Below are 72,089 nucleotides of genomic sequence, written 5' to 3'. Positions count from 1 at the left end.
TGCGGTGAATCGACGCGCCGTTGGATGAGGAGATTGCGGGACAGATGGTGTACACGTAGACAAGGGGTAAAAAGTAATTTCATCCAGACGAGAAAGAACAAGAGCTACAGTACGTGCACCAGAAAAAGCGGAGGACGTGTGTCCCCCACTTGCACGACGTGTCAACATGAAGGGTAACTTGGGCCCGCAATACAGAGAGAGAGCAGTTCTCGTGTTTTCCTGGTACAACGGTCGTGGCTATCGTCAGCAACGATGTCACCTTCGTAAGAGAAAAATTCGATTAAGCAGTTTCATAAAAACGGCGACAGCAGAAGATTGTGGATTATTTTGAGAGTCTTTGATCAAATACAAGTTTATGATCAAATGCTCGGGGGCTACTTTGGAGAAATAAAAAACTCAAGAAAGACAAAATAGAAATGGCGTGGAGCCTACACCCAAGCACAAGTCCTTGGCTGTAGCCTCGGGGGCTACTCCCATCGGGAACGCTGTTCGCGTGCCCGATGAAATTATAAAAAAAAGAGAGAGAAAGAAAGAAAAAAGAAGAAAAAGTGAGCATATTTTGAGTTATATAAATAACTCTACATATACTCCCATCGGGGGAGCAATATAAGTCATCAATGGCTCGATAAAAAGTGCTATTCCAACAGCCGAATAAGCACTCAACAATATATTCTCAGAACGCCAAAGTTGCGAACAATTTCTGAATGCCGCAAAACTTTGCGAAGGTAAGACCCCAGATCCGTTCTGTGTGGTGTGGCGCCGTCTCTGACGTCGGTTTGCTACTTTTTCCGTATCAATAGATACGAAGAAAAATCCTAACGGACGCGTTAGGTACCCGATAAATATAACTGGGACTCGACAGAATGGTAAGACCTTAAGCGGCACCTGTCGAAGTTTACACCAGTATCCCGAGATCATGTCCAGGGACGTGATCTTGAAGTAGGTTTTTGCAGATTGCCACTAGAGCAGTTAACTAGTACCTGATCCGTCAGATGAACTAGCCCCAACTACCATTATCCATGTGCAATATATAAATTCGTATGCAAAGATATGTGATAAAGTTCAGAGTTATCGAATAAATATAAAGGTGGAGATTTTCCCTGACTCTGCGATTCAAGCAAATTCTCGGGGGCTACTGACATAGGCATCCCCAATGGGCCTGCCGAAGATGGTACCCGGGTTTACTAAAGGCCCATGACTCGAAGGATAAGAAGAATCGGAAGCCCAAGTTTCTAGTTAAGGAAAGCTAGAATTGTAGTAGGAGAGAACACTTGTAATATTGCGAGATGAGTTGGAAACCCTCCCGGACTCTGTAACTTGTGTATCACGGATCCCTCGGCTCCACCTCTTATATAAGGGGGAGCCGAGGGACAAAGAGGGTATCGATTCATTGTCTCACAAACCCTAGTTTTCATATCGTCGAGTACTTTTCGGCTGAAACCTTCGAGATCTACTTGCCCTCTACTTCTAGCTAAAACCCTAGTCTACAACCCGTAGGCATTGACAAGTTAATCCCTTGTCAGTTACTATGTGTGGATTGCTTGGCTATGTTCTAGCCTTGGGATAGACACTCCAGACTGGCCGGTTGCCAATTTATTACCCTATAATGCTATCTGAAAATTTAATTCTCATTTGGTATAACTTGTGCTGTTGTTGGTGCTTCACCAATTGACAGGGTGCATGCTTAAGGATTAATTGATGTGCTTAATCTTGTATTATTGCTTGGTTAATGGCTTTGATATCCAGATAGGCATTACTGAAGCATCTGCTTCAGCAATCCTTCTGTGCATGTCATGTTGTTACCAGGTTTTAATTTTTGTCAGTTATTCTTGATGAACCATGTCTGGTTATGATTCAATGCTTCAGATGTTGCTTAAATGAATTCCATGATCATCTTGGAATATAAATCCTTGACTGAACCTGTGTGGTGATGATGTCAAACTGCCTGTGTGGCTTTGCTTGCATGATGAGATGGTTTGTGACCTCAGTAGCTGTCTGCTGCATCTGGTTGCATCCTATTTGACTATCTGGTGGGTTTTATGAAAATAAAATAAACTCCACAGTTGGGAATCACCAAGGTGAATGCCATGTGGATGGTTTTGATGAAAAAGGGTTGAATCTGATGGTTTAATACACCATAGGTGCTAGGTAATGTAGTTGGCTACTGTTCTAGGGTTTCAGTGACATGGATAGCTAGCATTTAAGCATATCTAGTGACTAGATCCAATAGATCTTGGTCTGGCCTCTTCTTCCTGGCACCACTCTGCGAATACCAAGTGATGATATACCTAGTGGAGTAATCTGCTCCACAACAAGTGTGTATGAGCATGCTTGTGATGGATTGGATCATAAGATCCATCCAGGTATGATGTATACCTTGCTCCAGCTCCAAGTGTGAAACTTTGTGTTGTTGCAGTGCTTCTGGACAGTTGCTATGATCACAGCCCTTCTCGTCCTAGCTCCTGGTTGATCTATGTCTTAGGTCACCATGGTGTTTGGGTGCTGGGTTGGTTTTGGTGATGGATTTTCTCTGGATAACTATGGGATATTACCTTGCTGGATGTTCTTGCTGTTCTTCCTTGATGAACTGATGGTTCATCCCTATCTGAATGTACTATGCTATTTATAGCACCTTCAGCTTCTGTCCTAGGTCGACAGCTCAAGGGTGTGAATTGGTGTGTTGTCTTGTGCACCTCTTATGGCTCCTGTTGGTGCCTGCAGTTTGGTGCCCCCTTGTCCTGGTTGGAACTTGCTCCCAACCCTGAAGCTTATCCTCCTAATTTTGTTTATTTCCATTGCCAAGTGTCAATGACACTTGGATCTGGATAGAAATCTTTGTTTGTCTTTGTTTTTCTGATGTTCAAGATTAAAAAAGAATTTGAGAATGTATACTGGAAGATTTGATGAAATTTTAGTCTAGGATCAAATCCATTTTGTAACTTTTATTTTCTGTCTATATTATTCATCAATTCTTGTAATAAGAATATTGTAATGACTTTGTATGTGTGTGTATATCAATAAAGCTCAAGGTTTCTCTATGAGCTTGATTGTATTTACAATAATTCTATTTGTAAATAGTTGTTGTATTCATAATTCAATTTAAAATTCAAAGTCATTTGAATTTATGAGTTGTATTGAAATTATGAATTCCTTTTTCCATATTCAATATTGCCTATTGTTTATTCTTGAGTTATCAATTCAATATTACTTGTCAAATGAAATCAACTCCCAAAATCAACAAGATACAAAAGCGGTCATGTCGAAATTCATAACTCAACTCCTAATTGCAATTGAGAGAGAACCTCGATCCCTCTTAGGTTTAGTTGCAATAAGGCGCGAAAATTTCCCTCGTTTTGTGATGAAATGCACATCCCATTCCTAAATCTACCCTTCGTTGTTCCTATATTCTGGGTTATTACACCTGGCTTGGTCATGAGGCCCAAAAGAGGGAGGTGGCGCGCCCAAACATGTTGGGCGCACCACCCAACCTCTTTCAGCTTTCAATCATCCAATTGACCTGATTGTTTCGCCCACCGACGTATTTTGACCTAAAAATCACTATATATATGGCCACGAAGAGTTCTCGGGAGGAGAGCGCCGCATAAGACAGAAACACAAAAACATAGGCATGCAGCAACAAAGATTGGAGGGGTAAACTCCGCCGGTATCACCGCTGGAGGGATCTCCACCTTCTCCAATATCTTCATCATCACCATGATCAAGGGGGGTAGGACACCTCTGGACTATGGGTTTGTTGCAGTAGCTTGATCTATTTCTCTCATGTTCTTCATAGTTCTTAGTGCCATATGAGTTGCCCTACATGATTATGGTCATATTTGTAATACCTATGTGGTGGATCCTTATTCTATGATATTGTGCTATAAGATCTGATCATATTATGTGCAAGATGTATTGATAGATGCATATTATGTACCCCGTTCTTAAGTATTTGTTCTGATCCAACATCTATGCAAGAGCATGTGTGGGGTGATGTGTGTATTAGATGGAGTATCATGGTTTTAGCGATTGAATAGTGACAACATCTTCATGATCTATTATGGTTTTTACCTTTTCTTTTGCTACCTCACTAGGGATAAAGTGGATGCACGTGCTATAGTCGCCACGTGACAAAAGTGATGATCTTGTTTGTTCAATATAGCATATTTGATATTCAAACATCATGTCAAAGTACTTACGGCTATGCTATGTTAATTCTTAATACAAGATTGAATGGAGTTTTCCTTTCTTGTTTTCACATATTATTATTTTCCATCCTCATATCTCATTGTTGAATTGATATTTGTCCACTACAACTTAAAAGAGAGAATAGTCAAGTGAACCCATGAACCTCGGTCCACTTTTTATCATAAGAAGCACATTTATCTTGCTTTTATATTGTTTTCTATTTGCTGCACTATTTTAATCCGAAAATAAAAAAATATTTTTCTTATTTGCATCCAAAACACCCAAAACTATCAACCCATTTACTGTTTTTTACTTAGTTACTTTATTTTATCTTGGTTTACACGCTTTATTATTGCTTGTGTTTTGTTTACTTACACGAAACCTTATGCTTGACAACCACACGGTGGAGTTGAGGACACAAGGCTTTATTCTACATTGTAGGGTTGCTAGAAGAAGAGAGAATAGAACACTCTTTGCTCAGTTCCCGAGAGTTCTATATAAACCCTCGAGTCACCCTTGTGGGGAAAATACTTTGCTGACACAACAATCTGCACTTGGAGTCCCAACGTCATCACCAACCCAACTCCTCTATGAAATATTTCCTTCGTAATCCATTACTGAAAGCGTAGATTGCCCTTTCATCAGAGACGTTCTCAGCTGAATTTTTTTTGATGTTCCAACACTGAATGTATGATCGCATTGACTCGCTGGAGTTCTGCACACAAGCTCTCACTTCCTCGATTGACGTTGGTCGCTTGTATGTGGATCTGAAATTCTTGATAAACTGATATGCCAACTCCAAGAAAGAGTTACATGCTATGCATGGTTGTGGCATTGTTCCCTCCTACTATTTGAATAGTTTGGAGATAATCAGCTAGCCAGGATTCGGGTTCCTTTAGTCCATCAAACTTTTGGCGCTCATTGGGCAGCTTGAATTCTTTCGGCACGGGCGTTCTGCAAACCCTTTGGGTAAAGCAGGTCATGCCATGCAGCTCGCCGTCATCATCCGCCTCTCGGCGTTCTCCACGAGATCTATCGATTCTCCTCTGAGTGATGATGTTCATCGCATCTCCTTCCTGTCAGCTATGTCCCTGTCCTAGTGGACTGGTCCGATGAGCCGCTCCTTTCTGCCGAGGGCTATTGCGATGGTGTGGTATTGTATCGGGTTGTACTGGAGCTCTTCCTGCCAGTGCTTCTCCTATGATGCCGAGACCCTGTAAGTTTGAACGGTGCAGAGCATCTTGTGGATCATCGGATGTTGGCTGCGTAGTCATCATGTAGGTTTGAGCAGCGATAATGTGAACTTCGGCTATCTTTGGTATTATATTTCCACTCAAATCTACCGACTACAATGCGTGATTAGAGGCAACCACCCATTGCAACATGGGAAGATATGAAGGCCAAGATGCATGCACATTTTGTGGCATCACACTATTTGACGTACCTCTTAAAAAAGTTGCAATGACAACTCCAAAAAGGTACAAGAACCGTAGAGGAGTTCTACAAGGAAATGGAAGTGACCATGAAGAGAGCACACATTGAGGTGTTCGAACGAAAAACAGTTGCAACATTCTACAATGGTCCCAGTTACCAAATAAATAAGATTGTGGAGTTCCTCCCATATGCCACCATTGTGGACCTAGTACATCAAGCGACAAGGGTTGAACGACATGGGTTGAACGACAAGTTCTCCATCACATAAAGTAAAAAACTGCAAAACAATACTATGCCTCCAAGCTTGTCTCTAACACTTAACCAACAAGTGTCAATCCTTGTACGAAATCAACCCCTATGAAGCAAATGCCTAGTAAAAATCGCATGAAGCAACCAGCATGTCCAAAAATTCATCAAAGGCTTCCACGGGAAATAGCAATACTACTTGCTTCAAGTGTGGCGCCCAAGAACATAAATCCTTCAAGTGAAATATTAAAAATACACAAAGAGTCATAATAACCAAGGATAATGCGGCATCGACTATTTGAGTGAGGATCCATATATATATAGCCCTTTTGGAAGCGGCCGTTGCAATTGAGGATGATTATGATGAAGAGGAAGAGCCCCTCCTATGTATGCATGATGCATGTCCTTCACTTGTTGCCACATGAGTCTTGACAACCCAAGCATTATCCATTGGAAACCAATGGTGCAGTATCTTCCAAACCCGAGTTAGCATTGAATGGAAGTCAATAAAGGTAATTATTGATGGAAGAAGGTTTCCACTACCTTCATAACACTGAATTGTGCTAAAAACTTAACCTTACTCTATGTACGCACTGACACCCCTATCATTTGCAATATTGGTTGAGTGACAATGGCAATGTGGAGACCCAACTCACCTTGTCCGTATCATTCAAGATTGGACCCTATGAAGAAATGATTGAATGTGACATCGTCCTAGTTACGGTTCGTCATATGCTACATGTAAGACCTTGACAATATGATAGGAAGGCCAATCATGGTGGATATATCAATGTCTATAGCTTCAAGGTCAACAAGAGGATGTTTGCCTTGCATCCAAGGACTCCTAGCCAAATCATCGCGGATAATTCAAAGGCTTTAGCGAGTGCACGGGAAGAAAAATAAAATAGTAAGAAGAGTGGTGAGAGAGATCCACCAAAACGAGAGTGAGGTCCACACGCAAAATATGGGCAGAAAAATAGTAGTGTTCTAATTGCCACAAAGGTGAGTTGCGAGAGGTGCAACAAAACCCGAATGTGATGCACTGTGTGCTCACATGCAAAGGAGAAGTGTCCAACAATAATGAATTGACCAATATTCCATATCTTTGATATCTCTATTGAAGGAATATAAGGACGTTATGAAGTCCTTTCGTACTTCCTCCTCTACGTGGGATTGAAGAACACATCGACCCTATCGTCGACGCACCACTCCCAAACCAAGCCGCATACAACAACTAAGTGGTTGAGCACTCCTCCTTGTTTTACCGGATTTCTCGAGAACTTTTGAGATCAAATGTGATTCAAGTGGCATCATGATCAGAGGTGTGCTTATGCAAGACTAACGACCTATCACATATCATAGAGAAACATTAGACAGTGCCGTCTCCCTAATTCCATTTATGACAAAGAACTATTGTTGTTACTCATGTTCTTGAGATTTGGCAAGACTACCTTTGGCCAAAACAATTTGTTATACAATCGGAAAATGAATCTTAGAAATATCTGAAAAGCCAATCATATTTGAACAAAATGCACACAAAACGGGTTGAGTTCATTGAGTATTTTCCGTACGTATAAAATACAAGAAGGATAAAGGAAACTTGACGCATATGTTTTTTCCCGCAAGAACACAACCTTACTTATGCGCTTGGATTTTCATGTTTTGAGTCTCAATGAGATTAAGGACGTATAAGCTTCCGAAAAAATTTGGAACAATTTAGGCCAAATGCTCACTTGAGAGAGGTTTTGATGACTTCTACCTGCATTAAGGTTTTTGTTTAAGACTATCCAACTTTGCATACTCAAGTCTTCGCTTCGTCATTTATTTTGCAAGAATCACATGAAGGTAGAAACTCATGGTTCACTTCGGATGTGAGAAGACATATGTCATGCTCTCCACACACTACTATTGGCCCCATATGTACCATGACGTGGAACGCCTTCGTGGATGATGCTCGACATGTTTGGAAGCCAAGTTCACTTAAAATTCTTTCGACCTTTATACTCCCTTATCAATTCCACATGCACCATGGTTGGAAATTGGGATGGATTTTGTATTAGGCTTGCCTAGAACTAAACATGGACATGACTCTATTTTGGTTGACGTTGATAGATTCTATAAAATAGCTTCTGCCATAATTAATTCTAAAATTGTCATGAATTTGGCTACCTCCCTTTGTAAGGTGGATGAGGAAAATGTGGAGAAGAAGCTTCTTAAAAGAAGAAAAGTAGCTGCTGATGGGAAGGAGGCTCCAGGACAAGTGAAGGTCACTAGTCAGAAAGAGGGAAGAGGTAAGGCTGATGCTACTACAAGCAACACTGCAAAGCCCAAGATTTCAAGAAAGGCTACTGAGATGGATCATATACCCAAGAAAAAGCCACCCAAATAGGTTTCCAATGTTGCAAAACAAGTTCGCTTTTGGTGTCTGTAAGAGCAAATTGTTGTAATGAGTACCTAATGAACCATGATGGTTGGATGTTGCTTTTTCTTAATATATTATGTTCAGAGTGTGCTTTGCATATACTGTTAAGTTGGCATATGAGATGCATTATCCTTTTTCATACTCTTGTGCTACCTGGTGTACTTCTTGCTCCTGGACAAATCAAACATCATCCATTGTTTCCCTATGGATAGTCACAGAACCTGGAAAATAATGAACTGGAACCTTAGAGGAATTAATACTTTTAAAAGATGGCTTAATTTAGCTAGTAAAATTGATGAGTTTGGATGTGACATCATTTGTCTCCAGGAAACCAAGGGAGAAGCTTTTCACCTCGAATATATAAGGAACTTCCGTCCTATGAAATTTAACAAAATTGAATTCCTACCTTCTGTTGGTGCTTCTGGGGGTCTCATAATTATTTAGAATGGAACCATTTTTTACTCGTGAACTTGCTTCCAGAACGATTTTTCCATTTCCATTACTTTTATCGGCAATTTGACCAATGAAGCCCGGGTGTTAACAAATGTGTATGGTCCATGTCAAGTTGACAGAAAGGTTGTTTTTATTGACTGGTTCTCAAACTTTGACATGCTAGATGACAAGGACTACATTATTATGGGAGATTTCGATTTTATAAGACAACCTTCTGATAGAAATAAATCACGTGGGTATTTCAATGATATGCTCCTTTTTAGTAAAGCAATTATTCACCTTGGTCTTGTGGAATAACCTGTAAAAGGAAGAAAATTCGCTTGGAGTAATATGCAACATGCTCCTTTGTTGGAAAGATTAGACTGGTTCTTCACCTCTTCTTCCTGGACTGCCTCCTCGCCTTCAACCTTTGTGTATCCTTTAGTGAAACCTACTTCAGATCATCTTCCTTGTGTAATCTCTATTGGAACCCAAAATCCCGAGAGCTCGAGTCTTTAGATTTAAAAATTATTGGCCGGAACATTGTCATTTCAAAAACATTGTGCAGAATGCTTGGAACATTCATGTTGGTTTCATTGATAGTGCAAAAAGAATTAATGCCAAATTCGAAAATCTAAAAGAGGCATAAAGTTGTGGGAAAAAACTTCCTTGTTTAAAGCACCTTATTGGGAATGCGAATCCGGTGATTGAGTTACTAGATAACATGGAGGAATTGAGAACTTTGTCCCTAGAAGAGTGGAATCTAAGGGATATCTTGAAAATCCATTATCACCTTACTTCAGAACCAGAAAGCCTACTGGAACAAAAGAGGGAAACTAAAATGGGTCAAGCTAGGTGATGACAACGGTAAATTTTACATACAAAGGCTACAATCAATTATAGGTACAACTAAATTTCCATGCTAAAAAATGAGAGCCTTCCTCAAATCTCTGATCATGATGGTAAAGCCACAATTTTATGGAATGCTTTCAAGGAAAGAATGGGCATATCAGATAAACCATTTATGCATTTCAATCTGCAGGAATTCTTTGGTGGGATTATTTTATTAGAAGAGGACAAAGATGATTTGGAATTATCATTACTGATAAAGAAATTAATGATATTGTTAAGGATTTTCCTAATGAGAAATCTCTAGGGCCTGATGGTTTCAATATTGAGTTCATAAAAAGTTGTCGAACCATTATTGGAGATGATGTTAAATTGTGTGTCAGAGATTTCTATGGTGGTAATATTTCTCTGGAAAGTATCAATTCATCATATATTACTCGTATTCCTGAAGTGGAAAATACTTGCCATCCAGGAGACTTTATACCTATCTCTCTTCTGAATAGTGTGCTCAAAATTATCACCAAGCTGCTGGCCAACAGGTTGCAATATATTATTCTCAAGTTAGTGCACAAGAATCAATATGGTTTTCTCAGGAAGAGATCAATCCAGGAATGTTTAGGGTGGTCTTTGGAGTATCTTTATCAATGTCATCAGTAAAAAAGAAGGAATTTTAGTCTTAAAACTGGACTTTGAAAAGGCTTTTGACAAAACTGAGCATGGGGCTATCCTAGAAATTCTGAAAGGTAGAGGATTTGGTGACAAGTGGATCAAATGGATTGATCTAATTCTGAGTTCTGGAACTTCTTATGTTCTGTTGAATGGTGTTCCTGGCAAAAAGTTCTACTGTAAAAGAGGTGTGAGACATGGTGATCCCCTTTCCCCTCTCCATTTTGTGTTGGCTGCTGATTTGCTGCAATCAATCCTGAAAAAAGCAATGAACCAAGGAATAATCTCTTTGCCCATTCCTTGTCCAACATGCCCTGACTTTCCTGTCATTCAATATGCAGACGGCACTCTGGTTGTCATTAAGGCTGATGCAAGACAACTCATTTGTCTTAAAGCTATGCTCAATACTTTTGCTGAATCTACTAGTCTAAAAGTGAATTACCATAAGTCCAATATGGTTCATGTCAATATGGATGAAGAAAGGCTGCTCTAGGGACAACCTCTAGGGATCACTAAGCCCTCCCTTGAATATTTTATTCCAATGGTTCAACGAGTGCAAAAAGGTTTATGTGGCATTGTTTATTTCCTCATTTATGGTGGCAAATTACAGATGGTTAAGTCAATCCTGGCTTCACTGCCCATTTTTTCATGTGCTGCTTGGATGTTCCAGTCACAGTAAGGAACAAGTCATTAAATATATGAGACATTGTTTGTTGAGGAAGAAGAGTTATGATGTACAAGAAAAGGGCAGTGCTTTGGTTGCTTGGAGCAAAATATGTAGGCCAAAATTCAAGGTGGCTTAGGTATTTTAAACCTGGAAGTTCAGAATAAGGCTTTATTGTTAAAAAAATGCTCAAATTGTACAATGACTTGGATATTCCTTGGGTCCAGCTAGTTAAAGGTTCATATTACAATGATGGAAAGCTGCCTGGTACTAGTATTGTGGGCTCTTTTTGGTAGAGCGCTCATCTTATACTGCATGATTTTACAAGTAAATGGCAATGTGTAATCTTGTAAATGGAAAGACAACATTTTTATGGGTTGACTCTTGTTTGCATCTGCAGCTCCCCCACCTTGTCTATTTTTTTAAAAGGACTGATCTCGCTGTGGAACAAGTGATCCACACAGAATTCTTGCAAGACCTATTCCATTTGCCTCTTTCTCTTCAAGATTTTCAAGAATTTGAACAAATGGAAGAAATCTGTGACAATGCTTCTATTAAGGTCCAACTTGGTAATCAGGATACCTGGAGTTATATCTGGGGAAACAGTGATTTTTTATCTCAGCATGCTTATAAGATGATGTTTGGACATCAGCCTGCTCCTCAGATGATTTCCTGGCTTTGGAACTCTTCATGTCAGGCTAAACAAAATTCTTCTTTTGGCTCTTGCTGCATGATAGTCTTAACACAAGGAACTTGTTTGGCAGGAAAATTTTCATTTTGCCATCTTGCTTGTGTGCCACTCTTCAATGTAATCAGGAAGAAACCTTGGTTCATCTGTTTGGTCTGGTCCTTTTGCCGACAATTGTTGGGACTTCATCTGTCCATAAAGAGTTAGGAATCTCTGTTCTAGATTCATTCTATGACATCCGAGACAAACTGAAGCTATCGTTTTCGATGGAAATCGTCATTTTAGCCGCCAGGAGTATTTGGATAGTCAGAAACAACAAAAATTTCGAGAACCAAATGCCTACTTTTCATAGTTGGAAAGCAATATATGTTAAAGAGCTAAGAATGGTAGAACACAGGATGAAGAAAAAACATGCACAAACTTTCAAAGAATGGTTGCAATCACAAGTTTAGGTGGTTGGTCTGAGATGTGAGGCTTTTTTTTTTATTTCTTCTTCTTTCTTTCTTTGTTTCTTTGATGTAAATATTCTTTATATATTAATAAAAACTGCAATGGGAGTTTCCCACTTTTTACCTTAAAAAAAGAATCACACACCGGAGAGACTAATCCTTCAAAGAGTGCCTTGAATACAACTCAATAGTTTGTAGCTAGAGAGAGGGACGCCTTGAATCCCATATGGATGATAGAGAAGCACACACTCAATCTAAATCTCAAATCTTAGTCCAACCCTACATCTGTCGAACCCTTGAGAACAAACTGCAGCCACCAATGTAGCTGAATTGTTTCAGCTGTCAAACCCTTGAGAACAAACTGCAGCCACCAATGTAGCAGGGCGCATCTCAAAAGTAAGATGTGACAAGGGGCGGTGACAAGCACAAGAGTACCCAAAGACTTCGTTGTATTTCCTTGCTGGCCGTCTCGGTATCATCCTCAGATGTTCTCGTATGTGTAGGCGATCTGTATGCTTTTACTGAAGTCCTAATGCAGATACACATGCTACATCACATAATGTAAGAAAAAGAATCATATATTGACCAATAGCGGAGCAACTGCCCAGCATTACACCGTATGGAAAATGCACGGTGCAGCCCACAGATGGGGAAGAACACGTTGGCAGTACATTTCACACAAACAGACAAGGAACATTTAACACAACTTTGAGCCCAAACTGGGTTACTCTTACAACATGAATGTACTTGATGGGTTAGCGAAGTAACGCCTTCTACGCTTGGTTGGTTCTGTACGGGTGCCCTGACTGAAAAGACTCTGCAATATGGTGGGACCCGTAGGCACAGGTGTTTCGCACACCCGAACATAGAGGTGTCTATCAAGTGTCAGCTTTTCCAACAAGGTCCTGCATGTCTGCAAAATTATGAAGGAAATGTAATGAGGCAAAGAGTATCTCACTGTCATTAACCGTGATCATTCAAATATCGATGATACTGGCACAAATAGACAAAGTAGGGTACCGTACCTGAGGATTCAACACTTCCATCTGATGGATAATATCCTCCTGACACAACAACATCAAAGCATGAGATCAAAATTCTATAATCCCAATACCAGCAAAGATAGGTGAACAATAAAGCAAACAGGAAGGCAAAGAATAAGTGATTTTTTTTTGAAAGTGTACCGAGTGTCACCCTTTAAAAACGGTTGCAGGTGCAACCACATGCACTCTGGATTTTTCCTCAGAACAGTACAGGCACAACAAAGTACTCCCTCCGATCCATGATAGCGACACTTATATGGATCGGAGGGAGTAGTTTGGATCTCGTGTATTAGGAGTATGTTTTTTGTAAAGCAGGGTTTGATTTTGCAAAACCATTTGAAAGCTGCTAGAATAGGTTATTAGGTTTACAAGTTAAGGTGTTTGGATTGTGTAAAGTAAAACGAGTTGTGGATTTTACTAACACGGTGCTTGGTCAATAATCCAAAATCATGACAAAATACTTTATGCTGATCCAAGAATTCACAACTTACTAGTTACTAGTGGTACACAAAACTTTCAAAGTGCATAACAAGCAGATATAAATGGAAAAAAAAAATAGATGCGCACCTCTACTATTCCTGGGAACTGCATCACATAGCCAATAATTCGACGAGTTAAACCTTCATACACAGTGCTATTCATGCTGCCATCGCCATTTATCCATGGTAATATAGGGTGATAAATATGCCTTTCACAAGCATGGCAGCAATCACTCTCCCTGATATCTTCTGGAGTAGACATTGTTTCCTTATCTCCCAGATTTTGGCTACACATATGAGATGAGTTTGGCTTGCTTTGAACACTAAGAACTGTGACAGTGTGCCCATCACCAAGCATTTTGACAGTCCCCTGCTTGCTAGACATGGAATGGTTCCCTTTCAGTACATTTTCGGTGCCGCCAGTCTCCGCTACTTGAGAAGCTGGAGCTCCTGGACAGCTGCAATGGCTGTATTCTGCAAGTGTGCTTATATAATACTTTGACTTATGTAATGAGTCAACGATCCGGAAACCATCATACGCATTGACCTACAAAGCAATTGAGCACACATGGTGACTCCCATGTGAATAAACAGGGGTGAAATAACAGAAACCGTGGACAGCTTCTAATTTACAAAGTAATGCATTGCTCCGACAACTCGAGGCTTCATCTCAAAAAAGGGAAACACATACATCAAAGGGTGAACAGTCCCATTGTCTGAGGAAGATCAGCTGAGTACATAGAACCACTAAAATCCTTAAAAACAAAGGTAAACACCACATGGTCTGCACTTGGCTTTTCTCCATCTTACCACAGCTGAAGTGCCTAGCATGTACAAGGTGCTACATTTTCTCACATGCATTGAGCAGATATATACTCCCTGTGTTCTTTTTTATTTATTTTCTGGTAGATCATCAACGTCTACAACTATGTTGTTACCTCTACACATTTCTATAATATAAAGAAACAAAGTGTACATGGGTAATACACGATTATACCAGAACATGGACAGTGGAAATAGTCACAATTCACAACTAGGTGTCAAATATATATGTAGACAAAGAAGCACACAACGAGTCTACTGTACACATGTTTATAGCTTTACCTCCATAGCCAGATGAAATCTCTTGAGGGTATGAACAATCACATTGATTAACCGTGTGCCTGCAGTGCATAAGATCAAGGAGAAATGAAATTTACCTATGAAAAACAAAGATTGTACCTCATGAAACAACCAAGTTCACGCAAATGCTTATTCATGAGAACAGTAAGTACCTAATGGATGCAGTTCCTGTGACAATTCAGTCAAATTAACTCCTCCTTCTCCACCTCGATGAATAATACAAAATGCATTTCTGAACAGATCAGAAGACAATATGCATGATTCATTTTGATTACAAGATGATGGTTGTAACTGGTCAGCATATGTTTTCATAGCATCCCAAGGCCATCCATTATAAGAGTTTTCCAACTGAGATTCAGACAACATACGCCGACATGAACAGGAGTTATTCAAATGCAGTAACATATTGTGGCTTTCGACCTGGGAATGACCATCATTTCTACTCATTTCCCTGGCTGAACTAAAAATAAGGCACTCCTTATCATGTAACACTTGTGTGAGATCGCTTGTTTGAATTCTCTCTTGATTCAGAGCAACTTGGATACCAGGGAAACCTTTCTCGCGACGATAAGAAGGCTTGTGTTTCTTAGCCGTACCGCTTTCCTGTTCCACCATATCAGCCTTTCGTTTGTGAGTGCCATCATTCAGTCCACTGGTATCTTCAACCAAATAACTGGAGATATTAGGCCCATCAGCGTCACCAACTCCTTCGCTTGGCAAGGAAGGTGAAACGGATAACTCTCCTGACAAAACCAGAGAAAAGAGAGAAACAATTTCCCCACATTCTACATCTGGATATAAATAAAATCTACCATCCATAATGTTCTTTTGCTGCCTTATAAGCCATTTAGAAAATTCAGAAGCTTTTTTTCCTGAACCAAATGGAAAGGGTGAATGAGAAGCCTTCAAGAAGAATTTTCGTGAAAGGGTGTATGGCTTTGTTCCATTTCCACTAACCTGCAAAATGCAGGGAGAATTATGAACAATGGTACAAATTGGGAGAGAGTATGAACAACAATACAAAAATAACTGATGTCCTAAATCACAAATTACACTTAAATCAATCTGCCTGCTCGAGCTCATTACTGAACTAAAGGAGCCCTATCATTCCTTATATTAATGGCGGTGAAGATGCTGAATAGACCAATCATCCTTTCCGCATGTTAAGAAAAAAGTTTATTCAAAATAGCTCCACTGTAAAGTCAGGTGCTTAAACCGCGGGGACAGTAAAGGCTGAACTTCAAAGTACATAACATAAACATAAGTGTGTGCAGCACTGATCAGCACATGAATAAATTCAGACAATGGCCAGGCAGGCAATCACACCATATTCAGATTTTGGCTTCAGAATGAATTTCCAGTTATCAACATCAGAACATGACATGTACATCCATGAAGTCCCCCCACCGAAAGCTTATATTTGTACATGTTGGTTACTTGGTTATGAAGTTATTCCTAATGGTGGTTTGTGGTAGGACATGCTTCAGATAAAGTATAATTCTTGTGATTGCAAACCATCATTAGCAAATTTTGAATCCTATGAAATTGTTATTTCTAAGTACGACTGTAAGGATAGCTTTCTCCCAGCAAAATGAGGGAAAGCGTATAGGTTTCAGAGGTAATGAAGCAAAAGAGCTGAGCTGGATTCAGCACACTGACGAATACTAGATACTGGATAGTCCTGTAGGTGGGAGTGGGCTGCCCACGGCGCCGCCAGCCAAATCCCACTCAAGTCACTAACCGTACACCCACGGACACGAACAGAATCCTGGCGGATAGTAGCGGTACGCCCGCTACCGTCGCCCCCGCGCTGCACCCTTTCCATGGCGATGGAGGCGGACGCCATGCCCCCAAGGAACTGCCCCACCGCTGCAGTCCCCGCATCCCTCCGCTCCCCCCTCAGGTCCTCTTCTCCTGCCGCCTGGATCCCGAGCAGTTTGTCTCCAGCGAGATCCGTGGGGAGCAGCCGATGCCCCCTTCACGCACCTCCACGGCCGTCTCCATGCTTCACGGCCGTCGACCTGGCTGATGCCCCCCACGCGGTGCGGCCGCCCTACACCTGCGCCCCTAGCCCCCGGCGACGGTGAGTTCCTCTCCTCCTTCTTTCCTGATGGGACAACGGTGGTTGTGTTCCTTGTCCCCTAAATGTTTGACGTTTCCTGTGCGCTGATGTAAAACCACTTAGCGGGTTAAAGTGGGCCGATTGGACGCCGCTTAATATCAAGAAAATTAAAGTGCAGCAAGCGGCATCCCGCCTGGTCTGGCAGACAGACGTGGTCAAGTAGCGGTATCCCACGGACAGGCCCACTTACAGCCTGAATACTGGATATTCAATGGTATCTTAACTGCATAAGTTAGCAAATACTGACCGTGAACTTCTTCTCATTGAGAAAAGAAAAGGCAGTGACTATTTCACTCTCTGAATAAAGCTGGAGGGTTGCAGTTAATGAAGCTTGTACTTCTGATCCTGATGATGTGCTGAGAAAAACCAACTTCAGAAGCTCTATCGCATTTGCAACTGCTAATGATTTGCATCCATCTCTGTTGACCTTAATGACCTTTTCATGAGATATGCATGGTACGTCGACGCTTTTACTTGGATGGGTTGCATTTGAATGTCTAGACAACATAGCATGTTCATGTGATCCAGCTTCTGGAACTGCAGCGCTTGTACTTGTTGCACCTTGCACAACCTGATTAATTTAAGGTGAGATTGGTAATAAACAAGACATAGGTTAGCGATCGAGGTTAATAGACAATTACTTACCAGCTCTTCCTGCCCACTTGGAATTTCCTCATTGACATTATTATCACTATTACTCTTTGCATTATTAGGCCCAACTTCCCCTGTCTGGTTCAACTTTTCTACTCGAATGAATTCAAGGACTTCATCAAGTGCATTTTTTATTTCTGGATCTTCGAAATAATCCCAATTGACTATCTCAGAATCTGAATCTTCACAGTTCCCATGGCTAGAATTTGAAATATGTGAATGGCCTTCGCTCACTTTTGACCTCCTTTCCTCTCTGAGAAGGCTACAGATTCTCACTACAGCTTTTCTTACATTTATGTTTTTATTTAAGTATGCCATCCTTTTACGACATGTATGTGGTGCAGCTGGAAGACCAGAGACAGAGTTCCAATAACATTTGGGTCCACGTGCCGCACAAAATCTAGTGTATATCATCAGCAGTTTTCTGCAGATAATAATATCCAATCAGGCTCCAGCATCATGGAAAACATTGTTTAGCTCCAGTAGTAAGGTCTATAGTGGATGCAGCATGAAATTATACCTGTTAGACTCATATGTCCACTGGAATTGTCTACCAGTGGATGATGCAGAAGTGCTCCGTGGTACTTCGTCATCCTGGGTAGATTGGGCTGATATCTTTCCAGTGGATCCACTAGCTTGAACGTTTTGTTTAATAAACCTTAGGGTAACCTTATCAGAGGATCTTTTCCTTTTCTGACTGATCGATCCAGAACTAGCTCCCTGCTGCTTTTGTGTAGCAGGAAATCTGGGCTGTCTATTCTGAGAGGACGAAACACAGAGCACCTACATCAACAGAAAAAAATTCTTCCAGTCAGAAATACTGAATAGGAAATATAGGCGAAACAAATCAGACATAGCGGTATTTTAACTAGGATAACGAAATAATCAGCCTAGTAATGTGGTGTTTTAGAAAATCATAACTACCGAAACAAGCAGGTAGCGACTACAGTAGGATAAGCAAATAAACATACTATTACTAACTGAAACTGAAGGCTGCATGCAAGAAAATTGCCTTCCTGCCAATATAATCTTCAAATTTTATGAGCACAGCTTATCTAGACACGGATACGTACACCTATTAGGCGATTAGCAAGTTGGATATTTATACTGTAGCAAAATCCTACGTATTGTGCTATTACAGATAATATTACTTCCAGATTCATGGACATATGTGAAGAAAGCCATGAAAATGAAATTAAGGTTGGCCTGTGTTGGAGATATGCTGCAATTGCTGCATGACTTTCAGTGGTTCATTAATACCACTAATTCTATGCAGGGACGGAGCCAGGAAAAGTTGAAAGGGGGGCCTTCCTATGTCCAACCAACAGTGCAGTGTAACAAGCAAGCCTACCTAGTTATGATTTTTTTACGCGGAGTCAAACTCCACTGGTAGCATCCTGTCGAATCAAAAGGCCCTGAGTTATGCTAGCTTGTTAAACATATACACTCTAGTTATATGAGATCCATCCATATTGTATTACACCCTGTAAGGATGTTAGAACTACACTTGGAATCCAGAAACGGAAATCAAGTCTTCTGAATGTTTCAGTGTAAGAATTGGGGGCGGAATTGGGAAGGTGGGGAAGGCCTCCGACAGTACTGACTACTGAGCCATAACACTGAATTCTTTGGAATCAAGTGCATGAGCTGTTTTGTCGAAGGTCGCCTACACTTCACCTCATCTCTGGCACCTTGCCCTTGTCAACCTCCACTACCGCCCGCAAGTCAGCCCCTGTGCCCAAGCAACCTCCACAGCCCCGGCCTCGGTAGCGAGATCTCAAGTACATCCGCCGTCTTCAACTGTTTCTTCCTACTCCCAGTCTTCGGCTCAGGTGGCAAATGCTCACAGCCTCAACTGCCAGGTAGCTCCCACTAGCTCCTCTGCTGCCACTAGAGAGCATCCACGGCATAGCCACTCGACCACATGTGTGATCCCATTTCCCTGGCATCCAACTATGATTTGGATTTGGATGGTGACCCATTTGTTATCTACAAATTCTTTAGCAACCAAAGAGAGCAGAATTGTAAGCTTAATTCCATTTCAACTTGGAATTGAATTGGGTCTCCATTTCCACAAAATCCGCTAGAGAGTATCCATGGCATAGCCACTCGACCATATGCGTGATCCCATTTCCATGGCATCCAAATATGATTTGGATTTGGATGGTGATCCATTTGTTATCTAAAGATTATTTAGCACCCGAAGAGAAAGTTGAACTGTAAGCTCAATTCCAATCAACTTGTAATTGCATTGGGTCTCCATTTCAAATCCAAGTTTATAATACTCCCTCCGGCCAGAAAGGATGTCGCAAATTTATCTAGATACACATGTAGACGCATTTTAGTGTATCTACATGCAAATCTAGACAAATGTGTGACATCTTTTTCTGGACAGAGGGAGTACAAAACATGGAGAGTTGGCTAGGCAGACCCATGTTAATCTGAGGTTCAGTTTATCTTGTATGGTTTTGTTTTGGCCCTTCATTTTAATTTTCCACTGGGATTAAGTTAATTTCTAATCAGACTGGTGACCCTTCCCTGGACCCCGCGCAAAGTGGGAGCTTCGTGCACCAGGCTGCCCTTTTTTATTAAGTTAATTTCTAATTAAAGTTTGCCTCTTTTCGTCAATAAGGGAATGCCCAAAAACACAGTTATAGAAAAGCACTAGCACAAAGTTAGATAATATGCAAGTGCAGAACAAGGTCAATTACTAATCAGACTGGTCCTGCAGATCACTGGACGAAGATGGAGGGAAATTTCAAAAAGATACCTGTTCTACAGAGAGATTCAGCTCTCTTGCAATTCCAAGACAATCTTTGAAAGGAATTCTCCCTTCCTCACTGATACTCATAATACGCTTTTGTAACTCCAGCCGTTGTTCAGTAGTCATCAATCTACGAGAACTCCATGAACGAGGATGAGAAACCTGCATGAAACAGGGTATGCTATAGAACTCAATAAACTAAAAAAAATGGCCGATGCCAGTTGTCATACAAGTATACAACATTGTTTCCAGTAGATAATGGTGGGTTTCCAGATTGGATATTGGGAAAAAAAAGGCAATCATTAAAATGCTTGCAGGTGACAATGTATATGGTCAAGAAGAAAGTACAAGCAAAGAATTAGAAAGCACAAATAAGTATGACAATATCAATATCTTGGAAAGCAGGTTAAACAGCTCTGACGCCAACTAGAGTTGGGCAGCAGCAACGCAGCAGTTAACAGCAACAGGGGCTGATAAATATTCCCTCCGTCCCAAAATAAGCGACTCAACTTTTCTAGATACTGATGTATCTACACACTGAAATGCATCCAGATGCATCCGTATATAGACAAAGCTGAGTCACTTATTTTGGGATGGAGGTAGTATGATACTGAGATCGTATATAGAAGGTAAAACTGGAAGGCAACAAAACTAACAAATAAGACAACATTGCACATTCAAATGAGGAGGAGCATTTTTGTTGAGGATAAAAGCAAATGAACATTTAAAATGGCCACAGGTAACCCAACAGTACAATGTTACTACTATGAGATAATATTGCAACGATGTATAGCAATGATGACAAACCTCAGGTACAGAACAGCCAGGAAAGGCACTTAATGGTTCAGCCAAGCCAGCTGTTAAATAGCAGTACTCTAGTGTTTCCCAGTAAGCATCAACAAACTCCTGCTTTGAAAGCACAAAATCATGCCGAATTTTCGGTCGATGATTCAAATTAACATGGGATGATGGAAGAATTCTTCGTATAGGTTCTTCAATGTAAGGCCTGAGCTCCATTGCATGTGTAGGCACAGCATCTGATGGTACACCCCACTCATCTACAGGTTCTTTTGCAAGTTGGAGCAACTAGCAAACATAGCCACAAAAGTGCAGAACTGGGTCATTACAAATCTAAATTACACAGTAATCATGAACCTGACTTTGCTAAATAAGAATATGCAGCAGGCAAATATCAACCTAAAAGAGCTTCATCTTTGTATTCTCCTCACCTAAGTTTTCTAGATTTGAGAGAAAACGTCAAAATAAACACGGGTATGAGAGGTTGTGTTCAGGAACACCTTCAAAACGTACTCAGCATCTAAAAGACACGAAAGAGACTGTTCGGGAACACATACTCTGAAAGTATTCAACATCAAAAAAAACCGTGAAATTGTACCGCAGATTTGTTACTTAATGAAGTAGTCACATTCAATTCAAGTTTATTCAGACAACAAACAACTCCAACATCCCAGGCAATTCGGCCTGCAGCTCATATTCAACACTTCAGTTCAGCCAGTGGCCATCAGGTATAACCATCTGTATACTCTTCAAAATTCGTCAGAATGCCATGCCTTATGTGAAATTGGACAGGCCTCGCGGCTGAACTTGCACCAATTCTGCAATTCTTACTAACTGAATTTAGCTGCATGTATGAACCGAGACAAACCTCTACCAAAAACATATCTGGCATCGGGAACCTTAAATTAACTATGCTAGACAGCATAGATCACAAGGTGCAGCATGACAAATTAAGCTTCAAAGAGTTCCCTCAACATCACCAGTATAATGTGATCTAGATTCTTATGGAAATAAAGAAATGAAAAAACATGTCCTACTTCTGTGTAATAACAGACAATGAAGTTTAAAATAGATAAGCTGGGGGCCTATCGTATTTTCAGGAAAATAAATACCACATGTCACTAGATTTCAATAGAATCTGCACTGCAGAAAGTACTAACAAGGTTACTGCATTAAGAACTCAACACCATATTTGCCGATAAAACTGACATCATAGATTACTTGAGTTTGAAGAAACAAAGTTGATAGATTGCTGGCATCCAGAGTAAGCATATCATGGTGAAGTCACAGAACATCATATGCAGAACTTTGACATAACCAATCTATCAGGCAATGCTAGAACTAACGGAGGAAAAATACAGCACCCACTGAAGCATAATTTAACATTAACGTTTCCAGTCTCATGCTAGAGAAAACATAAACTTTTGTGCCAATTTATCTAAGCTCAATGATGAAAATACAGATGAAGGAACACCAAAATATCTGTTCTAGACAACCTGCCAAACATTCCAATTTCAACCTATAACTTAGCATGACCAATGAAACGCAGGCTAGCGAAACTTCACATAGCATTGGTAGGACGAGATTCCTTCGTTCCCAATGGCCAGAAAGGCATTAATTCCTTTGGAACAGCATTCCTTACGTTTTCCTCCATCCTGAACAGGGTAGACTATTTACTCACAGCTCATAACAGAGATATCTAACTTGCTGGATTTAGCAAGCCTGGCGTATGAACTGGGTCACACTGCGATTGACTACAGCAGGCATTAAAAGAAGCAGCATGGAAGATAAGATTCAAACTGTTCCCTCAACCAGTATAACATGATCCATATTCTTACAGAATTCAAGCAAACGAAAAACAGGTGTTAAATCTGTGTAATAGCAACCAATTAAGTACCAAATACATGAGCTGATGAGACACCTATTACCAACAGAGCCACTTGAACTAGAAGCACTGATCTACTGAAGGACACAAGAGACCCAATCGTATTTTCAGGAAAATAAATTCCACTTGTCTGTAGAGACTTCAATACAAGTGGCACTGCAGAAAGTAAACTAATAAGGGGTACTGCATTATAACTCAACAGCACATTTGCTGATAAAACAGACATGGTAGATTACTAGTACAGTAAGTTTGGCAACAAGCTTCATAACATTACATCCGCCCCAAAATATAATCCTTTTTAGAAAGCTAAACTAGCTTTCTAAAAAGGCTTATATTTTAGAACGGAGGTAGTAATTGACATCCAACATATGCATAACAAGATAAGAAGTTTGGCAACACAAGCTTCATAGATGATTGACATCCCACGTATGCATAACATGATATGAAGTTGGCATTGCGGATTCTAATTTATCAATCAAAAATCAGAAAAGACATATACATCGAACATCATATGCAAAATTTGGCATAACCAATCAGGCCACTGCTAGAACTGGCAAAGGAAAAAAAACAGCACCCACTGAAGCATAATTTAAACAATACCCAAACATAAACTTTTGTTTGCCAATTTTATCTAAGCAGAATGATAATACAGCTTTAGGAACACCACAAAATCTTCTCTAGACAGCCTGCCAAACATTCCAATTTCAAGCTATAACTAAGTATGACAGTCATGACTGGGATACCTATTTCAAGTAGCAACATCAACATATGCAGCCTTGCCAACATAAAGCGGATAAAGTAACTCCTTGGTCCTTATCACCTTCAATGAAGATCTCACTTATTGACATATCCTTCTTTGCGACCCTCGAAACCAGGGCGCATAAGCTTCTTCTCACGCTTCTCAATTTTGCGCGCCTTCTTCTCCTGTGCCCGCTCCCGGATGTTCTCCGTCCGTGCACTCTGCTTCTCCTTCCTCTTGCTGTCCACAGTCTTCTGCCTGTCCTTCCACTGCTCCGCAGCCTTCTCCTGCCTCTTCTTATCCTTCTTCATGCTCTGCCTAATCAACGTTGGGTTATCGTGCACCTTCTCCCCAGCAGCACGTCTTGTTGCCAAATCCCAGGCCATCTTGGTAGCCTTCTTAGGATCTTCCTTCGCCCTCTGCATCCGCTTAGCCTGCTCCAGCTCCTTCTTCTTGTTCTTGATCTTCCTCTTCTTCCTCCGCCTCGCATCCTTTGGATCAACCAACACATTGCCATACACGATATCTGGAGCCTTCCCGTCCGCCTCCTTCTTGTGCTTCTTCCCATCCTTACCCTCTGCGTCATCAGCGTCCTCACGCTTGCGCTTTGTACCCTCGTCCTTCCCATTCTTCACTTTAGAACCCTTCACCTTCTTGCTCTTCTCCTTCTGGGGCTTATTCAGGAACTCCGGCCTGGTGCACCGGTTCCCACGGAGCTCCGTGATGCGGCGATGAAGCCGCTCCCGAAGCTCCTCGTAAGTCACCGACCGGTCTTCGGAAACAACTGCTGCCGGGGCCATCAGCATCTCCTCCTTCTCACCATCATCCTCCTCTTCCTCCTCGGCATCATCGTTGCCATCATCGTCGCCCTCCGTGGTTGCCTCGTCCCCGGTCTCCTGGATTTCGTCTTGCGACTTATCCTGCTCCTCCTCCTCCTCTTCCTCCTCTGCCTCTTGGTCGGCGACGGACTTCTTGAGGAGGTCAAGGGTGGAGGAAGGCGGCCCCGCGGGGTCGAGGCGGGCTCGGCGGGCAGCCTTGATGTTGGCGCGGGACTGAGCCTTCATGGCCGCCTTGGCGGATTTGGAGAGCCCCTGGTAGTAGGGGCGATCCTCGTCGTCGACGGAGAGGTAGAAGCGCGGGGGGATAAGCTGGACGAGGGCGTCGAAGAATAGGGCGTGCCCTTGGACACCGTCGCAGTTGGCCGCTGCCTCTAGGAGCTCGGCGGGCTTCGCGCTGGCGACGGCGGAATCGTTGTCGGCCGCCTCAGCGGCGGCGGCGGAGGGCGAGGGTTTCCTGGCCATTGCGGCGAGGGTTTGGAGGGTTTCGGAGATGGAGGAGCTGCTGTCCGTGTGGCCTCCGAGGGTCTATATTGTGGTTCCCCATTGTGGTATAAGTTTGATGGGCCAGAATGGGCCTCCAACAGGCTTTCCATTAATAATTCTTAAGCAGGCCTTTCGTTATCTTTCTTATTTGGATTCTACTACCAGAGGTTGCAAAATCTTTAAATTCAGAAAAAAATCTAAGAATAAAAAATACTCCATCGTTGGATTAGCTATTGACAAGAGTAGACGAGTTGATTAACCCAACAATCGGGGGATGGGATGAGGAGTTGCTCCGGGAGAATTTCTGGTCCGTGGATGTGTACCACATTCTACGGGTACGGGTACCGTTGCCAAACTATGATCAGTCTGACTTCATTGCATGGCATACCAACAAAACAGGTTGGTTCACTATTAAATCGGCATACCATATGGAGTGGCGGGTGGAGTATAGGAGAAGGGCACAGAGATCTGATGCCACTGATAGATCGTCACATCATGAGGTTTGGAAAAAGAATTTGGGGAGCAAAAGTGTCTCGGGAAGCCCAGATTTTTACTTGCAGAGTAACCGTCATATTGGATCGGATGTAAACTATCCAGTATGTACTATGTATGCGGAAGACATACTGCACATGTTGTTTAAATGCCCACGATCAATGTTGGTTTGGGAGGGTTTAGGTCTTGTCGAGGTCGTCAATTCGGCGGTACGAATGGACCAATCTGGATCTCTCGTTCTTGAAGAATTGTTGTGCTCCCCTCGGCCTGGTGGTGTAACATATGATATGGAGCACCGAGCTGAAATAGTTATGATCGCATGCTGGTATTTGTGGTGGTCGAGGAGGCGGATTAAAAATAAAGAGCCAGTACCAACTCCGGAGAGAACTATCATCAATATCCAAGGTATTTTGGCTAATAGTGTCAAGCTGAGAGGAATCGGTAAAGAATGGGTGGATGAGGCCGGCTACTGGAGTGTATAAACTGGATGTTGATGCCGCATTTGATGCGGATTCAAGACGAGGTGCTCCAGGGGCGATAATTAGGGAATCTAGAGGAAATTTTGTTGTAGCTAGTTGTGACTATATTGATTCAGCGATTGATGCAACAACAATGGAGGCCTCGGCGCTGCTTTCGGGTCTTCAGTTGGCTGAACACTTTGGTGTCAATTACCTAGTGGTGGAGTCAGACTCTCTTGAGGTGGTTCAAGTTGTTCTTGATCCATCAGAGTTCAGAGGATCCTTTGTGGTGGTGATAGATGATTGCCGGAATTTACTAATGATGCTTGGCATGGCAACGTTTCAACATATTCCGCGATAAGCCAATAAAACATATTCCGCGAGAAGCCAATGATGCCGCTCATGAGCTTGTTCGCTACGGTTCTTCGCAGGGGTTTTGGGGTTTTCGGTTTTCGGATCCCCTAGATTTCTTAATTCCTATAATAGTTGATGACCGTATTTCTCATTCAGTAATAAAGTTGCCTAAAGTTCAAAAAAAAATCTATTCTAGATTATAAGACATTAGCTTACACAAAACCAACTAAACAAATAACCTACCCAAAACATCTTAAAAATAGAACTAAGGGAACGAAATACCACCTAGATGTGCTTTTTCATCAACATTATCATCCTACCCTCTTGAAGCATATGAACATTTAGAGTTATGTGTTTGTCGTTTGATATTATCAATGCCTCGAGGATTGCCTAATCTCACTTAAGTGTGAGATCAAACCGTTTGATCGATGTAACATTGAACTTATTGAGCAACATTTTCTTGTGTGTATGCAAGATTGTTTGCAATAAATTTTCCAATGGTCTACAAATAAACTAGTGAAGAAAATGTTGCAATATTTCGAGCACACCCTATAGGAAACACAAATGTATGAAGGAAACCCCTTTGGCATAGAAACAAACATTTCTATAGAGCACAACATTTTTAGCAAGCGCCTAGCCGCAACATATACCCCTTGTGTGATTCACGAGCTTGCAGCAAATCGAAGCATGGTTTTCAACATCAAGAATCTCCATGCCTGCATGTACCTCTATCGCTAATCATAAAGGCACCAACCTTGCTTCCCTGGGCTCACCGGCATCACCAGATCGGGCCATGCCTAATCAAAATTCTCATAGCCCCGACATCTCCCGAGAGTTTGGTGGGCAAGAAGATGTAGGTTACTCCCCCCCCCTCCCCCGACATCTCCGACATCTCCCGAGAGTTTGGTCGCCAATGATGCCGCTCATGAGCTTGTTCGCTACGGTTCTTTGCAGGGGTGTTGGGGTTTTCGGTTTTCGGATCCCCTAGATTTCTTAATTCCTATAATAGTTGATGACCGTATTTCTCATTCAGTAATAAAGTTGCCTAAAGTTCAAAAAAAAATCTATTCTAGATTATAAGACATTAGCTTACACAAAACCAACTAAACAAATAACCTACCCAAAACATCTTAAAAATAGAACTAAGGGAACGAAATACCACCTAGATGTGCTTTTTCATCAACATTATCATCCTACCCTCTTGAAGCATATGAACATTTAGAGTTATGTGTTTGTCGTTTGATATTATCAATGCCTCGAGGATTGCCTAATCTCACTTAAGTGTGAGATCAAACCGTTTGATCGATGTAACATTGAACTTACTGAGCAACATTTTCTTGTGTGTATGCAAGATTGTTTGCAATAAATTTTCCAACGGTCTACAAATAAACTAGTGAAGAAAATGTTGCAATATTTCGAGCACACCCTATTGCTGTGTTTGGATGCACAGAATTTAGCCGTGGAATTGAATTGGACTAAAATTCCAAATCTAAGATGGAAAGGAAACTGTCCCCATTTCAATTCTGTTGTTTGGGTGTACATGATATTTGTTGTTGGAATCACAAATTGGCACCAATTCTAATTTCTTGTTTGGATGCGCAATCGTGAAATCGAATTGGAGAGAGGCAGGGAGGGCAGGAAGAGGCCTACCGTCGTCGTCCCCCACCGCCGCCGTTCCCCTATCGCCCACCGCCGTCGTTCCCCTATCGTCGCCGTTACCCTACCGGCCAGGGAGAGGGCATCGCCTGCCACCGTTCCCCTCCAGCCGCCGTTACCCTACCGGCCAGGGAGAGGCCACCGCCCACCGCCCCACCCCTACTGGCCAGGGAGAGGCCACCGCCCGCCATCCTGCCGTTCCCCTCCCTGCCGCCGCAGTTCTAGGGTTAGGGGGTCCCTGAGGACGACCGGAGCCGGAGAGGAGGGCGCAGATGGGGAGAGGAGGGCGCAGATGTGGAGAGGAGGGCACAGATGGGGAGAGGAGGGCGCAGATTGGGTGGCTTACCGGAGCCAGAGACGCCGCCGCCGCCGGGAACGCCCGCATCGTTGGCCGGCGGAGGAAGCCGAACTCCCATCGCCCTCGCATCCTGGGTGTGTCGAGCATAGACGAAGGGGTATGCGGGAGTTGCGATTCCACGCCTTTCCGAGGCCTGGAGCTCGGAAAGTTTCCAAGTGAACCGGTACGCGCGCGGGTGCGGCTCGAAATTTGCCCAAAGTTTCCAGGCCTCAATTCTAAGGCAATCCAAACAGTCGAATTGGGCCAATTGGCTCCAAATTCCAATTCCATGGCCAAATTCTGTGCATCCAAACACAGCATATAGGAAAACAAATGTATGAAGGAAACCCCTTTGGCATAGAAACAAACATTTCTATAGAGCACAACATTTTTAGCAAGCGCCTAGCCGCAACATATACCCCTTGTGTGATTCACGAGCTTGCAGCAAATCGAAGCATGGTTTTCAACATCAAGAATCTCCATGCCTGCATGTACCTCTATCGCTAATCATAAAGGCACCAACCTTGCTTCCCTGGGCTCACCGGCATCACCAGATCGGGCCATGCCTAATCAAAATTCTCATAGCCCCAACATCTCCCGAGAGTTTGGTGGGCAAGAAGATGTAGGTTACTCCCCCCCCCCCCCCCCACACACCCCCCCATTGTCAACGACATAGAGTGGTGGGATGGACCTCTCAAGGAATGAGGAGAAGGGGAAGAAAAGCAATGAGAGAAGGGGAGGACGTGCGATGAGCCAACCGATTGATCACTAGTTGGGTTAAAGCATTTTTCTAAAGAGCAAAAGAGTTCAACTTCCCAAAGATGGATGCAGATTTACAGACGTGACCTTCGCCATGGGTAGTTATAAAAAATTGTTGGCACAATATATGGTGATTGGCTAAACATCGTCGTGTAGATCTCTTTTTCTGGGTTGGTCGTATTCTTCTTTGTGCAAGGACTTTTAAATTATTATAGAAGACGTGGTACTCCCTCCGTTAGAGATTATAAGGCATATATGTTTTCAAAAAATTGTTAGAGATTATAAGACTCATCTCACTTATTATGCCCTCTCATCCAATGCATGATCTTCCTTTTCTCTCTTGCATATGAACTTATTGGTGCATACAATAATAAATAAATGATGAGAGTTATGAGTTTTCTTGGTCTTACCAAATTGGCTCTCATACTTTATAGAGGCCCGGGCCCATGGGAGTGCGGCCCGTGCGGCCGCACAGGGCCCACAAATTTTTGGAGCCCAAAATTTTGGAATTTCTTTGTATATAGATGAAATACGGAATACAAACACCAAATAACTACGGCCTAGTCGGTTGCCACATGATGAATTGGCGTTGTTTGACCTTGTGGATCCAGGTTCGATTCTTGCTTTTGTAGGCTTCAGGGCGTGCATTTTTTTTTAGTTTTTTGCTAATTGTGGTTGATGCGTGTGATCCTAAAATTGCACTTCACTTGAAATATCTAAATAATAATAGCTGCCATTCTAATTTACAGAGGGTGATGTAAATTTGATTGTATTGATCTTATGGGGATAGTTCTTATAATAGATTTATCTATGTACATACTTATTGGAATGGCCTTATATGCTAGAAGTTTTTGAGATTCTGAAAATTCCTTTTTCTATTTTTAAAATCCAAACAGTTTAAATGTATCAAAATCATTAGATGTGGTCAGACTTGCTTTGGAAACTATATGTTCCTCTTAAAATAGATATTAAGATGAACTTACCACAAGTTTAGAATCTAGACATTAGCTTTTCAATTTAAACGTCTTTAAGCAGCATATACACACTGTATAATTATTTATTAGTTCTATTTTCCTACAGATACGTGAGCCCATAATAAAGTTTCGCACATGGTCCCGGTTTTTCCCGGCCCGGCGCTGTTTATAGTCAATGGAGGGAGTAGGAACCTTGCTTCGACTTCGAGGCTATGGAATGATGGGCTTGCGGGCACGCCGTCGTCGTCCCGGTGTGCGGCTCGTCCGGCAGCCGCTCCAAAAAAACGAGAATTAACGTAGATAAAGTAGATCCGTGCTATGACTGTGATAGAGGTCTTGAAGACCACCCTTTGGGGTGCGGCTTTGAAACGCTCACACTTCCGTCACATAGAATTAGGGGACGGGCAAGTTGGAACAAAACTAACTTCATAGCACTAGAGGTGTAAGTGTCATTGATTTTAGGTGCAGACTTGTTTTATGTATAGATACATGAAGGAGATATGCCCTAGAGGCAATAATAAAGTGGTTATTATTTATATCTTTATGTTTATGATAAATGTTTATATATCATGCTAGAATTGTATTAACCGAAACATTAGTACATGTGTGATATGTAGACAAACAAGAAGTCCCTAGTATGCCTCTTAAACTAGCTTGTTGATTAATGGATGATTAGTTTCATAATCATGAACATTGGATGTTATTAATAACAAGGTTATGTCATTGTGTGAATGATATAATGGACACACCCAATTAAGCGTAGCATAAGATCTCGTCATTAAGTTATTTGCTATAAGCTTTTGATACATAGTTACCTAGTCCTTATGACCATGAGATCATGTAAATCACTTATACCGGAAAGGTACTTTGATTACACCAAACACCACTGCGTAAATGGGTGGCTATAAAGGTGGGATTAAGTATCCGGAAAGTATGAGTTGAGGCATATGGATCAACAGTGGGATTTGTCCATCCCGATGACGGATAGATATACTCTGGGCCCTCTCGGTGGAATGTCGTCTAATGTCTTGCAAGCATATGAATGAGTTCATAAGAGACCACATACCACGGTACGAGTAAAGAGTACTTGTCAGGAGACGAGGTTGAACAAGGTATAGAGTGATACCGAAGATCAAACCTCGGACAAGTAAAATATCGCGAGACAAAGGGAATTGGTAATGTATGTGAATGGTTCATTCGATCACTGAAGTCATCGTTGAATATGTGGGAGCCATTATGGATCTCCAGATCCCGCTATTGGTTATTGGTCGGAGTGAGAACTCAACCATGTCCGCATAGTTCTCGAACCGTAGGGTGACACACTTAAAGTTGGATGTTGAAATGGTAGCACTTGAATTATGGAATGGAGTTCGAATATTTGTTCGGAGTCCCGGATGAGATCCCGGACATCACGAGGAGTTCCGGAATGGTCCGGAGAATAAGATTCATATATAGGATGTCATTTTATGTGAAATAAAATGTCGCGGAAGGTTCTAGAAGGTTCTAGAAAAGTCCGGAAGAAACCACCAAGGAAGGTGGAGTCCACAAGGGACTCCACCTCCATGGCCGGCCAGCCCTAGTGGGGGTGGAGTCCCAAGTGGACTCCACCATAGGGGGCCGACCACCCCCACATGGGAGGTGGGAATCCCACCTTTGGGTGGGAGTCCTAGTTGGGCTAGGTTTGCCCCCTCCTATGGAAGGTTTTGGTTTCGGGTCTTATTCGAAGACTTGGACACCAACACTTGGGATCCACCTATATAATGAGGGGCCAAGGGAGGGGGCCGGCCACCCCAAGACCACAAGCTGGCCGCCCCCCTTGAAGTGGCCGGCCACCCCCTCCCAAACCCTAGCTTTGCTCCTCCACTTCATATTTCCCGCGTAGCTTAGCGAAGCTCCGCCGGACTTCTACACCGCCACCGACACCACGCCGTCGTGCTGTCGGATTCAAGAGGAGCTACTACTTCCGCTGCCCGCTGGAACGGGGAGGTGGACGTCGTCTTCATCAACAACCGAACGTGTGACCGAGTACGGAGGTGCTGCCCGTTCGTGGCGCCGGAACCGATCGTGATCAAGATCTTCTACACGCTTTTGCAAGCGGCAAGTGATCGTCTACCGCAGCAACAAGAGCCTCATCTTGTAGGCTTTGGAATCTCTTCAAGGGTGAGACTCGATACCCCCTCGTTGCTACCGTCTTCTAGATTGCATCTTGGCTTGGATTGCGTGTTCGCGGTAGGAAAATTTTTGTTTTCTATGCAACGTTATCCTACAGTGGTATCAGAGCCGTGTCTATGCATAGATGGTTGCACGAGTAGAACACAATGGTTTGTGGGCGTTGATGCTCTTGTTATCTTTAGTTTGAGTACTTTGCATCTTTATGGCATAGTGGGATGAAGCGGCTCGGACTAACTTTACATGACCGCGTTCATGAGACTTGTTCCTCGTTCGACATGCAACTTGTATTGCATAAGAGGCTTTGCGGGTGTCTGTCTCTCCTACTATAGTAAAGATTCAATTTACTCTTCTATTGAAAACATTAGTATCAACGTTGTGGTTCATGTTCGTAGGTAGATTAGATCTCTCTCGAAAACCCTAAACCACGTAAAATATGCAAACCAAATTAGAGACGTCTAACTTGTTTTTGCAGGGTTTGGTGATGTGATATGGCCATAATGTGATGATGAATATGTATGAGATGATCATTATTGTATTGTGGCAACCGGCAGGAGCCTTATGGTTGTCTTTAAATTTCATGTTGAGTAGTATTTCAAAGTAGTTGTAATAGTTGCTACATGGAGGACAATCATGAAGACGGCGCCATTGACCTTGACGCTACGCCGACGATGATGGAGATCATGCCGAAGATGATGGAGATCATATCCGGTGCTTTGGAGATGAAGATCAAAGGCGCAAGAACAAAAGGGCCATATCATATCACATATGAACTGCATGTGATGTTAATCCTTTTTATGCATCTTATTTTGCTTAGATCGCGACGGTAGCATTATAAGATGATCCCTCACTAAAATCTCAAGATAATAAAGTGTTCATCCTTAGTAGCACCGTTGCCAAGTCTTGTCGTTTGAAGCACCTCGTGATGATCGGGTGTGATAGATTCAATAAGTACATATAACGGGTGCAAGACAGTTTTGCACATGCGGATACTAAGGTGGCCTTGACGAGCCTAGCATGTACGGACATGGTCTCGGAACACGTGATACCGAAAGGTAGAGCATGAATCATATGGTTGATATGATGAACACTTTGAGTGTTCGCCATTGAAATCACACCTTTTCTCGTGATGATCGGGTTTAGGTGCGGTGGATTTGGTTCGTGTGATCACTAAGACAATGCGAGGGATATTGTTTTGAGTGGGAGTTCACTTAGGTTTTTAATTATGTTGAATTAAAATTTGAACTCAATTTGTCATAAACTTAGTCTAAACTATTGCAAATATATGTTGTAGAGATGGCGTCCCCAATCAATTTTAATCGGTTCCTAGAGAAAGAGAAACTTAAGAGCAACGGTAGCAACTTCACCGTTGGTTCCGTCATGTGAGGATCTTCCTCTACGGCGGAAATCTGCAATTTGTGCTTGATGCACCGCTAGGTGACCCTCCTGAGAAGATGAATCCGATGAAGTAAAAGCTGTTTACGCGACTCGAAAAACTCGGTACTCTCAAGTTCGGTGTGCCATCCTGTGCGATGCGGAATCCGATCTTCAAAAACGTTTTGAGCACCATGATCCTCATGAGTTGATGAATGAGCTGAAAGCTATATTCGAGACTCATGCGGCGATGGAATGCTATGAAGCATCGAAACATTTCTTGGCTGTATGATGGAAGAAGGCAGCTCCGTTAGTGAGCACATGCTCGCCATGACCGGGCATGCGAAGAAACTCGGTGACTTGGGAATAGTGATTCCTAACAATTTGAGGGATTAATCGTGTCCTTCAATCACTGCCACCAAGTTACAAGAACTTTGTGATGAACTACAATATGCGAACATGAACAAGGAGTTACACGAACTTTTTGGCATGCTAAAAGCTGCTGAGATTGAGATCAAGAAAGAGCACCAAGTGTTGATGGTCAACAAGACCACCAGTTTCAAGAAACAGGGCAAGTCTAAGGAAAATTCAAGAAGGGTGGCAAGAAAGCTGCCACGCCTCCTATGAAACCTAAGAACGGCCCTAAGCCCGATCTTGAGTGCTATTACGCAAGGAGAAGGGACAACTGGAAGCGTAATTGCTCCAAGTATCTGGCTGATCTGAAGAGCGGCCTTGTCAAGAAGAAGAAAGAAGGTATATTTGATATACATGTTATAGATGTTCATTTCATGGTTCTCGTTCTAGTACACAGGTATTTGATCTTGGTTCGGTTGCTCATATTTGTAACTCGAAAGCAGGAACTAAAGAATAAACGACAAGCTGCTGAAAGATGAAGTGACGATGCGCGTTGGAAACGGATCCAAGGTCAATGTGATCGCAGTCGGCACACTTCCTCTACATCTACCTTAGGGATTAGTTTTAAGCCTAAATAATTGCTATTATGTACATTCGTTGAGCATGAACATTATATCTGGATCTTGTTTAATGCAAGACGGTTATTCATTCAAGTCTGAGAATAATGGTTGTTCTATTTTTATGAATAATATCTTTTATGGTCGAGCACCACAAAAGAATGGCTTATTTCTATTAGATCTCGATAGTAGTGATACGCATATACATAACATTGATGCTAAGCGAATTAAACTTAATGATAATTCTACTTATATGTGGCCTTGTCGTCTTGGTCATATTGGAGTGAAACGCATGAAGAAACTCCATCTTGATGGATTACTTGAATCACTTGACTTTGAGTCACTTGATAGATGCGAAGCATGTCTAATGGGTAAAATGACAAAGACTCCATTTTACGGTATGATGGAGCGAGCTGCGACTTATTGGAAATCATACATACGAGATGTATGTGGACCAATGAGCGTAGCATCGCGCGGTGGTTATCGTTATGTTCTAACCTTCACAGATGATCTGAGTAGATATGGGTATATCTATTTCATGAAACATAAATCCGAAACTTTTGAGAAGTTTAAGGAATTTCAAAGTGAAGTAGAAAATCAACGTAACAAGAAGATCAAATTTCTACGATCTGATCGTGGAGGTGAATATCTGAGTTATGAGTTTGGCATGCATTTAAAGAAATGCGGAATACTTTCACAATTGACACCGCCGGGAACACCTCAACGAAACGGTGTGTCCGAACGTCGTAATCGAACTCTCTTAGATATGGTTCGTAGTATGATGTCTCTTACTGATTTGCCGTTATCATTTTGGAGTTATGCATTAGAGACAGCCGCATTCACTTTAAATAGAGCACCATCAAAATCCGTAGAAACGACACCGTATGAATTATGGTTTAATAAGAAACCTAAGCTGTCGTTCTGAAAGTTTGGGGTTGCGAAGCCTATGTAAAGAAGTTACAACCGGACAAGCTAGAACCCAAAGCGGAGAAATGCGTCTTCATAGGATACCCTAAGGAAACTATAGGGTACACTTTCTATCACAAATCCGAAGGCAAAATCTTTGTTGCTAAGAACGGAACCTTTCTTGAGAAAGAATTTCTCACTAAAGAAGTATTTGGAAGAAAAGTAGAACTCGATGAGATTGATGAATCTATACTCGTTGATCGAGTAGCGCGATGCGGAAGTTGTACAATACCGCCTACACCGGCAACAGAGGAAGCTAATGATAATGATCATGAAACTTGAACGAGGAAACTGCGAACCTCGCAGATCGACAAGGGAACGTGCCACTCCTGATTGGTATGATCCTTGTCTAAATGTCATGATTGTAGATAACAATGATGAGGACCTGCGACGTATGAAGAAGCGATGATGAGCTCAGATTCCAACAAATGGCAAGAAGCCATGAAATCCGAAATGGGATCCATGTATGATAACAAAGTATGGACTTTGGTAGACTTACGATAGCCGAAAGGCTGTCGAGAATAAATGGATCTTCAAGAGAAAAAGCAGATCTTGATGGTAATATTCTCGTCTATAAAGCTCGACTTGTCGCAAAGGGTTTCCGACAAATTCAAGGAGTTGACTACGATGAGACTTTCTCACTGTAGCGAAGCTAAAATGCATGTAAGGATTTTGTTAGCAATAGCTGCATTTTTCGATTATGAGATTTGGCGAGATGGATGTCAAAACGGCGTTCCTTAATGGAGATATTGAGGAAGAGTTGTATATGGTACAACCCAAAGGTTTTGTCGATCCTAAAAATGCGACAAAGTATGCAAACTTCAGCGTTCAATCTATGGTGAAGCAAGCATCAAGAAGTTGGAACCGATGCTTTGATAAGGTGATCAAAGACTTCGGGTTTATACGATGTCATGGAGAGGCCTGTATTTACAAGAAAGTGAGTGGGAGCTCAATAGCATTCCTGATATTATATGTAGATGACATATTATTGATCGGGAATGATATAGAACTATTAAGCGGTGTTAAGGGTTATTTGAATAATAGTTTTTCAATGAAAGACCTTGGTGAAGCATCGTATATATTAGGCATCAAGATTTATAGAGATAGATCAAGACGCCTAATAGGGCTATCACAGTACATATCTGGACAAGATTCTAAAGAAGTTTAGAATGGACGAAAGTAAGAAAGGGTTCTTACCTATGTTACCGAGGCAAGGTATTGAGTAAAACTCAAGGACCGAGCTACGGCAGAAGAAAGAGAAAGGATGTGTAACATCCCCTATGCCTCGGCGGTAGGATCTATCATGTATGCCATGCTATGTACTAGACCGGATATAGCACATGCTTTGTTAGTTTGACTAGCAGATATCAAAGTGATCCGGGAATGGAACAACTGGACAGCGGTCAAGAATATCTGAAGTACTTGAAAAGAACTAAGGATATGTTTCTTTGTTATGGAGGTGACCAAGAGCTCGTTGTAAACGGTTACACCGATGCAAGTTGGAACAACGATCCCGATGACTCTAAGTCACAATCTGGGTACGTGTTTATATTGAATGGTGCTTTGCGATGCTGGGCAAGCTCGAAGCGATTGCACGGTGGCGAAGTCTTCAACGAATCGAGTACATAGCGGCTTCGAGGCTTCATCGAAGCGGTATGGATGAAGAGGTTCATTGTAGAGCTCGGTGTGGTTCCTAGTGCATTGGACCCATTAATCATTTACTGTGATAACATGGGTGCCATCGCCAATGCTCAAGAGCCAAGGTCACACAAGAGGCTGAAGCATATCAAGCTGCGTTACCACTCGATTCGCGAGTACATCGAAGATGGAGAAGTAAAGATTTGCAAAGTACACACCGATCTGAATGTAGCAGATCCGTTGACTAAAGCTCTCCCTAGGGCAAAGCATGACCAACACGAGAATGCCATGGGTGTTAGGTATATTACAATGTAATCTAGATTATTGACTCTAGTGCAAGTGGGAGATGAAGGAGATATGCCCTAGAGGCAATAATAAAGTGGTTATTATTTATATCTTTATGTTTATGATAAATGTTTATATATCATGCTAGAATTGTATTAACCGAAACATTAGTACATGTGTGATATGTAGACAAACAAGAAGTCCCTAGTATGCCTCTTAAACTAGCTTGTTGATTAATGGATGATTAGTTTCATAATCATGAACATTGGATGTTATTAATAACAAGGTTATGTCATTGTGTGAATGATATAATGGACACACCCAATTAAGCGTAGCATAAGATCTCGTCATTAAGTTATTTGCTATAAGCTTTTGATACATAGTTACCTAGTCCTTATGACCATGAGATCATGTAAATCACTTATACCGGAAAGGTACTTTGATTACACCAAACACCACTTTGCGTAAATGGGTGGCTATAAAGGTGGGATTAAGTATCCGGAAAGTATGAGTTGAGGCATATGGATCAACGGTGGGATTTGTCCATCCCGATGACGGATAGATATACTACGGGCCCTCTCGGTGGAATGTCGTCTAATGTCTTGCAAGCATATGAATGAGTTCATAAGAGACCACATACCACGGTACGAGTAAAGAGTACTTGTCAGGAGACGAGGTTGAACAAGGTATAGAGTGATACCGAAGATCAAACCTCGGACAAGTAAAATATCGCGAGACAAAGGGAATTGGTAATGTATGTGAATGGTTCATTCGATCACTGAAGTCATCGTTGAATATGTGGGAGCCATTATGGATCTCCAGATCCCGCTATTGGTTATTGGTCGGAGTGAGAACTCAACCATGTCCGCATAGTTCTCGAACCGTAGGGTGACACACTTAAAGTTGGATGTTGAAATGGTAGCACTTGAATTATGGAATGGAGTTCGAATATTTGTTCGGAGTCCGGATGAGATCCGGACATCACGAGGAGTTCCGGAATGGTCCGGAGAATAAGATTCATATATAGGATGTCATTTTATGTGAAATAAAATGTCGCGGAAGGTTCTATGGAAGGTTCTAGAAGGTTCTAGAAAAGTCCGGAAGAAACCACCAAGGAAGGTGGAGTCCACAAGGGACTCCACCTCCATGGCCGGCCAGCCCTAGTGGGGGTGGAGTCCCAAGTGGACTCCACCATAGGGGGCCGGCCACCCCCCACATGGGAGGTGGGAATCCCACCTTTGGGTGGGAGTCCTAGTTGGGCTAGGTTTGCCCCCTCCTATGGAAGGTTTTGGTTTCGGGTCTTATTCGAAGACTTGGACACCAACACTTGGGATCCACCTATATAATGAGGGGCCAAGGGAGGGGGCCGGCCACCCCAAGACCACAAGCTGGCCGCCCCCCTTGAAGTGGCCGGCCACCCCCTCCCAAACCCTAGCTTTGCTCCTCCACTTCATATTTCCCGCGTAGCTTAGCGAAGCTCCGCCGGACTTCTACACCGCCACCGACACCACGCCGTCGTGCTGTCGGATTCAAGAGGAGCTACTACTTCCGCTGCCCGCTGGAACGGGGAGGTGGACGTCGTCTTCATCAACAACCGAACGTGTGACCGAGTACGGAGGTGCTGCCCGTTCGTGGCGCCGGAACCGATCGTGATCAAGATCTTCTACACGCTTTTGCAAGCGGCAAGTGATCGTCTACCGCAGCAACAAGAGCCTCATCTTGTAGGCTTTGGAATCTCTTCAAGGGTGAGACTCGATACCCCCTCGTTGCTACCGTCTTCTAGATTGCATCTTGGCTTGGATTGCGTGTTCGCGGTAGGAAATTTTTTGTTTTCTATGCAACGTTATCCTACAATACATCGTAAGGTTCTGCCAGTTAGAAAATGCACCGATAAGTTCACTCTCCGATTAGGGGGTAAGTCGAGAACATATTTAGCATTTTTTTTCCTTTCCACTGTCGGAACTTGCGAGATGGTGTCTTTGTCAGGAATCGGTTTCAGTCCAGGCCTGCACGATACAAGTAGAGCTGAGAGAAATGGCCGCGTCGCCGGATCGTATCTGAGGGCCAGGGGATTACAGATCATGCCCAGTACTCCGTATTTCAAACCCAGCATCGAATCCCATCTGCTGAGTGCTGAGTCGCGAGGTTCCTTTCCGATGCTCGCGCCTGAAAGCAACACGGAAATGCTACGGGCTTGTGCGTGCCGACTGGCGACTCGCCGTGGCGTGCTGCTAGCTTGAGATGATCCGGACAGGTGATATGTGCAGATCGATTTCCATCGTCGTCTTCTCCGACCGAGACCTCGCGATCACGAACAGCGTAACGTCCGTAGTGTCGCAGCGGCGCCCGTGCCCAACTTGGACCATCCAATCCAACCGCTGCTCCTCTGCGGTCGCTTTCTCATACTAGTAAGCCTGCACGTGCAACGCACGTTCTTTGTTAAGACAAAGAAAAGATAATGCACGATACTGAAAATCCAGAAATCAAAGGACACATGGTCATATCTTACTAAGATAGTAATGAGGTGAAATATGAATACATGGTTATATCTTACTAAGGTAGTTATATCTTACTAAGGTAGTATACATGGTTTTTCATTTAGCAGTTTGTTTTATGCTTGTAGAACATGAGAAAATGCATCTGCATGCAACCTCACCACAATCTACAAGGTTTGTCGAAATATTTGATTATTTATTGGATAAAATGTTTGTTAGAAGGATTGCGAGATCGTATAAACTTTACAAAATTTCAATATTGAACCTTCTCTCAGACAACCATATCGCCAAGCATGAAGCTTACTAAGAAACTTGCTATGAACAATGGCAACTCACTGGGGCAAAAAAATTCAGATGACTACACAACCAACAGATGTCCATCCATCATTGAGCGGCACTATTGTCAGTAAACAGTCATATAGGGGGAGTACATTTTTCAGTTTATCAGGAGTAGCACGTCATTCTTAGTGCATGCGTAGTTTAGAGGGTATCTGGCTGCCCTGAACGCTACCAATGTTATCATGTTGTTTAGCCAATGTTTTGACCTCTGAATTCCCTGGAGTACTCATGCAGGCACTCACTGAGCCACTAACTCAATTACTCATCCAATCACTAACTGACCCATTTAACATCACAACCTTCCTGGAGTGATTAGTGCACATTTGTATCATCTCCAAACATCATACGCACGAAGGAGGGAGCATCATACTTTTGGCAACTGATGTATATTAGTATTGCCCATGGTCCGTTGCCAGGAGCATGCACTGCTTACAGGGGAACAAGTTACGTGATGAGTTAACTACCAATCGTGCATACACAGAAAAACACAAAGTACAACAAAACTGGGTGTAAATCTTTTTCGGAGATCAAAACCACGTACATTGCATCTTCTATAAAAGCAAATTGGAAAATGCGCCGCCCTCCTCACAAGAACCACCATGGCACACAAACTGAAAAAACAAAGCACCATAGTAAGTATCGAAAAATGAAATTGTGTTGCATTTACCAAATAAGGGAAAGGCTAGCATTCAAATCTGCAAGGATTATTTCACTTCAATTATGTCGAAGTTACAAAAACTAAATATAATAATACCGAAAATACATGAAAAGTACATGTATGGATTGTTTTTTTTTCGAATGGTCATGTATGGATTGTGTGTGCGAGGTGGGGTGTTTTGATGTTAACTATCACTTCTAAAGTGATTTCTTGAGCGACGGATATGTCAGTTACTTGCTATATTCCAAATTCAGAACTGGAGTGAATGAATTTAAACAAAGTTTGGCGAAAATCAAGAAGCGCATGTTTCTTCTATATCTCAACCAAAAAAGGTAGCCCAAACTCTTAAAATTGTCCCAAAAATCAAGAAGCACATGTTTCTTCTATATCTGAAACAAAAGGTAGCCAAAACTCTTAAAACTATCCCATGCATCCTCATATTGTGAACTTTCTCATATTTATCCATTTGTCCCATCTTCTCAAGAAACATAAGGGATGGTTTCTACTGTAAAAGCAAATACGTGAAAGATGTAACATGCGTAGGATGGGATTAAAATGATGTATATTTAAGTAAATTGTAAAACTATATCCAGGTAATGATTTACTATATTCAAAACACATCTACACAGAAATGGTAAATCCAGGTAATGATTTACTATATTCCTACACCGAACAATATTATGGACTTGAACAGAATGGACCCTAATCATTAAGCTTCCAGTAAATCATTTCGTGCTTAAGCACGCTAAGCTAGACTAATACTACCACATTTCGTGCTTAAGCTGTGTAAGAAAAGTGGGCATCCAATTGCCCTTCACAAAGTCTTTGCGTAAAGAAAATTCTGATGAAAACAACGACGAACTTAACATACCTCTCTACGGTGTTGTCCTCATGCTGTCACGTCTTCAAGATTGCTATAGAAATGCTGAAAATAACAATGTTAAATGAACCATCTAGCCTGCATGAGAAGACAATTTCTCGCTTAATTTGTGTAGGAAAACTGGGCATCCAATTAATAGCTCTTCACAAAGGCTCTGCTGGAAAAAATCTGATGAAAACAACAGCGAACTTAACATACGCCTCTCTGTGGTGTTCTCCTCATGCGCGTCATTATATGCATATATGGATTCAAGAGTGCAACAGAAATGCTGGAAATAACAATGTTTAATTTTGGTTTTGCTTTCAACTTTGAGGTGAAATAGGCATCATGAGCAGGCCTTAAAATTCTCAATTTCTAATGATGGGAAACTCTTATAAAAAATATAACATGCCAACCTATATTTTTTCCTATCCAAATAATGTATGCAAAGTTGGACAAGCTCAAAGCCAGGATCATTGTTCAACATAGAGTGTCTCGTGATTCTCCCATCATTGGGCATACTGTATATGCTATTTATCATTCATGCTATCACTCTGAAAATTTCAATCAAAGAAATTATCTCATTCCTGGCCTGTGAGTTCAGTTCTTATAGTTCTTTTGCTCTCTTGTCAATAACTACTATATTAAACCTTAACAAACATCTTTTTTCTCCTAATTTTGGGATGGTTAGAGGATTAACCTGCTGCTGACACGTAAGGCTTTAGTGCCATGTGTTTTCTTTGTGTGGACTGATTTGGTACTCCTTACAATTTCCGCCAAAGCTGAGACGAATTTTGAAAGGGCTCTTTTCTTTCTTCGGGCATCAGCGTTGGCTGTTCTGGGACTTCCACCATGTGCCTGTAGCAAGGACATGTGGGACACTGTTTTCTTGCAGCAGATCTGCTCCCTTGTTCGTTCGCGTGGTATAGCTCCACAATCGACAGCTGGATTGTTTGGCCACGTATTAGTTTTTAGATTTGTTTTTTGTTCTAGTCAGTTAGCCTTTTGCTCGGTCAAAGCGGTGGAACATACCCCAAGTCCCTCAATTTTCCTTCTTCTTCCTAGGGAGAATCGGGAGCGTATCTCCAATTGAGCCCTCTTCCCTCAACTACCCTCCCCTGCCAGGCTGCCACCATTCCCGCCATCCAATGTCTACTCTGATCTAGCGGCGGAGGGAGAGGAACTTGGAGCGGCAGCCGGCGGCATAGGTCGTCGAGCTCACGTGATTGGCGATGGTCGGCGGTGTCGGAGGGGAATGGGCAAAAGAGACCGGCGTGGTGCTGGCCGGAACTTCCGCATCCGCCTCGGACGACGACAACAGCCAACCGCAGCGCCATCGATGGGATGGCTACCCCGCGGCAGTGGTGCTGGCGCTCGACGTGTAGACGTCCAAGCCGGCGCCGTGCAGGAGTGGCGTAGGAGGCTGCTCTAGAGCACCCCAATCTCCTCCCCACCTGGCCCGCTCGCTAATCCCTGTTTCTTCCCGAGCATGACGAAGGCGTCGATGGGCTTCGTCCAGCGTGCGCGTGTGATCCGGCGAGCCGCCCCCTGTTCCTTCCGCGGGTGCGTCACCGTGGACCTCCTCAGGAGCCGCACCGGCAGGGTGTTTCACCGGTGCGCCGCCCCTGACCTAGCCAGCGTGTCGCTCCCGCTCGCCGGCTCCCGAGCACGCCGTTCCGCATCTCCATCGAGCTAGGCTGCCGACAGGTACCTCCGTGAACGCTGGCCCCAAGTATCCCCTGCCATAGCGAGCTCCCCTGTCCGGCTCTCTTTGTTGTCGGCTCTCCCCTGCCCAACTCCCTGTGACCGCCGGCCGTGGCGTGGGTTGCTGCATTGCCTCACTTGGACGGCGGCCCCCCACCACGCTGGTTGGTCTGCAGTGTGGGCTCTGGCTGCGCTGGACGACGATTGGATCGATTGGAACTATGCCGGCCCCTCCCAGCAATCAGCAATGATCCTGTTCTTCACTTCGTACTAGAGGTGAGCCTGTTAATTAATTTTCCCATTGTTTACTGGTTTGAACTGAAACTTGGACGCACATATGTGTATTATAGATTTTTTCGAGATTAAGAATTGGAGTTGTATGATAGATTTTTTGTCCCACCAATTCTTGGAAATTGAAACATTGTGTTAACAATAGCAGCAATTGGATATCCTCTTATGTTATAAGACACGAACCTGTAATTCTGATTATATCCTTAGGTGCAAAAACTTCTTCTGATACATCATTTTCTTTTCAGTTTTACATGGAGTAATTTTAGAGTGAAGTAATTTCAGAGAATAAGGATTGCGTGTTATGATGCAGTCTGCGGAACTCAAAATTGACATAGCGACGAAGCAGAACACGTTCCTGATTCAGCATACTGCAAAGACCGCTCCCATGCCTTTGCACTGCCTACACATGCAGTTGATAACAGACTATTATTTCTGTGATGGTTTGATCAAGGAGTATTTTCAAGTTGCTGCTTTGAAGGATGAGGAGGATAAAGCAAAGCTCCAGGATCACTCTATGACTATGCTATATTTTCTGATAATGCCCTTGCAGCCTCGGTAGTTGTCAGATGAACTACCACACATGCCAAGGAACCAGGTAAGCATATGTTCCACATCGTCGCTGACACTTTTTTTCTTCTGTAGAATATCAATGGGTGGCAATCCCTGTATACTGCTACTCTTGATACATGTGCTGGACTAACAGTGATATCTGTGCCTTTTAGTTCTTGAATACTAACAAATATTTCTCCTGAACAAAAATCTCTATTGTTTCTTGAAAGTATTTTTTCTACTTCCCATTCTTGGGCATGCAGCTTCTTTGTGTCATTATTTAAAAAGTGTGGCATTTATGTCCATTCTAATAAAGATTGCTTAGAGATTATGATACTTAATGAGATGTTTCTACCCATTAGTTTAGACCCTGAAACTTTTTCCTTTGGTTAATTGATCTTCATGCCAATAAAATACTGCGCAAAGTGTATCCTGGATACTTATTGGGATTTTTTTGCTGCTAGGTGTGCATTGCATATTCAATCTTGCAAAGAGAATGGCTGAACTGTCTGATACAGAATATTCAAATAGATCATCAATTGAATTTTCAGCAAATACAATCTTGTGATTCTTAAAAAGCCAACTGGTCTTTTGTTCTTTATGCTATCATATACCTCACATTGGTCCAGTTTCCTTTCGTTGCATGAAAGAGGTAAAAATTACACAATTTTTCTCCATGTTAACTATATGTTCAGCACATTATTATCATATTTAGTCTCCTAGAAATTTTCGTTTATTATAGTAATTGCTATTGCTATTTTGCATTTAACTGAAATTTCTATTAAAAAGTTTGCCTAGGTCCTCAGAAAGTGTGACTTCTATGGAGCAACTCAAATGTTTACATATAACATTTTAGCTAAACCAGTTCCCTTGTGTACACGTATACGGGTCTACAGTATAGATGATGATGCAATGTGTCCTGTTTTATTTTACATTTCCCATAAATGCTGATGTAGTTTCTTCTTTTTGATAGTAAATGGTAATCCAAAATTTCTTAAAGCATTGCTTATTTTTTCTCTTACAATGGAAATAACATCACATGAGAGGTGCCCTCAGACTTTTGCAGACTGACAAATATGATAGTTTATGTCTCATTCATGTTTAATTAGTAAATTTCTTGCTACAGTGGCATGTGAAGAAAAACTAAATAATTCCTTAACAGAAGCAGCAAGGGTCCTATCATTGGTGAACTGTTAATGTTACAATATGTTCTCTGAATTACATAGGGGTGAAAGAGAAAAATGTAAAAGTCATTTTTTTTTTGCATCGGTACTACATAAACATATCTGGGGGGCCATTGATGCCTTAAAAGAAAGCACACGTGAAAGTATTTGTATCCATTTACAGAACATTGATCTGAGTCATTTATTTTGAGATTGATTGTAATACATAGAAGCTCCTCTTATAGTGAAACAAACATGCATTTTGATAGCCTGAACTCTTTTGATAGATGTAAAACAATTCAATACCATGGAGAGAGTAACACCATGCATCTCTTCCAAAATATTTCAAGCATAATTTGTGGATGACAGAATACACCAGACTCAACAATTTGCTGGTAGCACCATGCCCATCTCAAGCTTACCAGGTAAACTTCGAAAATGCCGTGACACAAAAGTGTATAACTAATCGGCTTTCAATTAATCGAAGCAGTAGGTTTATCTGGGAGTTTTACATCTATGTGGTTTTGGATTGGTCAAATGAATGAGAACCTGCCTAAATCTTTCTCAATTAATTTGGATCGGAGGGAGTATTATTTTGCTAGGTTATTGTTACCCATGAGCATTTACCTTCCAAAAGTTATGCCTTTCTTATGTTATCCAGATTTAATTCATTGTTGATATATGAAAAGAACACCCTCACAATTTCAAGGCTTGATTATTTGGAATCATATGTATTGTTCAGCTCTTCTTATAGGATGTCCAAATAAATGGACATCATTTACCAGCTTAGTGGCCATTCGTTTTCAAACTTGAGAATTGAGATACAGTCATCGCCACTTATTTAAAATATACTTTTCAAAGGAGGAACTCCCTTTTTTTTGCCAATTGTTCAGTCTGGTATATTTTGTCAACTCTTCATCAACCATTTAGTGACATATTGTTTAACACGTGTCATTTCATTCTGCAATTCGATCGAAGAGTGCCTCGGATTAAGCTTGACAAGGTGTTTTCACAGTAGTTTCTTTCATTAGTTCAATGTCTCCGCCACAGGGGTACCCCATAGATGAAGGTTCAGGAATTGTGTCACCTTAGTTCTCTAACAGTGCATTCTCGCAGCCTCTGAAGGACTTATCTAGGAGGCTTTGTTTCGAGGGGGTATGATAGTCAGCCTAAAGTGAAAAAGGATTAGAAGTACATCAGTCAGCCTTGAAAATACAAAGCTTTCTTCTAAGTTGATAAGCTTGCAAGTTTAGCCCTGAGATGTTGTATGTATCTCCTTTTATCATTATCTTCCAGTTTGTATTACATGTGACATGAATTATCTACACAGAATATGGATTATGATATGAATTTTCTTAGAGGGGTTTATACATAGACTTGCAGGTTATTGCTTCGCCATTGTATTCCTTTGATGTATATATCATTGAGTTTTTAATTCTTCCTTGATAAACATATTACAAGTTATTTCCATCTGTTTTCTACGCAGCATGTTCTGAGAATAATTCATATATGTATGAATTCCATTCCTGTGTTGAAAACACATTTAAGTCTCATGTGCCCTCGGTTATTTCTGTGTACAGAACTTTGTAAAATCCATAGTCAAGTCTCTAATGTGCCCACTGTTTGTAAAAATAAGATAATCAGTTTGATGTCTTGGATTTTCCATGCACATTACAGTCGTAATTCAACATGATGAAAGCATCCTACATTCTTCAGCCTCTGGCTGGGCGCGGCGTGCCGCCGCGCCTATCCCTGCTAGTAGTAATATAAGGAGCTACGATCAAGATTGAAGTAGAATAATGGAAGGCAGTGCAATATGAAAACAATTTATAAGACATAATGGAATTAAAATATTCGTACAAACAGACATGAACATAGTGGGGGAGAATAGAAGTACTTGCGAGTTTTCTCATGCAACACTGCCAATCATGCCGTTGTGGCTCAACAATCTAGCCTGCATGACAAGAAAATTTGTCAATATGATTAATTAACCACGACTTTAACGCACAAAAAACTGACCTGAGATATTATATTTGCTTGACTGATCCGATGTAGCAAAAAAGTGATGATGAACCAATGGCTAAAAAGGGTTCGATAAGAAGAATCAACATATCAGTGTCAGTTCCAAAATTTATCTACGTATCATGTGCCTGACAAAAAAATTGTTGCCTGAACCCAAAATTTTCATCTCTTAAATTTGCATCATGGAGATGAGGTAAACCTGAAATCTGTCATGGGCACTTCCCTCAGCAAATCGCTGCGTCCAGACAATGCATCGGCGCGGAGGAATGGTTGCATGATCCCGGTTACAACTTGGTGGTCCGGTAGATCGGCCGGCTGGGGCGGCTACACTGCACACGGGGCAAAGATGTTATGCAGTGTTATAGGAGGGACATGACAACGTGTGATCTGACAAGCTCTGCTCTATCCATCGATCCTCAGCGATTCTTGCGTCTCCATGGTGGCGGCGACGCGAGGCTCTGGCTCTATACGTTCCTAAGACGGTTGGCCTTGGCGGTGGCCTCCTTCAGCGAGCGGCCATGGCCCGAGAGTGGAGCAGGCTGGAGGCGGACACGTCCATGCCGGAGGGAGTTGGATCTGCGGCGGCTAGGTTTTCTTCGTGAGAGGAGTTTGGCGTTGGCATACAGTCTCTAGGCATGGGTCGGAGGAGTGTTGCACGTTATGGATGGTTTGTGGCGTAAATTTTGGATCTAATATCAGGAGCTACATCAGCGGGATTATTTAGGCAGGCGTGGTCTCGTAGTGAGGAGGGGAGAATCGACGATTGTGAACCGTGTGATCTAAGCAGGTGTACGGTGCAGATTTAATTTTCCTACGGCACTGCATGCCTTTATAAGTAGTAGAGATAGAGATGGAAAACGACTCTATTCCTCCGGAGGCTGCGAGCGACGAAGCCTCCGGGTCTAGCACCGTGCGATCTGTTGAAACGTCTGGCTCTTTCGTACGCCACGCGTGTATGAGGGCCCCACCTACACCTTATCTCTTCACCCTGTCGTTCCAACCACTCGTTCCCTGGTCCTGTCTCTGGCTTGTCCCTAATTTCTTCTCGTCCTCATCAACTCCACAGCGCAGCCATGGCCAACCTCCCGCGCGTCGAGAAGTGGTTTTGGGTTTCAAACATGGAAATTTCAAAAACCTCCCAAAAGCTTCATTTTAGAGTGACTAATTAAGAAGGATCCATGCTTAGCTTTGCATTTCATATTTTAAACTTGTTTAAATCATTATCAAATCTAGGATTTGACCTAGATACAAATGAGTGGGCACAAAATAAAAAAAAACAGAAAAATGAAAAACCAAATCACATAGTCTTCTTATGTCATATCGTAAGCATTCAAGTTGATAAACAAGGTCTAGATATATCCAAATCATACAAATAATTAATCTAGCCCATGTCGATCTTATGAAGTCTAGCATGAAGAGAAGTCGTTTTGGGTTTCAAACATGGAAATTTCAAGAACATCCCAAAAGCTTCATTTTAGAGTGACTAAGAAGGATACAGACTTCCCTTTTCATTTTCATGTTTTAAACTTGTTTAAATCTTGGTCAAACCTCCTAGGATTTGACCAAGATTCAAATGGGCATACAAATTCAGAAAAAAATCAAAATAATGAAAAAATAATGCACATAGCATTCTTATGGCATATATATAGTAAGCATTAAAGTTGATAAACAAGGTCTAGACATATTCAAACCAGACAACTCGTGTATATATATCTACCCCTAACCCTAAACTCTGTCTTATGAAGTCAATCATGAAGAGAAGTGGTTTTGGGTTTGAAACATTAAAATTTCAAGAACCTCCCAAAAGCTTTATATATTTTAGAGTGACTAAGAAGGATCCATGCTTATCTTTTCATTTTCATATTTTAAACTTGTTTAAATCTTTGTCAACCCTAGGATTTGACCAAAAGATTCAAATGGGGAGAAGTGAGCCTAGCTCACTTGGTTAGGGAAGTGGATGTACAACCCAGCCACCCAGGTTCAAGTCCCCACGGACGCAGATTTGAGTTCTTATTATTTCACAAAAAAAAAACCACTGTAGGGGCTTCCCCTACCGTATTCCTTTCAAAAAAAAAAAGATTCAAATGGGCATAAAATTCATAAAAAATCAGAATAATGAAAAACAAAAGCATATAGTCTTATGATACGTCTCCGACGTATCGATAATTTCTTATGTTCCATGCCACATTATTGATGATATCTACATGTTTTATGCATACTTTATGTCATATTTATGCATTTTCTGGAACTAACCTATTAACAAGATGCCGAAGAGCCGATTCTTGTTTTCTGCTATTTTTGGTTTCAGAAATCCTAGTAAGGAAATATTCTCGGAATTGGACGAAATCAACGCCCAGGGGCCTATTTTGCCACGAAGCTTCCAGAAGACCGGAGAGTCAACGAAGTGGGGCCACGAGGTGGCCAGAGGGTAGGGCGGCGCGGCCCCACCCTTGGCCGCGCCGACCTGTCTCCTGGGCCCCTCGCGACGCCCCCTAACCTATCCTTCCGCCTACAAATAGCCTTCGTCGCGAAACCCCCAGTACCGAGAGCCACGATACGGAAAACCTTCCAGAGACGCCGCCGCCGCCAATCCCATCTCGGGGGATTCAGGAGATCGCCTCCGGCACCCTGCCGGAGAGGGGAATCATCTCCCGAAGGACTCTACGCCGCCATGGTCGCCTCCGGAGTGATGTGTGAGTAGTTCACCCCTGGACTATGGGTCCATAGCAGTAGCTAGATGGTTATCTTCTCCTCATTGTGGTTAATTGTCGGGTCTTGTGAGCTGCCGAACATGATCAAGATCATCTATCTGTAATGCTATATGTTGTGTTTGTTGGGATCCGATGAATAGAGAATACTATGTTATGTTGATTATCAATTCATGTCTATGTGTTGTTTATGATCTTGCATGCTCTCCGTTATTAGTAGAGGCTTTGGCCAAGTTTTTGCTAGTAACTCCATGAGGGGGTATTTATGCTCGATAGTGGGTTCATGTCTCCGTGAATCTGGGGGAGTGACAGAAACCTCTAAGGTTATGGATGTGCTGTTGCCACTAGGGATAAAACATTGATGCTATGTCCGAGGATGTAGTTATTGATTACATTACGCGCAATACTTAATGCAATTGTCTGTTGTTAGCAACTTAATATCGGAGGGGTTCGGATGATAACCTGAAGGTGGACTTTTTAGGCATAGATGCATGCTGGATAGCGGTCTATGTACTTTGTCGTAATGCCCAATTAAATCTCACAATACTCATCATAATATGTATGTGCATGGTCATGCCCTCTCTATTTGTCAATTGCCCAACTGTGTTGTTCACCCAACATGCTGTTTTTATCTTATGGGAGAGACACCTCTAGTGAACTGTGGACCCCGGTCCAATTCTCTATACTGAAATACAATCTACTGCAATCTTTTGTTCTCTTGTTTTTACGCAAACAATCATCTTCCACACTATACATCTAATCCTTTGTTACAGCAAGCCGGTGAGATTGACAACCTCGCTGTTTCGTTGGGGCAAAGTACTTGGTTTGTGTTGTGCAGGTTCCACGTTGGCGCCGGAATCCCTGGTGTTGCGCCGCACTACATCTCGCCGCCATCAACCTTCAACGTGCTTCTTGGCTCCTACTGGTTCGAAAAACCTTGGTTTCATACTGAGGGAAAACTTGCCGCTGTACGCATCACACCTTCCTCTTGGGGTTCCCAACGGACGCGTGCTGTACGCGTATCATCTTATTATGTCATATAGTAAGCATTCAAGTTGATAAATTAACAAGGTTTGGACATATTCAAACCATACAAATCATGTATCTACCCCCTAACCCTAAACTCTGTCTTATGAAGTCAAGCTTGAAGAGAAGTGGTTTTTGGTTTCAAACATGGGAATTTCAAAATCCTCCCAAAAGCTTCATTTTAGAGTGACTAAGAAGGATCCATGCTTACCTTTGCATTTCATATTTTAAACTTGTTTAAATCATTATCAAACCTAGGATTTGACAAAGATACAAATGGGTGGGCACAAAATTCAAAAAACATCATAAAAAATGAAAAACCAAATCACATAGTCTTCTTATATGTCATATCGTAAGCATTAAAGTTGATAAACAAGGTCTAGATATATCCAAACCACGTACACAAATCATGTATCTACCCCTGTCGATCTTATGAAGTCTAGCATGAAGAGAAGTCGTTTTGGGTTTCAAACATGGAAATTTCAAGAACATCCCAAAAGCTTCATTTTAGAGTGACTAATAAGGATACAAACTTTCCTTTTCATTTTCATGTTTTAAACTTGTTTAAATCTTGGTAAAACCGCCTAGGATTTGACCAAGATTCAAATGGGCATACAAATTCAGAAAAAAATCAAAAACCAATGCACATAGCATTCTTATGCCATATATACAGTAAGCATTAAAGTTGATAAACAAGGTCTAGACATATTCAAACCAGACAACTCATGTATATATCTACCCCTAACCCTAAACTCTGTCTTATATATGAAGTCAATCATGAAGAGAAGTGGTTTTGGGTTTCAAACATGGAAATTTCAAGAACCTCCCAAAAGCTTTATTTTAGAGTGACTAAGAAGGATCCATGCTTACCTTTTCATTTTCATATTTTGAACTTGTTTAAATCTTTGTCAAACCTATAAGATTTGACCAAAAGATTCAAATGGGCACAAAATTAAAAAAAAGCAGAAAAATGAAAAACCAAAGTACATAGTATTCATATGTCATATAGTAAGCATTCAAGTTGATGCATTAACAAGGTTTGGACATATTCAAACCATACAAATCATGTATCTACCCCCTAACCCTAAGCTCTGTCTTATGAAGTCAAGCTTGAAGAGAAGTGGTTTTGGGTTTCAAACATGGAAATTTCAAAGACCTCCCAAAATCTTCATATTAGAGTGACTAATTAAGAGGGATACAAGCTTCCCTTTTCGTTTTCATGTTTTAAACTTGTTTAAATCTTTGTCAAACCTAGGATTTGACCAAGATTCTAATATATGGGCATAAAATTCAAAAAAAAAACAAAAAAATGAAAAACCAAAGCACATAGTCTTCTTATGTCATATAGTTAGTATTAAAGTTGATGAACAAGGTTTAGACATATTCAAACCAGACAAATCATGTATCTACCCCCTAACCCTAAACTCGGTCTTATGAAGTCTAGCATGAAGAGAAGTCGTTTTGGGTTTCAAACGTTTAAGCCAAAAGCCCCTTTTTCAGATACTTCAAACTTATTCAAATTTGGTTCAAATTTGAAAGACATACAAGTTATAGCACACATAGAGCATACATTTTCACACATACTGCACTAGATAGATGCTAACCCTATAGTTTGAGGCCATTTGGATGAGGTAGAAAAAATTCTTGGATTAGAATCGTGCTGTTCGAACCCCGTAGTTGGATTTTTTTGAACCTTGATCTGTAGTACTGGGCAAAACCCTAGTTTAACCTATTTAATTATAGATTCATATATCATTTTTTTACCTTTTTATTATTACTATGCAGCACATGTGTGTTTGCCCGTCTAGCTAGTGAAACTCGAAGGAAGAGGGATCACTCGGAAGGACATAAGAAGGGAGAGCATTATGGTGTCTCCCCTTTTTCGGGTGACGATGTTGACTATTGTGCAGGGTTTGTCAGTGAGCAGGAGGAGGTGCGAGCGAGCGAGCGAGCGAGTCGAGCGAGGCCGAGAATGAGAGAGATTTGTTTTTTTTTGTGTGAGAGGGACAAATGAAGGATCCTGAAGGACCCAGAGACTTCCAATACGCATCCTGATGCGTCTTCTCTTGACAAAGGAGATGGCTGGGAGTTTGCGTACCTATTATTGCACGTGACTTGTGCTCACTGAAGTGTGGGACCTCACGCATGGGCACCACACGTAAGTGACATACCTGTTGGTGTAAAAACTCGGTTGATTATAATAGTGCATTAGAACAAAGTTTCCTATGGATTCAAGGCTAGGAAATCCAAGTTAACTCATTTACATGACATTATTTTTTCCATGAAGCAAAGTTAACACATCTATCAATTGGTACATTTTGGAGTGACTAAGAAGGATCCAGGCTTACTTATTCGTTTTCACGTGTTAAACTTGTCTAAATCTTGGTCAAACCTAGGATTTGACCAACAAGATTCAAATGGGCAGAAAAATAAAATAAAAACAGAAAAATGAAAAACCAAATCACATAGTCTTCTTATGTCATTGATGCGTGTGGTCAGCACGTCCGTTGGGAACCCCAAGAGGAAGGTGTGATGCGCACAGCGGCAAGTTTTCCCTCAGAAAGAAACCAAGGTTTATCGAACCAGGAGGAGCCAAGAAGCACGTTGAAGGTTGATGGCGGCGAGATGTAGTGCGGCGCAACACCAGGGATTCCGGCGCCAACGTGGAACCTGCACAACACAACCAAAGTACTTTGCCCCAACGAAACAGTGAGGTTGTCAATCTCACCGGCTTGCTGTAACAAAGAGTTAACCGTATTGTGTGGAAGATGATTGTTTGCAGAAAATAGTAGAACAAGTATTGCAGTAGATTGTATTTCAGTATAGAGAATTGGACCGGGGTCCACAGTTCACTAGAGGTGTCTCTCCCATAAGACGAACAGCATGTTGGGTGAACAAATTACAGTTGGGCAATTGACAAATAAAGAGAGCATGACCATGCACATACATATCATGATGAGTATAGTGAGATTTAATTGGGCATTACGACAAAGTACATAGACCGCCATCCAACTGCATCTATGCCTAAAAAGTCCACCTTCGGGTTATCATCCGAACCCCCTCCAGTATTAAGTTGCTAACAACAGACAATTGCATTAAGTATTGCGCGTAATGTAACTAGTGACTACATCCTTGAACATAGCACTAATGTTTTATCCCTAGTGGCAACAGCACATCCATAACCTTAGTGGTTCTTGTCACTCCTCCAGATTCACAGAGGCATGAACCCACTATCGAGCATAAATACTCCCTCTTGGAGTTACTAGCATCAACTTGGCCAGAGCATCTACTAATAACGGAGAGCATGCAAGATCATAAACAACACATAGATATAACTTTGATAATCAACATAACAAGTATTCTCTATTCATCGGATCCCAACAAACGCAACATATAGAATTACAGATAGATGATCTTGATCATGTTAGGCAGCTCACAAGATCCGACAATGATAGCACAATGGGGAGAAGACAACCATCTAGCTACTGCTATGGACCCATAGTCCAGGGGTAGACTACTCACACATCACACCGGAGGCGACCATGGCGGCGTAGAGTCCTCCGGGAGATGATTCCCCTCTCCGGCAGGGTGCCGGAGGCGATCTCCTGGATCCCCCGAGATGGGATCGGCGTTGGCGGCGTCTCTGGAAGGTTTTCCGTATCGTGGCTCTCGGTACTGGGGGTTTCGTCACGGAGACTTTTTATAGGCGGAAGGGCAGGTCAAGAGGCGGCACGGGGGCCCCACACTACAGGCCGGCGCGGCCAAGGGGGGGGGGCTGCGCCGCCCTATAGTGTGGCCCCTCCGTGGCCCCTCTTCGTCTCTCCTTCGGACTTCTGGAAGCTTCGTGAGAAAATAGGCCCCTGGGCTTTGATTTCGTCCAATTCCGAGAATATTTCCTTACTAGGATTTCTGAAACCAAAAACAGCAGAAAACGGCAACTGGCACTTCGGCATCTTGTTAATAGGTTAGTTCCAGAAAATGCACGAATATGACATAAAGTGTGCATAAAACATGTAGATAACATCAATAATGTGGCATGGAACATAAGAAATTATCGATACGTCGGAGACGTATCAGCATCCCCAAGCTTAGTTCTGCTCGTCCCGAGTAGGTAAAACGATAACACAGATAATTTCTGGAGTGACATGCCATCATAATCTTGATCATACTATTTGTAAAGCATATGTAGTGAATGCAGCGATCAAAACAATGTATATGACATGAGTAAACAAGTGAATCATATAGCAAAGACTTTTCATGAATAGCACTTCAAGACAAGCATCAATAAGTCTTGCATAAGAGTTAACTCATAAAGCAATAATTCAAAGTAAAGGTATTGAAGCAACACAAAAGAAGATTAAGTTTCAGCGGTTGCTTTCAACTTGTAACATGTATATCTCATGGATATTGTCAACATAGAGTAATATAATAAGTGCAATAAGCAAGTATGTAGGAATCAATGCATAGTTCACACAAGTGTTTGCTTCTTGAGGTGGAGAGAAATAGGTGAACTGACTCAACATTGAAAGTAAAAGAATGGTCCTCCATAGAGGAAAAGCATCGATTGCTATATTTGTGCTAGAGCTTTGATTTTGAAAACATGAAACAATTTTGTCAACGGTAGTAATAAAGCATATGCATCATGTAAATTATATCTTATAAGTTGCAAGCCTCATGCATAGTGTACTAATAGTGCCCGCACCTTGTCCTAATTAGCTTGGACTACCGGATCATCACAATGCATTGTTTTTACCAAGTGTCACAAAGGGGTACCTCTATGCCGCCTGTACAAAGGTCTAAGGAGAAAGCTCGCATTGGATTTCTCGCTATTGATTATTCTTCAACTTAGACATCCATACCGGGACAACATAGACAACAGATAATGGACTCCTCTTTTATGCATAAGCATGTAGCAACAATTAATAATTTTCTCATTTGAGATTTGAGGATTGTTGTCCAAAACTGAAACTTCCACCATGGAGCATGGCTTTAGTTAGCGGCCCAATGTTCTTCTCTAACATATGCATGCTTAACCATATGGTGGTAGATCTCTCTTGCTTCAGACAAGACGAACATGCATAGCAACTCACATGAAATTCAACAATGAATAGTTGATGGCGTCCCCAGTGAACATGGTTATCGCACAACAAGCAACTTAATAAGAGATAAAGTGCATAATTACATATTCAATACCACAATAGTTTTTAAGCTATTTGTCCCATGAGCTATATATTGCAAAGGTGAATGATGGAATTTTAAAGGTAGCACTCAAGCAATTTACTTTGGAATGGCGGAAAATACCATGTAGCATAGGTAGGTATGGTGGACACAAATGGCATAGTGGTTGGCTCAAGTATTTTGGATGCATGAGAAGTATTCCCTCTCGATACAAGGTTTAGGCTAGCAAGGCTTATTTGAAACAAACACAAGGATGAACCGGTGCAGCAAAACTCACATAAAAGACATATTGAAAACATTATAAGACTCTACACCGTCTTCCTTGTTGTTCAAACTCAATACTAGAAATTATCTAGACCTTAGAGAAACCAAATATGCAAACCAAATTTTAGCATGCTCTATGTATTTCTTCATTAATGGGTGCAAAGCATATGATGCGAGAGCTTAAACATGAGCACAACAATTGCCAAGTATCACATTACCCAAAACATTTATAGCAATTACTACATGTATCATTTTCCAATTCCAACCATATAACAATTTAACGAAGGAGAAACTTCGCCATGAATACTATGAGTAGAAACCAAGGACATACTTGTCCATATGCTACAGCGGAGCGTGTCTCTCTCCCATAAAGTGAATGCTAGGATCCATTTTATTCAAACAAAACAAAAACAAAAACAAACCGACGCTCCAAGAAAAAGCACATAAGATGTGATGGAATAAAAATATAGTTTCAGGGGAGGAACCTGATAATGTTGTCGATGAAGAAGGGGATGCCTTGGGCATCCCCAAGCTTAGACGCTTGAGTCTTCTTGATATATGCAGGGGTGAACCACCGGGTGCATCCCCAAGCTTAGAGCTTTCACTCTCCTTGATCATGTTGCATCATACTCCTCTCTTGATCCTTGAAAACTTCCTCCACACCAAACTCGAAACAACTCATTAGAGGGTTAGTGCACAATATAAATTGACATATTCAGAGGTGACACAATCATTCTTAACACTTCTGGACATTGCATAATGCTACTGGACATTAGTGGATCAAAGAAATTCATCCAACATAGCGAAAGAGGCAATGCGAAATAAAAGGCAGAATCTGTCAAAACAGAACAGTTCGTATTGACGAATTTTAAAATGGCACCAGACTTGCTCAAATGAAAATGCTCAAATTGAATGAAAGTTGCGTACATATCTGAGGATCACACACGTAAATTGGCTTAATTTTCTGAGTTACCTACAGGGAGGTGGACCCAGATTCGTGACAGCAAAGAAATCTGGAACTGTGCAGTAATCCAAATCTAGTACTTACTTTTCTATCAACGGCTTAACTTGGCACAACAAAACACAAAACTAAGATAAGGAGAGGTTGCTACAGTAGTAAACAACTTCCAAGACACAAAATAAAAACAAAGTACTGTAGGTAAAAACATGGGTTGTCTCCCATAAGCGCTTTTCTTTAACGCCTTTCAGCTAGGCGCAGAAAGTGTGTATCAAGTATTATCAAGAGATGAAGTGTCAACATCATAATTTGTTCTCATAATAGAATCAAAAGGTACCTTCATTCTCTTTCTAGGGAAGTGTTCCATACCTTTCTTGAGAGGAAATTGATATTTTATATTACCTTCCTTCATATCAATGATAGCACCAACAGTTCGAAGAAAAGGTCTTCCCAATATAATGGGACAAGATGCATTGCATTCAATATCCAAGACAACAAAATCAACGGGAACAAGATTATTGTTAACGGTAATGCGAACATTATCAACTTTACCCAAAGGTTTCTTTGTAGAATGATCAGCAAGATTAACATCCAAATAACAATTTTTCAGCGGTGGCAAGTCAAGCATATTATAAATTTTCTTAGGCATAACAGAAATACTTGCACCAAGATCACATAAAGCATTACAATCAAAATCTTTAACTTTCATCTTAATGATGGGCTCCCAACCATCCTCTAGCTTTTTAGGAATAGAGGCTTCACGCTCTAGTTTCTCTTCTCTAGCTTTTATGAGAGCATTTGTAATATGATGCGTGAAAGCCAAATTTATAGCACTAGCATTAGGACTTTTAGCAAGTTTTTGCAAGAACTTTATAACTTCAGAGATGTGGCAATCATCAAAATTCAAACCATTATAATCTAAAGCAATGGGATCATCATCCCCAATGTTGGAAAAAATTTCAGCAGCTTTATCACAAGCAGTTTCAGCGATTTTAGCGATTTCGAGGCAATTTTTCGCGCTTTGCATTAGAAGTGGAAACATTGCTAACACCAATTCTTTTATTAGTATTAGTAGGAGGTGCAGCAACATGTGTAGCATTAGCATTGCTAGTGGTGGTAATAGTCCAAACTTTAGCTATATTCTTCTCTTTAGCTAGTTTTTCATTTTCTTCTATATCCCACCTAGCACGCAGTTCAGCCATTAATCTTATATTCTCATTAATTCTAACTTGAATGGCATTTGCTGTAGTAACAATCTTATTATGATGATTTTCATTAGGCATAAATTTTGATTTCAAAAGATCAACATCAGCAGCAAGACTATCGACTTTAGAAGCAAGTATATCAATTTTCCCAAGCTTTTCTTCAACAGATTTGTTAAAAGCAGTTTGTGTACTAATAAATTCTTTAAGCATGGCTTCAAGTCCAGGGGGTGAACTCCTATTATTGTTGTAAGAATTCCCATAAGAATTACCATAGCCGTTGCCATTATTATAAGGATATGGCCTATAGTTGTTACTAGAATTGTTCCGGTAAGCATTGTTGTTGAAATTATTATTTTTAATGAAGTTTACATCAACATGTTCTTCTTGTGCAACCAATGAAGCTAATGGAACATTATTAGGATCAATATTAGTCCTATCATTCACAAGCATAGACATAATAGCATCAATCTTATCACCCAAGGAAGAGGTTTCTTCGACAGAATTTACCTTCTTACCTTGTGGAGCTCTTTCCGTGTGCCATTCAGAGTAGTTGATCATCATATTATCAAGAAGCTTTGTTGCTTCACCAAGAGTGATGGACATAAAGGTACCTCCAGCAGCTGAATCCAATAAATTCCGTGAAGAAAAATTTAGTCCTGCATAGAAGGTTTGGATGATCATCCAAGTAGTCAGTCCATGGGTTGGGCAATTTTTAACCAAGGATTTCATTCTTTCCCAAGCTTGAGCAACATGTTCAGTATCTAATTGTTTAAAATTCATTATGCTACTCCTCAAAGATATAATTTTAGCAGGGGGATAATATCTACCAATAAAAGCATCCTTGCATTTAGTCCATGAATCAATACTATTCTTAGGCAGAGATAGCAACCAATCTTTAGCTCTTCCTCTTAATGAGAAAGGGAACAATTTTAGTTTAATAATATCACCATCTACATCCTTATATTTTTGCATTTCACATAGTTCAACAAAATTATTAAGATGGGCAGCAGCATCATCAGAACTAACACCAGAAAATTGCTCTCGCATAACAAGATTCAGTAAAGCAGGTTTAATTTCAAAGAATTCTGCTGTAGTAGCAGGTGGAGCAATAGGTGTGCATAAGAAATCATTATTATTTGTGGTTGTGAAGTCACACAACTTAGTATTTTCAGGGTTGGCCATTTTAGCAACAGTAAATAAAGCAAACTAGATAAAGTAAATGCAAGTAAACTAATTTTTTTGTGTTTTCGATATAGCAAACAAGATAACAAGCAAAGTAAAACTAGCAACTAATTTTTTTGTATTTTGATTTAGTGCAGCAAACAAAGTAGTAAATAAAACTAAGCAAGACAAAAACAAAGTAAAGAGATTGAGAAGTGGAGACTCCCCTTGCAGCGTGTCTTGATCTCCCCGGCAACGGCGCGGAAAATGCTTGATGCGTGTGGTTGGCACGTCCGTTGGGAACCCCAAGAGGAAGGTGTGATGCGCACAGCGGCAAGTTTTCCCTCAGAAAGAAACCAAGGTTTATCGAACCAGGAGGAGCCAAGAAGCACGTTGAAGGTTGATGGCGGCGAGATGTAGTGCGGCGCAACACCAGGGATTCCGGCGCCAACGTGGAACCTGCACAACACAACCAAAGTACTTTGCCCCAACGAAACAGTGAGGTTGTCAATCTCACCGGCTTGCTGTAACAAAGAGTTAACCGTATTGTGTGGAAGATGATTGTTTGCAGAAAACAGTAGAACAAGTATTGCAGTAGATTGTATTTCAGTATAGAGAATTGGACCGGGGTCCACAGTTCACTAGAGGTGTCTCTCCCATAAGACGAACAGCATGTTGGGTGAACAAATTACAGTTGGGCAATTGACAAATAAAGAGAGCATGACCATGCACATACATATCATGATGAGTATAGTGAGATTTAATTGGGCATTACGACAAAGTACATAGACCGCCATCCAACTGCATCTATGCCTAAAAAGTCCACCTTCGGGTTATCATCCGAACACCCTCCGATATTAAGTTGCTAACAACAGACAATTGCATTAAGTATTGCGCGTAATGTAACTAGTGACTACATCCTTGAACATAGCACTAATGTTTTATCCCTAGTGGCAACAGCACATCCATAACCTTAGTGGTTCTTGTCACTCCTCCAGATTCACGGAGGCATGAACCCACTATCGAGCATAAATACTCCCTCTTGGAGTTACTAGCATCAACTTGGCCAGAGCATCTACTAATAACGGAGAGCATGCAAGATCATAAACAACACATAGATATAACTTTGATAATCAACATAACAAGTATTCTCTATTCATCGGATCCCAACAAACGCAACATATAGAATTACAGATAGATGATCTTGATCATGTTAGGCAGCTCACAAGATCCGACAATGATAGCACAATGGGGAGAAGACAACCATCTAGCTACTGCTATGGACCCATAGTCCAGGGGTAGACTACTCACACATCACACCGGAGGCGACCATGGCGGCGTAGAGTCCTCCGGGAGATGATTCCCCTCTCCGGCAGGGTGCCGGAGGCGATCTCCTGGATCCCCCGAGATGGGATCGGCGTTGGTGGCGTCTCTGGAAGGTTTTCCGTATCGTGGCTCTCGGTACTGGGGGTTTCGTCACGGAGACTTTTTATAGGCGGAAGGGCAGGTCAAGAGGCGGCACGGGGGCCCCACACTACAGGCCGGCGCGGCCAAGGGGGGGGGGGGCCGCGCCGCCCTATAGTGTGGCCCCTCCGTGGCCCCTCTTCGTCTCTCCTTCGGACTTCTGGAAGCTTCGTGAGAAAATAGGCCCCTGGGCTTTTGATTTCGTCCAATTCCGAGAATATTTCCTTACTAGAATTTCTGAAACCAAAAACAGCAGAAAACAGCAACTGGCACTTCGGCATCTTGTTAATAGGTTAGTTCCAGAAAATGCACGAATATGACATAAAGTGTGCATAAAACATGTAGATAACATCAATAATGTGGCATGGAACATAAGAAATTATCGATACGTCGGAGACGTATCAGTCATATAGTAAGCATTAAAGTTGATAAACAAGGTCTAGACATATCAAACCATACAAATCATGTATCTATACCCCCTAACCCCTAAACTCTGTCTTATGAAGTCAAGCATGTGAAGATAAGTGGTTTTGAGTTTCAAACATGGAAATTTCAAAAACCTCGCAAAAGCTTCATTTTAGAGTGACTAAGAAGGATACATGCTTCCCTTTTCATTTTCATGTTTTAAACTTGTTTAAATCATTATCAAACCTAGGATTTGAAAAAGATTCAAATGGGCAGAAAATTAAAAAAATCTGAAAAATGAAAAACCAAAGTACATAGTCTTCTTATGTCATATAGTAAGCATATTGAAGTTGATAAACAAGGTTTGGACATATTCAAACCATACAAATCATGTATCTAACCCTAACCCTAAACTCTGTCTTATGAAGTCAAGCATGAAGAGAAGTGGTTTTGGGTTTCAAACATGGAAATTTCAAAAACCCTCCCAAAAGCCTCATTTTAGAGTGACTAAGAAGGATCGATGCTCCCCTTTTCATTTTCATGTTTTAAACATGTTTAAATCATTATCAAACCTAGGATTTGACCAAGATACAAATGGGTGGGCACAAAATTCAAAAAAAAAACAGAAAAATGAAAAACCAAATCACATAGTCTTCTTATGTCATATCGTAAGCATTCACGTTGATAAACAAGCTCTAGATATACCCAAACCATACAAATCATGTGTATCTACCCCTGTCGATCTTATGAAGTCTAGCATGAAGAGAAGTCGTTTTGGGTTTCAAACATGGAAATTTCAAGAACATCCCAAAAGCTTCATTTTAGAGTGACTAAGAAGGATACAAACTTCCCTTTTCATTTTCATGTTTTAAACTTATTTAAATCTTGGTCAAACCGCCTAGGATTTGACCAAGATTCAAATGGGCATACAAATTCAGAAAAAATCAAAAGAATGAAAAACCAATGCACATAGCATTCTTATGTCATATATATAGTAAGCATTAAAGTTGATAAACAAGGTCTAGACATATTCAAACTAGACAACTCATGTATATATCTACCCCTAACCCTAAACTCTGTCTTATGAAGTCAATCATGAAGAGAAGTGGTTTTGGGTTTCAAACATGGAAATTTCAAGAACCTCCCAAAAGCTTTATTTTAGAGTGACTAAGAAGGATCCATGCTTACCTTTTCATTTTCATATTTTAAACTTGTTTAAATCTTTGTCAAACCTAGGATTTGACCAAAAGATTCAAATGGGCATAAAATTCATAAAAAACAGAAAAATGTAAACCAAATCATATAGTCTTCGTTTGTCATATAGCAAGCATTCAAGTTGATAAATTAACAAGGTTTGGACATATTGAAACCATACAAATCATGTATCTACCCCTAACCCTAAACTCAGTCGATCTTATGAAGTCTAGCATGAAGAGAAGTCGTTTTGGGTTTCAAACATGGAAATTTCAAGAACACATCCAAAAAGCTTCATTTTAGAGTGACTAAGAAGGATCCATGCTTACCTTTTCATTTCATGTTATAAACTTGTTTAAATCATGGTCAACCCTAGGATTTGACAAAGATTCAAATGGGCAGAAAATTAAAAAAATCAGAAAAATGAAAAACCAAAGTACATAGTCTTCTTATGTCATATAGTAAGCATATTCAAGTTGATAAACAAGGTTTGGACATATTCAAATCATAGAAATCATATATCTAACCCCTAACCCTAAACTCTGTCTTATGAAGTCAAGCATGAAGAGAAGTGGTTTTGGGTTTCAAACATGGAAATTTCAAAAACCTCCCAAAAGCTTCATTTTAGAGTGACTAATTAAGAAGGATCCATGCTTAGCTTTGCATTTCATATTTTAAACTTGTTTAAATCATTATCAAATCTAGGATTTGACCTAGATACAAATGGGTGGGCACAAAATTAAAAAGAAAACAGAAAAATGAAAAACCAAATCACATAGTCTTCTTATGTCATATCGTAAGCATTCAAGTTGATAAACAAGGTCTAGATATATCCAAACCATACAAATAATTAATCTAGCCCATGTCGATCTTATGAAGTCTAGCATGAAGAGAAGTCGTTTTGGGTTTCAAACATGGAAATTTCAAGAACATCCCAAAAGCTTCATTTTAGAGTGACTAAGAAGGATACAGACTTCCCTTTTCATTTTCATGTTTTAAACTTGTTTAAATCTTGGTCAAACCTCCTAGGATTTGACCAAGATTCAAATGGGCATACAAATTCAGAAAAAAATCAAAATAATGAAAAAACAATGCACATAGCATTCTTATGGCATATATATAGTAAGCATTAAAGTTGATAAACAAGGTCTAGACATATTCAAACCAGACAACTCATGTATATATATCTACCCCTAACCCTAAACTCTGTCTTATGAAGTCAATCATGAAGAGAAGTGGTTTTGGGTTTGAAACATTAAAATTTCAAGAACCTCCCAAAAGCTTTATATATTTTAGAGTGACTAAGAAGGATCCATGCTTACCTTTTCATTTTCATATTTTAAACTTGTTTAAATCTTTGTCAACCCTAGGATTTGACCAAAAGATTCAAATGGGCATAAAATTCATAAAAAATCAGAATAATGAAAAACAAAAGCATATAGTCTTATTATGTCATATAGTAAGCATTCAAGTTGATAAATTAAGAAGGTTTGGACATATTCAAACCATACGAATCATGTATCTACCCCCTAACCCTAAACTCTGTCTTATGAAGTCAAGCTTGAAGAGAAGTGGTTTTGGGTTTCAAACATGGGAATTTCAAAATCCTCCCAAAAGCTTCATTTTAGAGTGACTAAGAAGGATCCATGCTTACCTTTGCATTTCATATTTTAAACTTGTTTAAATCATTATCAAACCTAGGATTTGACAAAGATACAAATGGGTGGGCACAAAATTCAAAAAAAATCATAAAAAATGAAAAACCAAATCACATAGTCTTCTTATATGTCATATCGTAAGCATTAAAGTTGATAAACAAGGTCTAGATATATCCAAACCACGTACACAAATCATGTATCTACCCCTGTCGATCTTATGAAGTCTAGCATGAAGAGAAGTCGTTTTGGGTTTCAAACATGGAAATTTCAAGAACATCCCAAAAGCTTCATTTTAGAGTGACTAATAAGGATACAAACTTCCCTTTTCATTTTCATGTTTTAAACTTGTTTAAATCTTGGTCAAACCGCCTAGGATTTGACCAAGATTCAAATGGGCATACAAATTCAGAAAAAAATCAAAAACCAATGCACATAGCATTCTTATGCCATATATACAGTAAGCATTAAAGTTGATAAACAAGGTCTAGACATATTCAAACCAGACAACTCATGTATATATCTACCCCTAACCCTAAACTCTGTCTTATATATGAAGTCAATCATGAAGAGAAGTGGTTTTGGGTTTCAAACATGGAAATTTCAAGAACCTCCCAAAAGCTTTATTTTAGAGTGACTAAGAAGGATCCATGCTTACCTTTTCATTTTCATATTTTGAACTTGTTTAAATCTTTGTCAAACCTATAAGATTTGACCAAAAGATTCAAATGGGCACAAAATTCAAAAAAAAGCAGAAAAATGAAAAACCAAAGTACATAGTCTTCCTATGTCATATAGTAAGCATTCAAGTTGATGCATTAACAAGGTTTGGACATATTCAAACCATACAAATCATGTATCTACCCCCTAACCCTAAGCTCTGTCTTATGAAGTCAAGCTTGAAGAGAAGTGGTTTTGGGTTTCAAACATGGAAATTTCAAAGACCTCCCAAAATCTTCATATTAGAGTGACTAATTAAGAGGGATACAAGCTTCCCTTTTTGTTTTCATGTTTTAAACTTGTTTAAATCTTTGTCAAACCTAGGATTTGACCAAGATTCTAATATATGGGCATAAAATTCAAAAAAAACAAAAAAATGAAAAACCAAAGCACATAGTCTTCTTATGTCATATAGTTAGCATTAAAGTTGATGAACAAGGTTTAGACATATTCAAACCAGACAAATCATGTATCTACCCCCTAACCCTAAACTCGGTCTTATGAAGTCTAGCATGAAGAGAAGTCGTTTTGGGTTTCAAACGTTTAAGCCAAAAGCCCCTTTTTCAAATACTTCAAACTTATTCAAATTTGGTTCAAATTTGAAAGACATACAAGTTATAGCACACATAGTGCATACATTTTCACACATGCTGCACTAGATAGATGCTAACCCTATAGTTTGAGGCCATTTGGATGAGGTAGAAACAATTCTTGGATTAGAATCGTGTTGTTCGAACCCCGTAGTTGGATTTTTTTGAACCTTGATCTGTAGTACTGGGCAAAACCCTAGTTTAACCTATTTAATTATAGATTCGTATATCGATTTTTTTACCTTTTTATTATTACTATGCAACACATGTGTGTTTGCCCGTCTAGCTAGTGAAACTCGGAGGAAGAGGGATCACTCGGAAGGACAGAAGAAGGGAGAGCATTATGGTGTCTCCCCTTTTTCGGGTGACGATGTTGACTATTGTGCAGGGTTTGTCAGTGAGCAGGAGGAGGTGCGAGCGAGCGAGGCCGAGAATGAGAGAGATTTGTTTTTTTGTGTGAGAGGGACAAACGAAGGATCCTGAAGGACCCAGAGACTTCCAGTACGCATCCTGATGCGTCTTCTCTTGACAAAGAAGATGGCTGGGAGTTTGGGTACCTATTATTGCACGTGACTTGTGCTCACTGAAGTGTGGGACCTCACGCGTGGGCACCACACGTAAGTGACAGACCTGTTGGTGTAAAAACTCGGTTGATTATTATAGTGCATTAGAACAAAGTTTCCTATGGATTCAAGGCTAGGAAATCCAAGTTAACTCATTTACATGACATTATTTTTTCCATGAAGCAAAGTTAACACATCTATCAATTGGTACATTTTGGAGTGACTAAGAAGGATCCAGGCTTACTTATTCATTTTCACGTGTTAAACTTGTCTAAATCTTGGTCAAACCTAGGATTTGACCAACAAGATTCAAATGGGCAGAAAAATAAAATAAAAACAGAAAAATGAAAAACCAAATCACATAGTCTTCTTATGTCATATAGTAAGCATTAAAGTTGATAAACAAGGTCTAGACATATCAAACCATACAAATCATGTATCTATACCCCCTAACCCCTAAACTCTGTCTTATGAAGTCAAGCATGTGAAGATAAGTGGTTTTGGGTTTCAAACATGGAAATTTCAAGAACCTCGCAAAAGCTTTATTTTAGAGTGACTAAGAAGGATCCATGCTTACCTTTTCATTGTCATATTTTAAACTTGTTGAAATCTTTGTCAAACCTAGGATTTGACCAAAATATTCAAATGGGCATAAAATTCAAAAAAAATCAGAAAAATGAAAACCAAAAGCATATAGTCTTCGTATGTCATATAGTAAGCATTCAAGTTGATAAATTAACAAGGGTTGGACATATTCAAACCATACAAATCATGTATCTACCTCCTAACCCTAATCTCGATCGATCTTATGAAGTCTAGCATGAATAGAAGTCGTTTTGGGTTTCAAACATGGAAATTTCAAGAACATCTCAAAAGCTTCATTTTAGAGTGACTAAGAAGGATCCATGCTTACCTTTTCATTGTCATGTTTTAAACTTGTTTAAATCTTTGTCAAACCTAGGATTTGACCAAAAGATTCAAATGTGCATAAAATTAAAAAAAAATCAGAAAAATGAAAAACAAAAGCATATAGTCTTCTTATGTCATATAGTAAGCATTCAAGTTGATAAATTAACAAGGGTTGGACATATTCAAACCATACAAATCATGTATCTACCCCCTAACTCTAAACTCGATCGATCTTATGAAGTCTAGCATGAAGTGAAGTCGTTTTGGGTTTCAAACATGGAAATTTCAAGAACATCCCAAAAGCTTAATTTTAGAGTGACTAAGAAGGATCCATGCTTACTTTTCATTTCATGTTATAAACCTGTTTAAATCATGGTCAAACCTAGGATTTGACCAAGATTCAAATGGGCAAAAAAACTAAAAAAATCAGCAAAATGAAAAACCAAAGTACATAGTCTTCTTATGTCATATAGTAAGCATATTCAAGTTGATAAACAAGGTTTTTTGTGCAACATACTCCCTCCGTCCACAAATAAGTGTACATGCGGGTTTTCCAAGATAAATTATGAAGTGGAGTAGGTACGAAGTAGGAGGTGGTGGAATCTGCAATTCCCTAGCCTATATATTATATACAAGTCGAAGACTACAACCCTCTATCCCTATCTCCTTCCCATCCTCTAAATTCATATTCCTTTTAGAATCATTGGGCATGGAGGTTCCCCCTGGTAGCATTAGAGTTTCTGTCGACTTTGCTAAATTGAGAAGACTGTTCAGCTGCAGAGTGTGCTCTCAACCCATACAACCTCCTGCAATATCGTCGGTTAGTACTTTCTTCACTAGGTTCATCCAGATGTATTTTAATTTGGGCCAACAGTCGCGTTAATTTCCTTGTATTAAGCAGTGCCGTGGGTGCCAGAAGTTGGTATGCGACAGCTGCTCTAGGATACTGTCCGGTCGCACGTGCCCGGGATGCCAGGGCGTCTTGCAAGGTGAAAGTCTCTCGTCTGAAGTCATGGAGTTTACCAGTGGATGTTTTCTCCAACCGAATGGGGCGAGAATATCGTTCACCTGCGGTTTGTGCTTTCAAATAGCACGACGTCCACTATACCAGGTTAGTACTTTCTTCGTTAGGTTCCACCCAACTGTATTTTTCTTTTGGCGAACAATCATGTTAATTTCCTTGTATTAAGCAGTGCGTTCGCAGGGATGGGCGAGGGCACCTTACATGCGGAAGCTGCGTAAGAAACCTGCCCAGTCTCGCGTGCCTGAGATGCGACGGCATCCTCGAAGACGTAGGAGGAAGCAGTTCGATTAATAGATATCCCTCCCTGTTTAAGGTAGATTGCAGCAACGATGGTTGCGACATGAGCGGCGACTTGCTCGAATACTTGCAACACGAGCGGACGTGCGAGCATAAGCCAACGAGACGGTAGGTGGATGGTCTTGCCGGTCTCGATGGAGAAGATGATCGCGCTTCGAGGCTAAAATCTGAGCTCGTTGGAGAAGGATCAGATGGAGTTTCCTTTTCTAGATCTAGGGTTCTTTTTGTACTTTTGGATGTCTTTTCTGCAGTTTCCTTTTACTTAGAGATTTCTCCTTGCAATCTGTAATCCCACCGTCATAATATAAAAGCAAGCAGCCGCTGTGTCCTTCGGGACTTTTCGTGTTCAAAAATGTATGATTCTATACATGTCGTCTATTTATGTGTGCGATGTTGTATCGCCTATTACCGTGTTTAGTTTGAGCGTGTCCTTGTCCTAGTACAAAACTTCGGCATGATGTATCTTGTCACATGTTTCCCCACAAATGAAAATTGGATTGGTGGTAGACAAGTCAAGGCACATTTATATGTGCGACAACCCAAAATGCACATATTTTGCAAAGTTTTGATGCGTGAGTGAAAAGTTGCAAATATATACATAAACTTGGGCCCTAATTAAAAAGTTTGACATGGTTCTTGTGTAGTACTAGTACCAAGCTCACATGTGGGGAGAAATTAAGCTGGACGAAGTCCAACATGTTGCCAAACTATTTGAAGGGCTATTTTCTCGAAACACTGGTATGGCGGTATGGTATTTTCCTAGCTATGTAGAAAATGATGAACAATCCATGCCTTTTGATTGCCTTTTTTGAACCATAGGAAACTTTGTACTAATACGGTATAATAAGCACACGAGTTATGACACCGACAGGTCTGTCACTTACGTGTGGTTCCCATGCGTGAGGTCCCACACTTCAGTGAGCACAAGTCACCTGCGGTAGGTAGGCAAAATGCCAGCCATCTTCTTTGTCAAGAGAAGACGCCTCAAGACTCTCTCTCTCTTCCGCAAAAAAAACACACTCTCTCACCAAGTTAGGGAGTTAGATGTAATTTCCTGTTTATTTCGTGTGCTGTTATAAACCGTGCTCTGATGCGTAGTGGAATTCTAGGTCCTTCAGGATCCTTCGGTTGTCCCTCTCTCTCGAAAAAAAATCTCTCTCTCATTGTCGGCCTCGCTCGCTCGCACCTCCTGCACATTGACAAACCCTGCACAACAGTCAACATCACCCTAAAAAGGTCAGACACCATAAATAAGATAAGAGGGGCCCCGTGACTGCTCTCGCATCGTCTCCTTCGGTGTGATCCCTACTCCCTAGTTAAAATAACTTGAAAATTTCAACCCCTTGTATGAATTGCAGTTGGGGTAAATTTGAATCCCGTGGCGGGAATTCTCGCTACTCCTCTCGATTTATAGGCTCCTGCCGCCTCTCCCCATTCATCTTCAAAATCCTATAGCCCCAACCTGTACAGTGCTCGTCGGCGGCTGTACCATCCACAACCTCTGTATTAGCGCCTCCCCTCTGCACCCCCATCTTCCGGCGATGAATCCCACAAGTGGACTAGGGGGCCTGTTAGGTGTGCGGTCCACCATCGTAATCCCCCAGCAGCAACTACAGGACCTCGCCGCCAACTCGCACGCCCCCCCCCACAGCAGCTGCAGCAGGCGCATGGCGGCCTCGCCGTTGAGTCTGATGTGCCCACCATGCGGCAGCGGATCAACGACCTCTTCGTGGGCTCAGACGTGACAATCCTGCTGCAGCTGCAAGACAACCTCACCGTCGCCGGGAAGTCGGTCCTCTCCAAGGAGAAGAGCTTCGAGGTCAGTGGTTCATGTAGTTTAATCATTGGTTTAAAACTACTTAGCCCCCTACTGAGTATTATTTGGAGGGGATTTGGTGCAAAATACTTCATTCACCATGTTTTGGCGTGAGTATTTGCGGCAGATCAGGACAACCTGAGAGATAGCCTGGCCTGGGGCATTATTAGTTTTATTTTTTGAGGGGTTCCTCGGGCCTTATTAGTGAAGCGTCCAATTTCTATTCACGTAATCCATGCCAGCAGGCCTCAGGACTTGTAATCTTGGCATTGGAATCAATCCCTCAGCCTGATCCATGCTAGAACGGGGTGGAGGCCTGGAAGGAGAAGCAGCAATCGGAGCACGTATGTGCAACGACCAGAAACGCGAGAGCAGAGGTGTTGCGGTTCCACGTCCACCCGACGTGCGTGGAAGTGTTTCCTGAGGATCCCCGCGACTCTGATCCTATCCAATACTCTCCTGCCAAACAAATAAAATGTGTTCTTATTAAGAAAGACCCAGATATTACTCACTGAGTAGCTGCATTACCACATTCGAACTTCAATGCAAACTTCAAACTTCACTGCAGTCTTTTCCCCCCCTTTCGAACTGGAGATCCAGCCTCTCCATCGATTGATGCATAGGGCAAACTTTATTAGTTCATGTTTCGTTCTTAGTTTAAAACTTTATTGCTCCAAGCTCCGGAGTACTCATATTACTACAGTATTGCAATTGAAATTTATACATATTACAATTACTATTGAAGTTAGTCTTGTACATATTACTAGGAGTATTGAAGTTTAAGTCCTGCAAACTTTCGGAGTACTATATTACTATTGAAGTTACACTCTTGCACTTTATTAGTATAATATCATGTGTCACACAGGGTCGCTCTGTGAATCTACCATCTAATGAAGGACGACAACATGAAGCGTCTATGTAAGTAATCCGGCGGTCGCTCCTGGATGAGTCGCGCGAGTTGATTGACCATGCGTCCAAGCTCCGAGATGTGAACGCACATCTGGTAAACCGTGCTGTGAAGCTATGGAATGAGTATGCCGTACTCTTGAATGAGCACTCATCTCTATCAAAGGAGAACTCATCTCTATCGAAGGAGAACATCTCCATCCTAAAAGAGAACTCATCTCTGAAAAAGGAGAACATCTCCATCCTAAAAGAGAATTCATCTCTGAAAAAGGAGCACACCTACTACAAGTGGCGGAGCATGACAGGAAACTCCAGTAATGTTCTTCGGGTGTGAAGGTGTACCCATATGTCCATGTAGAGAGGTGGAGACGGTTGCCGATGAGACAAGTGAGTAGATTGAGGAGGGCAGCCACAGCCCACAACGTTTGTAGTTACAAATCTTCTATCATAAAAGTTGTAGTATCGAAATTAATATGTATCACTTAATATATGTGGTGTTTGGCAATATATAGTTTAACATGCAAGGACTCTGCAATGTAATTTGTATCAGTTTGATTGGCTTTCTACCCAAGT

The 72,089-nt window shown here is 41.2% G+C and overlaps 2 protein-coding genes and 1 long non-coding RNA gene across 3 annotated transcripts; 1 reads left to right on the top strand and 2 right to left on the bottom strand.

The window, feature by feature from the left end:
• Positions 1-12,597: 12,597 nt before the first annotated feature.
• Positions 12,598-21,329, bottom strand: LOC127318304 (uncharacterized). Its single transcript, XM_051348776.1, has 10 exons — positions 21,024-21,329; positions 20,223-20,378; positions 17,973-18,235; positions 17,447-17,876; positions 17,049-17,372; positions 14,832-15,636; positions 14,662-14,720; positions 13,646-14,104; positions 13,061-13,099; positions 12,598-12,948 (listed from the first exon to the last, which is right to left on the bottom strand). Exons 1-10 carry the CDS (start codon positions 21,231-21,233, stop codon positions 12,766-12,768), a joined length of 2,928 nt encoding a protein of 975 aa, XP_051204736.1. The 5' UTR covers positions 21,234-21,329; the 3' UTR covers positions 12,598-12,765.
• A 2,158-nt stretch (positions 21,330-23,487) lies between these two features.
• On the bottom strand, positions 23,488-24,982 carry LOC127318306 (uncharacterized). Its single transcript, XM_051348777.1, has one exon. It carries the CDS (start codon positions 24,937-24,939, stop codon positions 23,734-23,736), a length of 1,206 nt encoding a protein of 401 aa, XP_051204737.1. The 5' UTR covers positions 24,940-24,982; the 3' UTR covers positions 23,488-23,733.
• Positions 24,983-42,804: 17,822 nt separating this feature from the next.
• LOC127318307 (uncharacterized) lies at positions 42,805-46,886 on the top strand. Its single transcript, XR_007861783.2, has 4 exons — positions 42,805-43,724; positions 43,985-44,334; positions 44,753-44,940; positions 45,739-46,886. It is a non-coding gene; the product is annotated as an uncharacterized lncRNA (long non-coding RNA).
• The last annotated feature ends 25,203 nt before the right edge of the window (positions 46,887-72,089 follow it).

This window comes from Lolium perenne, chromosome 6, assembly GCF_019359855.2.
Source record: "Lolium perenne isolate Kyuss_39 chromosome 6, Kyuss_2.0, whole genome shotgun sequence".
Taxonomy (NCBI): Eukaryota; Viridiplantae; Streptophyta; class Magnoliopsida; order Poales; family Poaceae; genus Lolium; species Lolium perenne.
This window is presented reverse-complemented; position numbering and strand designations above follow the sequence as displayed.

Bases quoted from the DNA above. Each gene is read 5' to 3' on its own strand.
- LOC127318304 (XM_051348776.1), bottom strand. From the start codon at position 21,233: ATGGAGCTCAGGCCTTACATTGAAGAACCTATACGAAGAATTCTTCCA. The intron at 15,637-17,048 runs GTCAGTATTTGC...TGCATTTTGCAG, and splicing joins TCAATGAGAAGAAGTTCACG to GTTAGTGGAAATGGAACAAA. The intron at 14,105-14,661 runs GTAAAGCTATAA...ATTGCTTTGTAG, and splicing joins GATTTCATCTGGCTATGGAG to GTCAATGCGTATGATGGTTT.
- LOC127318306 (XM_051348777.1), bottom strand. From the start codon at position 24,939: ATGGCCAGGAAACCCTCGCCCTCCGCCGCCGCCGCTGAGGCGGCCGAC.